This window comes from Trematomus bernacchii, unplaced genomic scaffold, assembly GCF_902827165.1.
Source record: "Trematomus bernacchii unplaced genomic scaffold, fTreBer1.1, whole genome shotgun sequence".
NCBI lineage: Eukaryota > Metazoa > Chordata > Actinopteri > Perciformes > Nototheniidae > Trematomus > Trematomus bernacchii.
This window is the reverse complement of record NW_022987569.1, coordinates 706,488-778,576: the sequence shown is the minus strand read 5'-3', so window position 1 is coordinate 778,576 and position 72,089 is coordinate 706,488. Positions and strand designations below refer to the sequence as shown.

The 72,089-nt window shown below is 41.9% G+C and overlaps 3 protein-coding genes and 2 long non-coding RNA genes across 5 annotated transcripts; 3 read left to right on the top strand and 2 right to left on the bottom strand.

Annotated features, from left to right (window-relative positions):
- The first annotated feature begins 13,111 nt into the window (after positions 1-13,111).
- LOC117479177 lies at positions 13,112-13,481 on the top strand. The gene is made up of 2 exons (XR_004555536.1): positions 13,112-13,284; positions 13,381-13,481. It is a non-coding gene; the product is annotated as an uncharacterized LOC117479177 (long non-coding RNA).
- Positions 13,482-28,837: 15,356 nt separating this feature from the next.
- Positions 28,838-32,280, bottom strand: LOC117479166 (E3 ubiquitin-protein ligase TRIM21-like). Its single transcript, XM_034126168.1, has 2 exons — positions 32,116-32,280; positions 28,838-30,962 (listed from the first exon to the last, which is right to left on the bottom strand). Exon 2 carries the CDS (start codon positions 30,954-30,956, stop codon positions 29,319-29,321), a length of 1,638 nt encoding a protein of 545 aa, XP_033982059.1. The 5' UTR covers positions 30,957-30,962; positions 32,116-32,280; the 3' UTR covers positions 28,838-29,318.
- A 10,553-nt stretch (positions 32,281-42,833) lies between these two features.
- LOC117479150 lies at positions 42,834-44,864 on the top strand. The gene is made up of 3 exons (XM_034126150.1): positions 42,834-42,888; positions 43,919-44,054; positions 44,259-44,864. Exons 2-3 carry the CDS (start codon positions 43,941-43,943, stop codon positions 44,862-44,864), a joined length of 720 nt encoding a protein of 239 aa, XP_033982041.1. The 5' UTR covers positions 42,834-42,888; positions 43,919-43,940.
- A 12,942-nt stretch (positions 44,865-57,806) lies between these two features.
- Positions 57,807-62,903, bottom strand: LOC117479160 (zinc finger protein RFP-like). Its single transcript, XM_034126160.1, has 2 exons — positions 62,716-62,903; positions 57,807-60,151 (listed from the first exon to the last, which is right to left on the bottom strand). Exon 2 carries the CDS (start codon positions 60,145-60,147, stop codon positions 58,504-58,506), a length of 1,644 nt encoding a protein of 547 aa, XP_033982051.1. The 5' UTR covers positions 60,148-60,151; positions 62,716-62,903; the 3' UTR covers positions 57,807-58,503.
- Positions 62,904-71,445: 8,542 nt separating this feature from the next.
- On the top strand, positions 71,446-71,751 carry LOC117479176. The gene is made up of 2 exons (XR_004555535.1): positions 71,446-71,554; positions 71,651-71,751. It is a non-coding gene; the product is annotated as an uncharacterized LOC117479176 (long non-coding RNA).
- The last annotated feature ends 338 nt before the right edge of the window (positions 71,752-72,089 follow it).

Genomic DNA, 72,089 nt, shown 5'->3' with positions numbered 1-72,089 from the left:
TGTTATTATTATGGTGGACAGCATGGGGAAAAGACACAAAACAACTCTGAAGAAGGCGTTGTACATCCCATCGTACCCCCAAGACATTTTTTCTGTGAAAGCAGCTACTACCAAAGGAGCAACGGTAACCTTCAAGCAGGGCAAAGACGTCCTGCAACACAAAGACGGTACAAAATTTCACATTTATGAATTGAACAGACTTTATTTCTTGAACACAGTAAATGATGAATGTGATGACCAATGCAACAGGTGTTATGATTTACAGACATGGCATGAGATCCTGGGACACTGTAATTATGATGATATTCAGAAGTTACAGAATGTTGTTAATGGCATGTCAGTTAAGGGTAAGGTAAACAAACCTCCACATTGTGATGTATGCACTAAAGGGAAGTTTACCCAAACCAGGAACAGGGAGCCTGATGTAAGAGCCAAAGCAGCTCTAGAGTTGGTGCACACAGATATAGCAGGACCAATAGATCTGCAATCCAGAGAAGGCTTTAAGTATGCTTTATCATTCACAGATGATTACTCCAGTGCAGTGTTTGTGTATTTCCTTAAAAACAAAAGTGACACAGTGCAAGCAACAGAGAGATTTCTGGCCGATACTGCCCCATACGGGAAAGTAAAATGTATCAGGTCAGACAATGGCACAGAGTTCACAGGGAAACATTACCAAGCATTACTGTGCAGTAATAAGATTAGACATGAAAAGTCAGCACCGTATTCCCCACATCAAAATGGCACTGCTGAAAGGAATTGGCGCACACTTTTTGACATGGCCAGGTGCATGCTTATAGAAAATGAGATGCCAAAAAGTATGTGGACCTATGCAGTACAGACAGCAGCTGTAGTAAGGAATAGATGCTTTAACAACCGCACAAAACAGACACCTTACTTTATGCTGAGAGGTAGACGGCCTAACCTTTCCAGAATGCACACGTTTGGGTCAGTGTGCTATGCCTATAAGCAAGACAAAAAGAATCTGGACTCAAGGTGTGAAGAGGGAATTTTTGTTGGATATGACAAAAATAGTCCAGCCTACATGGTCTATTTCCCTCACAGTGGAAAAGTGCAAAAATCTAGACTTGTGAAGTTTGTGACCAAGACCAATTCAGAAAGAGAAACACAAACAGAAACCGTCTCTGATGATGATTTTGAAGTACAGAACAAATCTGGCAAAATCAAGCGTGATACTAACGTAAGTCCAGTATCTATACCTGTGGTAACAGAGACAGAAGACGACAAGAGTGAGCTTAGGCGTTATCCTTCAAGAGTGAGGAAGAAGCCATCTTACTTATGTGACAGTGTATGTGGTAAGGAAAGTGAGGATCAGCTACTGACAAATATTGACTATTGTTACAGATTAATGTGCAATATCCCTTTAACATTTAGGGAGGCTGTAACTTCATCTGAGTCAAAACAATGGGTTATTGCAATGGATGAAGAAAAGCAATCACTAAAAGAGAATGACACATTTATCCTGACCAACTTACCTCAAGATGAGAAAGCAGTGGGGGGTAAATGGGTGTATGATATCAAAACCAATGTTGATGGATCCAAAAGATACAAGGCACGATATGTAGCCAAGGGATACAGTCAGAAGAGGGGTGAAAACTATGATGAGACATTTTCACCTACCGCTAACCTCACCAGTATCAGAGTGTTAATGCAAAAAGCAGCACAGGAAAATCTGATTTTACACCAAATGGATGTTAAAACTGCTTACCTACATGCACCAATAGACTGTGAGATATACATGGACCAGCCAGAGGGTTTTGAGGTCAAATCTAGTAAAGGTGAAAAGTTGGTGTACAAGCTAGAAAAGTCACTATATGGGCTTAAACAGTCAGGCAGAAATTGGAACAAAATGCTACATGAGTATCTGAGTGAAAATGAGTTCCTACAGAACCCTGCTGACCATTGTGTTTACACAAAAGAAACTGGAAACTGGAAAGTGTAATGATAATATGGGTTGATGATATAATCATTGCAGCTAGTGATAACAATGCATTGAAAGTTGTTAAAGAGATGCTCACAGCTAAATTCAGGATGAAGGACTTGGGGAAACTAAAACATTTCCTTGGCATTGATTTTGATCAAACTGATTCATGTGTAAAGATGTCACAGAAGAAATATGTGAACAAAATACTTTAAAGGTTTAACATGCAGGATTGTAAACCGAGAGCGACACCTTGTGAGCAAAAACTGAATTACTTGGATGATGCTGTACCGATGAAGGATGTTAGAATGTACAGAGAGGCAGTAGGTAGCCTGATCTACCTAGCTGTGTGCACGAGGCCTGATTTGAGTTTTGTTGTCAGTAAACTGTCCCAGTATTTTTCTGAGCCGACAGAAGAGCAATGGATTACTGTAAAACATGTACTGAGATATTTGAAAGGTACAATCGACAGGGAACTGTGTTACCGGAAATGTAAGATTGAAAAACTGGGCTTACATGCATACAGCGATGCAGATTGGGCTGCTGATCTAACCGACAGACGTAGTATGTCAGGTTATTGTGTTAGCCTTAATGAGAGCGGGCCACTGGTTTCCTGGAAAACCAAAAAGCAGCCAACTGTTGCTTTATCAACTTGTGAAGCCGAGTATATGGCTTTAGCAGCTACAATGCAGGAGTGTATGTACTTAATACAACTACTAGAGGGCATTGACAAATGTGAATATACACTACCTACGATTTACGAAGACAACCAGGGCACAATAGCGTTGGCAAAGAATCCTGTTAACAGACAGAGATGCAAGCATATTGACATTAAAGCTCCCATGTCATGCTTTTCCGGTTATTACCCGTCCCCTTGTGTGTTATGAAGGTTTTTATGCATGTAAACGGTGTGCAGAGTCAAAACCCTCAAAGTGCACCCTGTAGCGAGTAAAACTCTAACACAGAAAATACCTCCCCAAAACGCTTCGTTGGAGATACGTCACTGCCCATTTGATTCTTCCGGGTACCGCATGTACCCGGAACGAAATGGACCAATCCCGAAGAGCTATGGCCACACCCAGCGGCGCTGGCCGCACCCTCTGCCAGCCTAACATTTACTGTTGGAAGCTCTGGTTCAGTTCACAATCGATCCAGTCATGCCACTGCCAAGGACCTGTTTCCTGAAATGTGAGGAGAAATCTGAGCTGTTTGTCCTACCGACGGAAGAACCACGACGAAGTCAGTGGTTGAAATTTCTTTTTAACACTGTTCCTTCAGAGGTTCGAAGAACCGGCATTTCACAGACGAAAGCTTCCAAAACATTGCCCAGTTTGAGGCCGGATATGCACAGCTTGTTTGGACCGTTTGGAGCAGGGGAAGATTCGGGTACACAACCTGTAAGTTTGCATTGTTATTTGTGTATTTATCAAACAAGACTGTTTAAATGTATAAACTGTGTCGGACTGCTAAGCCATTGACACAGTGCTAACTGTGCTAACTAAGTTGCTAGCGTTTCCATATGTTACCTTTTATACTGACGGTATCTCGGCACCGAAACCGTAGTTTCGGATACACACCGGTGGTTTCTGACTTGGCTCGTTGTCAGCCGGTAACTAGCTGTCCAGATATTTCGAGGGGAAAAAGGATGAAGACGATGCGTTCGGGTGCCGTGGGAAGAACCTCCGTTTATTTACGTTCTTCAATTACATGGACACTGAATTGAATACATACAAACTAGACACTATACTCCTTTTCTGACCACTTTCTCTATACTTTCGTCTCTCTCTTCATACCTCCGCACTTCGCCTTGGCCATCACATTTTACACACACCGGACTTCCAAAAACCCACAACCCCTTGCGGCTGCTACTCTTAAAGTGACAGGCCAAGCCTGTAACACTACCCCCACTCTGGATGATGATAAAACAACCCTTAACATCACTCCAGCATGTAAACATTATAAAAGGAAAGCATGAAACATTAATGGCAACACATTCCCCACAATAATCCCCATTTCCCACAGTCCTTGAAGGCGTCTTCCTTGCTGTGGAAACAGCTTGAATCATGAGGCAATGTCCATAAAAATGTCCACGAAGCATACTGCATAGATCCTTTTTTTTTAACGTTTCAAAGGTGTATAAACACACATGCTGACATGTACATAACATACTGTGATGTAGTTAATCAACCCAGTTCAATTCAACACTGTGTGACTTCACTCTATATATGATGTGGCTCTTAGGCATTACAATTGTACCATCTGTTTGGTTTCTCTAACCAGTTACATCCTGCATCAAGTGTCAAAGCAGTAAAACAGTATCCACATTACTCATTACCACAGGCAACTAAATGAAATAGAGCCACAAACTGTGGATGTATAACAATATAATTAAATAACTTTAGCTTAAGAGCATAGAATTACTCTGGAACTTTTTTTTCCTTTACTGAGTTAGGAACAAACCTGCTGACACCCTGACTCAGGTTAAACTATAACAAACCCTAGTGACTGACCCAGTCACCTAACATGTCAGGAACTCTGCGGACTCGCTGGGGTCTCTGTAGAGGGGTGGAAATCCGTAGGGGATCACTGGCCGGGGCCCTGGAAGGGCGCTGAGTCCGAGGAAGTCTGTCATGAAGCCAGCTGCTGCTCGGCGTAACTGGCAGTGAAGAACCTGGGTCCTCGAGAGCCTCCACAGCTGGATCCTCTGCGTCTGATGGGGGGTCCCACAGGTGGAGAGGCCCGATGACTGTGTCAGATGAGTTGAGGTCTGGCTGAGGGGGCGGCACCTCGACAGGCGCCCAGGCTTCTGTGTCTTTGAACACCCAGCTGTTGTCTAATGGGGTCCTGGAATAATAAGGCTTGAGCTTGTCATGGTGGACAACTTTGACTTTGGCTCTGGGGCTCTTTTTGAGTCTATAGATCAGGTCATCCAACATGCCTACAATGAAGTAAGGGCCCTCGTAGGATGGCAGAAACTTTCGTACCTTGTTTTTAACCCTTTTGGTGCCTTTAATCAGGTGCCAGACTGCATCTCCCACTTTGTGTTGGGTTTGACAAATGTTTTTGTCATACTGTTTTTTAGCTCGCTCAACAGATTTCCCAAGAGCTTCTCGTGCTAGCTGGTGAGACAGCTCCAGACGTTCTCTCAGTTTCATGACATATTGAGGGGGGGTGTTAGTGTCGATATTGTCATTGTCAGGTGGCAAACCAGCGACCAGGTCGACTGGCTCAGTGACTTCTTTTCCAAAAAGCATCATATTTGGTGTCAATCCGGTGGAGCTGTGTCGAGTTGCTCTATAAGCCATGAGTGCATAAGGCATCATGAGATCCCAGTCCCAGTGACATCTGTCTGCAGTAGTAGCCAGGATTTTCTGCAGAGTGGCATTAAAGCGCTCTACCTGTCCATCAGACTGTGGGTGAAATGGGGTAGTTCGAGTCTTGTCAATCCCCAGCAGCTCGCACATCCCCTGGAAAACAGCTGACTCGAAATTTGTGCCCTGGTCACTGTGCAAGCACTGGGGAGCTCCGTACCTACACACCCACTCAGAGGCGATCTTTTCTGCCACCGTGGATGCTTGCTGGTCTGGGATTGGATAGGCTTCTACCCACTTACTGAAGTAGTCTTGCACTACTAGTATGTAGCTATTGTGTCTCTCTGTTTCATTTAAAGGGCCCATCACATCAACTGCAATCCTCTCCATGGGGGCACCGACTCGCACCGTGCCCATAGCCGCTCGAGGAGTTTTCTTCGGGCGAGCTTTAGCAGCACAGCTGGGGCAGGTGCGGCACCAGAGTGTGACATCGTCCTTCATGTTATACCAGAAATATCTGGTTTGCAGGCGTGTGAGAGTTCTTTCTACTCCAAAATGGCCTCCCACAGGACCATCATGCATCTGCTCCATCATTGAACTGCGGTACATATGAGGCAGCACAATCTGGGGGTAAAACGTTGTTCCTTCAGTGCTATAATATTTCCTCATTAGCACTCCATCTTTCTGGTTAAGTCTATTCCACTGTGCCCAGTATGATTTGGTAGCGGGGCTCAAGTGGGCTATGTCTGCATATGGCAGCCGGCCTCTCCCTTCATCCATCCACTTTTTTACTGGTGCAATGTCAGGGTCAGATTCCTGAGCCATTCTCAGCTGTTCTTGAGTCCACCCAGAGAATAAACTGGTGTTGGGAATATCACTCACCCAGTTGATGCTTGGATTTAGCAGGTCATAGTTGTTATTGTTGTCACTGCAGGCATCCTCTACCCCCACTGGAGGAAACTCTGGCTCAGCTACCCCCACTAGAGGTTGCTCTGTGGGAGTATATATGGCAACTTCAGCTGTACTGTCTGTCAGGTCACACTGGACCCCCTTATGCTGGTGTCGCTCGCTGTCATGCTCTGGCACTGTGCAGGGGCACGACTCCCTGCAGGGCCTCCTGGAAAGTGCGTCTGCATTTTGGTGGTGTCTCCCCGGTCGATGAACCACCTGAAAATCATACTCTGCCAGCTTCTCTAGCCAGCGGGCCAGCTGTCCCTCTGGTTCTTTTAACCTGGTTAACCAGCGCAGGCTGCTGTGATCAGTCCGGAGAGTGAATGGTCTGCCAAGCAGGTATTGTCTGAAGTGACAGGCAAACTCCACGCCTGCCAGAAGTTCACGTCTGGTGGTGCAATAGTTTTGTTCTGTGGCTGACAACCTCCTGCTTCCATAGGCTAGCACCCTCTCCTCACCCCCCTGGATTTGGGAGAGGACTGCTCCGATTCCCCAGTCACTAGCATCGGTGTCGAGAAGCATCTCGCCGCTGTCAAGGGGGTAGCCTAGGACAGGAGCTGTTGACAGTCGTCCTTTCAGCTCTGTGAATGCCTCCTGGCATTCCTCTGTCCAATTAAATCGTGCATACTTTTTGGTCAGCTCGTGAAGAGGTTTAGCTATCGTAGCAAAGTTTTCCACAAAGCGTCTGTAATATGATGCCAGGCCCACAAACTGACGTACCTCAGAGATGTTACGAGGCGTAGGCCACTCTGCCACTTTCTTCACCTTCTCTGAATCAGTAGACACACCCTGGGCTGAGACAATGTGGCCAAGGTAACCCACCTTCTCCCGGAAAAGGCAGCACTTTGACGGTTTCAGCTTCAGGTTAGCTCCTCGTAGCCTGGCGAACACTTCACTGAGCCGGCTTAGCATTTCGGAACCGTCCCGCCCCAGGACGATGATGTCATCGAGATACACCAAGCAGGTCTCCCACTGCAATCCCACTAATACTCTGTCCATTAGCCTCTGAAACGTGGCCGGTGCATTGCACAGTCCAAAGGGCATGACGTTCCATTCAAATAGCCCCTTGCGAGTGCAGAAAGCTGCGGCTTTGCGGGCCCTTGGTGTCAATTCCACCTGCCAGTAGCCTGAAGTCAAGTCTAGTGTACTGAAGTACCTGGCATTGGAGAGTGTGTCCAGAGTGTCCTGAATACGTGGCAGGGGATAGGCATCTTTAATAGTCCTTTCGTTAAGGGGTCTGTAATCCACACATAATCGCGGGCTTTGGTCTTTCTTCCTCACCATGACAATAGGTGCAGCCCAGCTGCTGTTGCTGGGACGAGCTACACCAGACTCCAGGCTCTGCTGTACCTGCAGATCTGCAGCAATCTGTTTGTCTCTGGCCATTCTGCGTGGCGGCTGCTTCACAGGCTGCCCAGGAGTAGTCTGTATGTCGTGCTGCACTAAGCTGGTGCGGCCAAGGTCAGTGGGCCCGGTGGAGAAGACATCACCGAACCTCCGTAGCACGTGAGCTAGCCCGGCTCTGTCCTCCTCAGACAGGTGAGCACAGCTCTCTGCATACATGTCCTGTAGATGACTGGGCACAGATATAACAGGAAAGTCATTGGGGTCTGATGTTACTGGGGACTTGGTCGGATGAAGATCCACTTCTCCCAACACCTCCGCTGGCTGAAGAACTCCGACCACCACCCCTCTCTTCAGAGTAACAGATGCAGGACCAGGATTGTAAATCCGCATGGGAATGTTGGAGGAATGCCGGGTCTGTACAACAATGTGGGCTGCCAGGACGTGCTGTCTCTCAACAAAGCCTTTAGTGGGGGTCAGCATCATATCTTTGTTAACAGCAGAGCGGAGGCGGGCAGTACCAGGCACCACATACTCACACCCCGACTCCAATACTGTTGTGCGGGATACCCTGACGAGGTGCACTTCAGGCTGTCTGCTGGGTTTTGAGCGAGGCACTCTCTCACCGAAGAGGGTGATTTCCCTGCGACCATAGTCCAAGTGAGCATGTGACTGCAGCAGAAAAGGGTGCCCCAGGATAACCTCTGTATTTTCAGCTGTGTCTGCTATAATAAAGTTCACATGGGTTACCTTGCTTCCGGCTTGAACTGGCAGGTTGACTTCCCCTCGGACAGCGATGCCCTCGGGACCGATGCCTTGTAATACTTGTACGATGGATGGCTGGATTTGAGGCCTCGATTCAACAGGAATGGCGTTGAAGTGGCGGAGGGGGAGTACATTCCTCCGAGCGCCAGAGTCGAGCAGAGCACACAGTTCATGTCCCTGTATCAGTATCCGGATACTCATGTCATCATCAGAGCCTTTATTGCATGTGACCACCGTACCTGAGTCAGGAGCTGGAGTGTTATTAGGTGCATGCTGTTTGCGTTTTCGGGAAGAGGGACAGTTCCTTTGTATGTGCCCCACACCAGAGCAGTTGTGGCAGATGACTTCTCTAGAGTTCATTTGTACAGGTTTAGCTCTGTTAGGCGACCACTGCTGGTTAAACCTCGGTGCTTTACTCTGGGTGCTAGCGGGCTCCGCAGCCCACTCTTCAGCCACCCCGAAAGCCTCCATACAGGCGGAAACATTAGCATTTTCGTGCACCATAGCTGCCCTGGGTCTCCGCTCTGCAGCATTGCGATAACCAGACTGCATTAGCTGTGTGACGGCTCTGGCAGCCCGTCTGGTGGCTTCATACCTGTGGGCTATCTCGTAGGCTCTAGCCAAGGTGCGCGGCTTGTCCTCCAGTAGTCTTTGGATCACTTCTGCATCGGCAAGGGCGTTGGTGAAAATCTCCACACTGATGACGTCCTGCTCCGGCTCATTACGGTCAGCATACACAATTGACACTTTTTCATAGATGTCGTCTCTTAACAGGTGCAGGGCCTCCCCCGGTCCTCTGACTCTCTGTCTCAGTTCAATGCCTATGGCAGCAGCATGTTCTGAACACGGTCCGTAGGCCGCCTCAATCTCACTCACCATCCGCTGATAACTCCAGCGAGTAGATCTGGGGTTCTTGTGGATGATGGCAGCCGCGGGTCCAGTCAAGCTGAATCTGAGATGCACAGCCATAGTCCTCTCTGACCAGTGGTTAGCCTCAGCACATCCTTTAAAATGGAAGAGGAAGTCTCTCCACGAGCCAGCCCCATCAAACTGGCTTGGGCGTAATGTTGGTATTCTCTCTCTGTGTCCACGGTGTTCATCTTCATCACTTGTGTCCATATAGTCCTCTCTGTGTGCTGCACGAGCTGCAGAGCTGCGTGGTTCAGACCAAGCTCTCCTCATGTTAGGCTGATCGCACTCACACTGGCCAGGTGCGGTCCCACAGTGCACAGCTGAGCATGTGTGAGCTTGTACTTTACAAGGCAGTGTGGCAGGCTGCTGCATACAGGGTGTTAATGGTGACACTGGCGGCTGAAGGCACTGTGAATGAGCTGAGTAACTTGGGATGGTCGGCATAGAGTGGCTATAGTCCATGGAGGTGAAAGGATTAGCTGGTTTAGCTGAAGTTGATACCATGCTCATTAAACGGTCACATTTTGGTGGAAAGGGGGTGAGAAACTCACTATTTGGCTGTGCTTGCTCCTTTGTCGGCATGATGAAAGGGTTAGTTGGCGCCAGTGATGCTTCCGGCGGCGTGGCGTAGCTTGCGGCTCCGGCTAGCGTTAGCTCCATGCTAGTCAGAAAGGGGTTGGTGCAGTCCCCATACCCAGTATAATCCATAATTGTCTGGTCAAACATGTCCACCTGACTTTGAACAGCCTCATCAATATTCACCAAGAATGGATTAGAGCTTTTCCGTGGGCTTTTTCCGTTAGCTGCATCAGCTTGTCTCAGTCTGTGATTAGCATTAGCGTTAGCTCCGAACGCTGCCATTAAATCCACTCCACTCTTCTCCCCCGTAGAAAAAAAAAATCTCGGACGAGCCCCCAATGTTACCTTTTATACTGACGGTATCTCGGCACCGAAACCGTAGTTTCGGATACACACCGGTGGTTTCTGACTTGGCTCGTTGTCAGCCGGTAACTAGCTGTCCAGATATTTCGAGGGGAAAAAGGATGAAGACGATGCGTTCGGGTGCCGTGGGAAGAACCTCCGTTTATTTACGTTCTTCAATTACATGGACACTGAATTGAATACATACAAACTAGACACTATACTCCTTTTCTGACCACTTTCTCTATACTTTCGTCTCTCTCTTCATACCTCCGCACTTCGCCTTGGCCATCACATTTTACACACACCGGACTTCCAAAAACCCACAACCCCTTGCGGCTGCTACTCTTAAAGTGACAGGCCAAGCCTGTAACACATATATCAACTCTAATATCAGCAGATGGCCTTGCATACAGTACATGTATCTCATAGCAGGAGAATGCCTGCATTCACACACGAAATACTCATAGACAGTATACTCCGGGTGATTTGCCGTACGGTCAGTCGCGAAACGTAATTACATTATAGCTGGTGTAGGGTGTATGCTACCGAGCTAACCAACGGAGCTAGACATGGGTTTGCTCTGGAAAACACGTTCTTGCTAGCCTAATATGAATCACTAGCTTTTGTTCATAGTGGTTTTATTACACTAAACAAGCCCAGCTCATACAGTATACTCCGGGTGATTTGCCGTACATTGTGACAGTACATATACTGCATGTATAGCTAACGAGGCTAGCTATACATGCTAGCGCAAAAACAATGTATTCATGACCGTTACAATGTATGACCGAACGTAGCAGACTACCCGTATAACACTGCAATTATAAACACGTTATTGCTAGCCTAATATGAACCACTAGCTTTTGTTCATAGTAGTTTTATTACTCTACATTATAGTTGCCGTTCCTCCGAGCTAACGTTAGCTACCAAGGTAAACAAAGCTAGGTTAGCATATTAGCTGGCAAGCTTACTGTGTTGATTAGATAGATGGATTATATAGATCCACACTCCTACCACAACTACTACTAACGAATCTAAAATAACTAAGTTTCTCTAATATTTTGTGATTTGCATTTGATTTCGTCCAGCCAGATCCTGCCGGACAATACATGACGGGGACCGGACTACCACACTGAGGCCTCAAGCCCCGGCTGCTATAGGCAAGATGCCGACAACGGGGAGTAATTGACGATATACCGTGTATATATGTATATTTACGTTCATTTTGTACATTTCTAAAAATAAAGTTTAATGGAAATACTTAGTAGGCCTATCCTTTCTTCCCTGAATTATTTGCTCCTATAACATATCATTCATATATAGCAAACCATGATTTGATTTCTCATCAAACAGTAGTAGTTTATAACAGGTAAAAATAACTTACTCTTTGTTATGACCGGCTCGTAGGCCACAACGGAAAGACAAGGAGACATACACGAGTTTACAAAACCACGGCACATTTATTGTGGTAAATGCAGAGATAGGTGGTGAGGGGAGAGGATCGCTGAGCCGCTTTGGAGAGAGAGAGGGGCCCGTGTGACTCCGGGCAGCTGGCTAGCACCTCGGCTCCGGCCAGGTGTCCGTGATCGCGCTGATTAGCCTCTTCAGCTCCACCCCATCGTAAGACAAAGGCCCTGGGGCCGTCACACTCTTCTATAACAACAGTTGTAGGTACAGTTTGGTTAGTTAGCGTATAAAATATACGTCTGGACCGACGCCATGATAAGACTGATGTTCCGCTGAGAGCAGCCGGAAAAAGCACTGTTAGACATGGGCGCAGCCTCTCTGGTGGTTGACTAATCAGAACAGAGTGGCCGAGCTGACCAATCGGAGCACACTAGGCTCACAGGGAGGGGGGGGCAAGAGCTCCAACGAGTCGTTTAGTGGAGAGAGTGAATACTGCTGAATACACATACTTGACAGAGATGCTGTATGCGAAACCAATGTGAGTTTGGAAAATTGCACAGGATAAATCTATTTTAGTATACCTCAACAATGTAATTATGATCAGTGGGAATGGCCATGACATGGGCCCTTTAAGTGCAATTGTTTGCTACGTTGTACTTTTACTCCACTACATGTATTTAATACCTTTAGTTACTTTACAGATCTGGATTAATAATGTGAAATATAATCAAGTGTTAAATCAGACTTTAGTTCCACCTGGAGGAAATTCACAAGCTACCCTGCAGTATACAAAGTCATTCAAACTAGCTGCACCTTTACCAGCTTTGAGAACACTTTAATGATCAATCATTATAAAACATATCATATATATTATTCTGAAATGGACCAATCTGCACAATGACTACTTTTACTGTCGCTACTTTCACTATATTTTGATGATAATACTTTTCTACTTTTACTTGAGGAACATTTTGAATGCAGGACTTTTACTGTAACAGAGTATTCCTACACTCTGGTACTTCTACTTTTACTCAAGTACAAGATCTGAGTACTTCTCCCACCTCTGAGGAAAAGTCTAAGAACCTGAATGTGACCCTTGACCTCCATTGAACCACAGCTGCTTTGTTTCTTTCTCCTCAGCTTCTCGTGAGCGCTCCATCATCGAGCGCGGCCTGACTTCCTTCCACGATGTTTCCTATTATTAGCATTAGCATTAGCCCAGCGCACCAACGGAGAGAGACTAACTTATGGCAACACAAAATAAAACATGGGAGCGGTGGAGTGATGAGGAGGTGTCGGCGCTTCTGGCGATTTACCTGGGACTTCGGGTGGCAGTATACGCCGTGAAGTTGTTTGCGGCCTGCCAGTAAACCCAAAGCAGAAGAAGAAGAAGTGACGTCAGCGGCTTCATTTGCATAATCCTCCCTCAGGGACTTATTCCGGTGTGAACGCGATTTACTAGGACAGTTCCGGGACTAAAGAGTTCTAGGAACTAAGTACGGCAAAGTACTTGGTGTGAAAGCGGCTAATGGTTTCTAAATGTTTAATATATATACAAGCTAATAATAATGAAGCCTCTGTGCTCTTAATGTTTCCAGGTATGCCTTCAGCGGGAACAATATGCCCACCATGGTGCCGATCCCCAACGCCAACGTAGAGTTCGGCACGGCCAATCAGATGAGCAGGAACGACATCAGCAGACTGAACACGCTGTACAAATGTTGAAAGGTAAGAAAACACACGCTGGGTTCCCTTCATTCATCTGCTTTCAGGGCAAAGGAAAGTGTGTTTGTCGCCTTTAACGTGTTTCTTCTGTTCCAACAGGTGGTGAAGAAACCCTGAGGACATGGGGCCAATTTACACATCAAACCAGCTCTTTATAACACAGTCTGAGAAAGTGTGTTGATAATGAATCTTCAAACATGTTCGATGAAGTGTAGTTTGTAGTTTGAGCACTTGTTGTCACTTTTGTACTTCAGAACATGATCCAGAATTTAAGAAGAGGTAAGGCAAGTTTATTTATATAGCACCTTTCAACACAAGGCAATTCAAAGTGCTTTACAAAATGAAATACATTAAGAGCATTAAGAAACATATTATGAAATGGCATTTAAAAGCAAAGATAATAAAACATGAATACCAACATGAATTAAAGTCACAGTGCAGTGTGAGATACACACATCTGAAATTTTTCGCTCTGACTCTCAATCATTGCTCACTTTTTAGCAGAAATAGTTTTCTATGACCTCACTTTCTTTCTACTTTCTTTTTTAACTTATCCGTTATTTCAGGTGTTTCATGCTAAACGAACCCCCCTTTAGAAAATTCTAATCTGACCCCATGGTACCTTTTAGTTTTCGCCGAAACTATTCCTCTTTTTTAAATGCACATTAGTTAAGGTGAGAAATAATGTGTAAAAGCTGCATCTATTATGTATAAACTCAAACTTGTATTACTTGTATGTGTCTGTGTTTCAAATGTTAGCATCAAAACAAACTTAAAGGTAGGGTAGGTAAGTTTGAGAAACCGGCTCGAGATACACTTTTTGTTATATTCCATGGAATGCTCTTAACATCCCGATAGCAATGAATATCTTAAGTGCTTTGACCAAAAATCCATTAAAAAAATGTCATCTGTGGAAGCTGTAGTACTGTAAAAAGCACGACCAATCATCTGAGCCGGCCGGCTAAAATAACTGGATGGCCTACCTGCCTGTCAGCCTTCCATCTGTGCACAAACTTATCTCGTGCCCTAATTGGTCATGTGCGCGTTCGTGTGTGTTGGAGGAGGGGCTCTGTAAGGAAGTGGCAGATTTTTTCCGGCTGTGTATTTTCAAATGTTAGCGCACTCGAGTTGGTTTCTCCAAAATTACCTACCCCACCTTTAACTTACCAAAAGCACAAATTGGTGCATAAAGGTATGTATTATGTAATCGGAAAAGCATCATCATTAATTTGTTGATCTTGTATTTAAGTAATAGTTAAGTAACTGAAGCTGCCAAAATAATTGTGGTCGAGTCAAAAGTATATATAATATTTGGAGTCGTACAGAAGATGATTAGTGTCACAAATGGGGTGAAGCCTGCGAGCTAGTTCAGGCAGTCAACTCGAGCACCAATGATACATTAACACGTGACGCACCTCGTCCCTCTTACAACCAACCAAACACATTCTCCTAAACATGCCGCTCTATTTAAGCTGCCAGGTCTTCCTGCCTCTGCCTCGCTATGCTGCTGCTGCCACTGCTGTGTTCACTTGCTATTGCTACGTTCATGCTCCTGCTGCTGTGTTTCATGTTGCTGCTGCTCGCCTGCCCCACCACCACCCCAGCTTCCACCCCAGCTTCCACCCCAGCTTCCACCCCAGCTTCCACCCCAGCTTCCACCCCAGCTTCCACCCCACCACCACCCCAGCTTCCACCCCAGCTTCCACCCCAGCTTCCACCCCAGCTTCCACCCCAGCTTCCACCCCAGCTCCCACCCCAGCTTCCACCCCAGCTTCCACCTGTAGGCTCGGGGGATAGTTATCTAATCATCACTCAATGTTCTTTGTAAATCTGTGGAGTGATGAGGCCCGAGCCTGGACGCCAAACTCAAACTATATGCTGCTTCTAATAAACATGTTAAGAAACACGTGAGTTGTCTGACTGAACTGAAATATTTTTTAGATCTGAAACAAAAGTGATTTTTTTGTTTTGTCCTGAGAATAAAAGGCTGAATTAATTTGTATATGAATTATCTCCAAATTTGTTTTTTATAGAAGTATACTTTTGGTCAGATTTCTATTTTTTTTCTTCCAGACATAAACACACATATTTCATTTCACATGAGGCCCTGATCTTCCTCCGTAAAGTAGAAGTATACATTTGCATCAAATTGAAATTCTCTAGTTATGTATATCAGCTCAGATTCTGCAACTATTGGACTTTTACAAACACGAACTCAATGGGATCCGATTGCTCTTTTTCCACTCAAACAAAATATATTTTTTGTAAGTAAAAGTGTCATGACTAAACTATAGAAACACTGAGTTGCAATTTCACAGAACATCTGTATTGGAAAATATATCATATATCAATTATAATCTCATTTGCTAACAGTTCCTTTGGTAAGAAATATTGTTTAATATAAAATTAATGAGTATCATTCCCCTGTGGCACGCTCCTCTCTCTCTCTTTGGAAGCAGCACCTGGCATCAAGGTGAGACCGTCTCATCAAGAGAGGAGATTATTTATATCTGCCATCAGTGTAAACAGAGAACAGCTGCACACACACACACACACACACACACACACACACACACACACACACACACACACACACACACACACACACACACACACACACTGTCTGACTTCATACTGAGTGTTTGTGGCGTCAGCATCATTGAATGTATCTCTTAGTCTTGTCTCTAGAGCTCAAGGAGGACATTAACTCTAATCGAGGAAATAAAAGGTATTTTCTTAAAACCTCAATAATGTGAAGATGATTTTCCACATCTTTCTCGCTGACACTGTTAGTGGATATGTGGCTGCATAATCCAAAGAAACGAACACAGTGTTTGAATGTTTAATGTTGATCTTGATAAACTGCTTTGAGATGAAGCGTTCACTCTGCAGGTCGTTGCTTAAAGACCCTCTGCTTGTAATGAATGAACAACGATGGCTTCGTACAGAAAGGACTCTGATAGTAGAGAATGAAAGTCAGGGGTAATAACACAGTATACTTTATTTGAAAGACAAATTAATACATAAAAACATATTCAAGATAAGTAAATGAGGCGTGTGGCGCAGTGGACTAATGCTCGGATCAGGGGAGCACAGGTTCAAACCCCACTGCAGTCAGCATGTCGTTGTGTCCCTGAGACCCTTCACCCCAAATTGCTCCTGTGGGGATTGTCCACAGTATTGAGTATGTAAGTCGCTTTGGATAAAAGCGTCTAACAAGTAACATGTCATGTCATGTAAATTAAAGTACCTCAGAATTTAACTTCAGTAAAGATGTTTGTCCACTAGGGGGCGACACTTCCTCACAGTTCACATGGAAACACCTGGAAGTAACACACCTTCACAGAGCTGCTTTAATGACACAGGTATTTAAGCATCGCCACTAAAAGAAAAACAATTGTTTTCCCTCAGAATGTAAATGGAAAATCAGCATTTACTTTAATGAGAAGTTTCAAATGTACACCTGAATCCAGAAATGCCAATAAGGAGTCACATTAGATTAGATTACTTTATTGTCATTACATAATGCAAACAGAGTGTAACGAAATGAGGAGGGTCTAACCAGAGTGCAGACAGTCAGTTATATACACATCTACCAGCAGTCTGTACAAAATAAATGATACAAATAAAGGAAAATAGATGTAAAATGTATAAATAAGAATACATACTATTTAAAACACAGCTTGCACAATCATCCTCAGTGTCATCTACACAGTGATCCTTCTTTAAAGGTTACAGTTTAAAGGTATGACGATAAAAGTGTGCATTCAAAGGAGGATCTTCCTGCACCCAATGAAGCTTCTGTAAAAGGACATTTAATCATTGCTTCATATATATATACATTATACATATATATTACGTATATATTTTACTTTGTATTTACTACACTTTACTAATGAGCAGGTTTTCTCTCAGGAGCCGTCTGTCTCCGAGTTCCTGTGGAGGGCCAACAAGGATGTGGGTGAGTCAACATGCACATTTATGTATTTATATATTCAGAGGTAGAGTGAACATTAATAGACATTTCTAAATGTGCCAGTTTTTATTTGTTATCAAAATGAGTTTCACTCCCATCTGTACTCTGAGTGGTTTGTTCATATATCATCAATAGCCAGATGTATAGACTGATTATAGATGATTGCGTTAAGGATCATAACATCTGTTTCCCTAAAAAACTAGAATAGATTTTTCTTAAAGGCTGCTGACAGTTTTTCTGGATTTATGTAGTGGTACAAACCCATATCAAAACTCCCCTCTGTGAAAACCTTTGACTCTAATAAGTCGACAATAAAACAAGAATTTTATCCAGGGAATTCATAAAATAGACTTTACAAGCATATTTCATGCAATTTTGATATTTACAAAACCCTTTATTTATCTCCCAGTCAGACGGGACGTTTGCAGTCAGTTAGTCTCACCTGTACAGGCAGTGCTGGAGTGTGTTCAAGGTGAAGAATGAGATCATAATCATTAGAAGCAGTCCAACCAGTCAGACCGCTCTCACTGACACAGGCTGCAGCCATCAGACACTTAGATTAGCTTAGTTTAGTATATATACTAGGAATAGGGGGAAATAGTGAGTGACAAAATACACATTTAAGTGTACTTTATATATCTCTGTACAAAAACTGAAATGTAAAAACAATTTGGCAACTTGTTTAGGTCCCAGTCAAGAAATAGCCCGACCCATAATCCCCTGTTAAACGTCTTATTGATGTTTTTACTCCTCTGATTTGGTATGGATTAAACAAACTGGATTCAGAGCTGCTGATAGGTGGATTTTGTTACCTTTGGACAGGCTGGCTTTGTCTTCCTCTGTTTCCAGTCTTTATGCTAAGCTAAGCTAACCAGTTGATGGCCTTATTTCTAACAAACATATACAGCAATCTTAATGTCTATGATCAGCTGATCCAAGAGGGTTTTAAATAGTTTATAAAGCTTCAGAAGAACCAAATCTATCAGACAAATGTAGTTAAGATTTAAGATACTTTCCCTAAGTTGAGAACTAGTGCAAACTGTACTTCAGTAAGTACTTTAAAAAAAAACACAAAATAACATTCTTTGTTCCTTTTTTTTTAATCCATTGAGGCTTTGTTCAAACTTTACAAGCAGTGTGCAGAGAGGTGGACGAAATACAATTAACATAACACAACAGACAGCTGAGATGTAACATTTTAATTTCCCTGGTTTGTTAAACCACTGCAGCCTAATGTTTAATGATCAGGTATTGTTGATTCTCCAAGTAACTGTCAATACATTTTGTACCAATATCCTATAATTCAATAATCAATCCTGAACTTCCCCTTTAAAACACACCAGAGAGACCCATCATTTTCCCCTCCATTGAAAATTATAAAAAAAGACATATATATATATACAGTATTTTACTAATGAAGTGCATTACTTCCACTAGTTATGTGTGCAAGTATGAAACACTTTTCTACTTTTTCTACTTTGTTTAATAGAGTCGATTATAAAGATGTTTTCAAATACAGGAAATATGAAAATAAGTATAAGCTAATGCTAGCTTTGACTGTATGCTCTCTAACCTTACTTAAAGGTAGGGTCTGTAATTTTGGAGAAACCAGCTCGAGTGCGCTAGAATTTGAAAATCCACAACCGGAAAAAATCTGCCACTTCCTTACAGAGCCCCTCCTCCAACACACACAAACGCGCACATGACCAATGAGGGCACGAGATAAGTTTGTGCACAGATGGAAGGCTGACAGGCAGGTAGGCCGTTATTTTAGCTTGGCCGGCTAAAATGATTGGTCGTGCTTTTTACAGTACTACGGCTTCCACAGATGACATTTTTTTATGGATTTGTTGTCAAAGCACTTAAGATATTCATTGCTATCGGGATGTTAAGAGCATTCAATGGAATATAACAAAAAGTGTATCTCAAGCCGGTTTCTCAAACTTACCGACCCCACCTTTAACCAGAGTTTACATTGTATTTGTGGCTCTTGCTAATGTAAAATTTGAGGTTTTTATCTTAACTGACACATTTCTACAGTATAATGTTCTTTATATGAATCCAACTTTGACTAAATATTTAGTTAGTGATGTGTCTGTAGTGTACTCACCAGTGTTTGCAGAGTCCTGCTGTGTTGTTGATAAAAAGCTGCTGGATTCAGTTGAGTGTTTCTTCAGAGAAACAGAGACTTGTCTCGGCTGCTGCTCTGCTGTCGCTCAGACAAACTTCAACTTTGATTTCTGGGAAATGGAATCTCTTCTCTTACAGTGTGGTTCAACCTGTCAGTGGCAGTTTGCCAAGAGGGAGTGGAGGAAGAACTATTGAGCCTTGTTATTTAATTTTGTGACGATGCATTTTACAGTTGATCCAAGAGGCTTTTCAAATAGTGTATTGAGCATAAGTAGGAATATTTTCTCAATACATAAAGGACATCTCTTTACACATCTGGAGATGTATAGCTATATTTCACAACGCTGTGTTATGGTCCCTGTTTAAGAGCAGCTGGTGAAACACTTCCTCCTCCCTGAACAGACTGTTAGAAATGGGTCTTGTAAGAAATATGAGGAGTAAAGGCTTGTGGAGTTATACAATAAACACACAACGTCTAAATCCTCTTATTAGATGCGATATTAATCACAGAGGAACGAACCCGGGAGGAAGACCCGCCCCCCGTCGAGACCGGCCAATAGGAGAGGACTATAGACTATAACATATGATGGACAGGAAAAAACGCTCTCTCTACCCCGGCCACGCGATAAACAACAGCTGGGAGGAGGCAGCTGCACCCCACGCGATCGGGAGAGCCGCACCACTCTTACACATTCCATTTGTATCACCGTATAATTTGTTTAATTAAATGCTGTTAACTTTAAAATAAGCTTCCTTGGACTCTTTTCAGCTGATCCTGCTCTCAGGTTTAAATCACCTTTAACAGTCTGTACTTAAGTGCAATTGTTTGCTACGTTGTACTTTTACTCCACTACAATTGATTAATACCTTTACTTACTTTAAATCAGACTTTAGTTCCACCTGGAGTAAATTCACAAGCTACCCTGCAGTATACAAAGTCATTCAAGGGGCGGGAGTGGTTCTGTCTGTAGGGTATTGGACTTTGGCCCGAAGGGTTGCCGGTTCACGTCCCGATCGGACCAAAGAATACGGAGTATGGACTGGTACTGGAGAGGGGCCAGTTCACCTCCTGGTCCACTGCCGAAGTGCCCTTGAGCAAGGCACCTACATTTTCACCCTCTGTCTGAAACCAGAGCCCAGTCTGCTCTGATTGGTTAGCTGGCCGGCTCTGTTGTGATTGGTCAACCGATTAGAAATGTCCCGCCCCTTAGCCTATCACGTACAATGTGTTGGAGCACTAGCCAATAGAAGCGCGAGTGTTACACACTGGGAACTGTGGGATTTTAGCCTTTGCAGACCATTGACATGCACCCAAATATATAACACAATACAGGTAATCGAAACCCCCCAAAAAACATAAAAGGAACCCTTTAAATGTCTGAATGGAAGTGTTTGCACCGGTTGACCCCCGTATTTTCTGGATAACCTGGACCAAAATCCTTCGTGCACACAAGTATGAGGAAGAGGTTCAAAGTTCCAGGTAGCATACTAAAAAGAGAAAAGTATGCGAGTTGGAACGCAGACAAAAAGTCAAGGTGAGTGAGAACTGGTTTCCTCAGCGTGCGTTCAGACCATTCTTCTTAAGTAAGAACACAACACACGCCTCAGTGGAGAGCAGATTCCTCAGCACACTGCGCTTTGTGCTGCGTACGTGCCACTCATTCTTCAAATCCCTCCGAACAAAGACGCTTGTTGTAGAGTGAAAGGTAAACAGTGAGACGTCAGGACAAACATTAGCAGAGAACAGTTTGAGCTCTTCTGTCACTCTGAGGAAGAGCACATGTCAACTTTTGAAGAGAGGCAAAGTCCCTTATGCAGGCAACAGTGAACACAATTTAAGAAATATAAAATACAAAGTGCAAAAACTCCAGATATGAAATAATGAGTGTCTTTGTAGTCAAGTTTTGTCTTTTTATGGCCATTGTGAGTGTATTTGTAGACACCTTCTGTCTCTTTGTAGTCATGTTTTGTCTTTTTATAGACATTTCATGTAACTTTTTAGTCACTTGAGTCTCTCTGTGGTCATGTTGTGTCTCTTTTGCCCCTTTCACACCGGCGCTTTTCCAGCTCCTGCTGGGAGCTAGAGCCTGAAAAGCGCCGGTTTTTCCTGTTCACACCGCAGCGGCGGCGCGTCATAGCTCCGGAATGCGGTTCACTTCCAGCTCCAAAAAGTTGTCGGTCCAGAGGCAAGAGCTTTGGAGCTATGACGCCGCGTCGCTTACGTCTCTCTTACGTCCGTCGAGGCGGAGGCGGGGTCAACCTCCTGAACAACAACAAAATGCCTGCGTTTTATCCAGTTTGTACACAACGATGGAAGACCTCAAAACACCGAATAAGCAGCAGTGGTCCACTGAAGAGACCAGCTACCTAGTGGCAATCTGGTCTTCCGAAGAGGTACAAAGGAAGCTGGAGGGGAGCACGCGGGCCAAAGCCATTCTGCAGCAATTGAAGCGAGAGATGGCGTCCGCTGGTTATGACCGTAGCATTTTACAAATTAGCAACAAATAAAAAAAACTGAAGAAGGATTATCGGGACCAAAAGAAAGAGCTCGGACGGAGTGGCAGCGGTCGTACGAAAACAAGTCCACATTTTGACTTGCTAAACTCGGTCCTCGGAGACAGACCGACGAGTGGTGTGGGATGCACCGTGAATTCGCTTTGTGTCTCGTCAATTGGGTTGGAGGACGAGTCATTTAATGCTGGTGAGTTATGCATTACTGATTTGTGTTATGTGTGCCTTTTTGTTTTACAACATAAACTAAACCATGTAGCTATAGACAGACCTGGCAATAATAGCTAAAGTTTATCTACTACAGCTACCGGGTGGGCACCCATGCGCTAGCATGCTAATGCTAACAATAATAAACAAAGGTATCCCCATGGCAAAGACAGCGAACGCCTCCAATGTATCTTCTTTCTTCTCACTAACGATGTATGATTTGTTGAAGGGCTACTTTTGTTCATTGTGTTTATATTGTGTTTACAGGCATATCTCGTTTGGAGTGCAGTGAGTCGGAACCACCACCACCGTCGGCGTGTAGCTCGCCCGTGCACATGCTTGGGTCTCTTGCCACATCAAGCAGCTCTTCCCAGGAATCTCTGGTGACCCTAACCCAGCCAGTGGGCCGTAACAAACAGGGTAAGGTTTACAGTGTTCATAATGGTAATACTGTTCCCTGTTGCCATTTATCATGGCATTGTCATTGTAGTAGTTGTTGAAGTTATGCAACTGCAGCCATAATAACAATAAAACATTTCATTACACAGTATATAATTTACACCTCATAGAATGCCATGAACACGGTGTTGACCTCATTATTATTTTTCCCTTTGTAGTTAAAAGGAAGCTGGATTCGTCATCTGGCCTTGTCCCGTTAATGGAGAGGAGTGAAGCCAGGGACGAAGAGCTACTGGAGCATAGCCGGGCGATGCTTCAGGAGGTGCAGAACGGCAATGCTGAGTTCCTACGGATCTTCAACGTCACAGAGCAGAACAGAATCGAGCAGAGCCGGATCGACGGACTCGCCAGAATCGCAAAGGCCGAGCAGGACAGCCACATGCTTGGCTTGTTAGACAGGATGGTGAAGGTGTTGGAGGCCAACAGCAAACAATGACATTATTTTTGTATCTCCATTGTTCATGCCCCTTTTGTGTACATAATTTTTAAATACACTTAGTTATATAATATATACAGTATGTTCTCCACACTTTTTTGTGAATACTTGTATACATTCTTTTTTAAATACACTTAGTTATAGTATATACAGTATGTTCTCCACACTTTTTTGTGAATACTTTGTATACATTATTTTTTAAATACTCTATTATACAATATACAGTACAAATATTGTCCATACTTCTGATTCTTTGATTTGTATGTACAATAAACATAAGTCAAAAGTCATGTCTTATTACATTTTATTTTTTCAGTGATCCACTGCAAACTAGCTAATGTCACTATGATAAAACACTGAACTAAAACAGTGGTAGATGACAAGTATGACTACTTGTATGCTAAGTCTGATTCTGCCATGCATTCTTTAAACAAAATGATGCTAAATGGAATCGTTACCTGTGTTATCTAAAATAAATGTGTCATTGTCAAGCTGGAGCAAGGCACACCATTTATTTTATTCCTATTTCTCTTTAGAAAGAAGTTAGGATATAAAATATTGACATAAATCTAAGTGAAGGAAACAAACTCAAATGTACTGTGCCCTTACCCAGCACAAATGTAATGACATAAAGCTGAGGTTAGCACTAAATTGTTCATAACACATCCAAAGAGAGAGCGACCAATCCCTGATGAATGTTGAGCACAGCTGTATCTGCACAGCAGCTCAGGTGACCGCACACACTCACACACATTTTATTTTTAATTTGATACGCTTTGGGTATTGCAATTTCACACGTTTACAAAAGTAGCTTAATAAATGTAGCTCTCAGGTGAAGAAAGGTTGGAGACCCCTGGTCTAAACCTTTTGGGTATGCACTATTTTTATAAGAATATTGTTCATACATTCTTTGATTTGTATGTAAAATAAACAAGTCAAGTCTTATAACATTTTATTTTTCTCTTGGACATTTATGTGAATTTTCAGTGATGTACTTACTGTATGTGGGCCATAATAATGTGAGAAATTGTCGTTGTCTTTGACCTTAATGAGAAGTATTGATTTTTGATAAGCTTTGGGGATTGCAATTTCACATATTTACAAAAGTAGCTTAATTCAACCTATGACTACTATGTCAATAAATGTAGCTCTCAGGTGAAGAAAGGTTGGAGACCCCTGGTCTAAACCTTTTGGGTATGCACTATTTTTATAAGAATATTGTTCATACCTGTTTATCTGTTTACATTCTGTGATTTGTATACAAAAGAAAACACAATTCAAGTCTGATCCAGTGATTTTATTGTAAGAGGCATGATACAAAATAGATCAGGTTTAACTGCAGTAATATTAGTGGTCCCCCATGTTGAAATATTCCATTAATGCAGATCTAACGTCAGCTCCTTCTTGTCTACCGTTCTCTGGAAAGGGGTGTAAAGGCGGTTGGTTGTACACAACTTCATGGCAATATTCAGTCGTCCCTTGAAAAGTCGTCCGATGCCTTCCATTTCGTCTCGTAAGAGGATAACCACAGCGAACAGCGCTTCAATACAATCGGCCATTGTTCTTGTGATTTCCGCGCGGTTTGGGTTTTAGGAAGCAGGCACGTAAATGGTTACGTCATGACGCAAACGATGAGGCAATGACGCAGTACCATCCCGGCTCTTGAGCGGTGTGAGCGGTGTGAACAGAGCGGGAGCTGAAAAGGGAAACGGGAGCTGAACCAGAAAAGCTCTCGCGAGGAGCTAGAAAGTGAAAAGCGCCGGTGTGAAAGCCGCATTTGTAGTCTTTTTGAGTATTTTTGTAGAGACTTTGTGTCTTTTTGTAGTCTTTTTGTGTGTTGTTTTGATTATTTTGTGTAACTTTCAAGTCCTTATTAGTCTCCTCAGAGTCGTTTTGAGTCTTTTGTAGGCCTAAAGCAGGGGTCGGCAACCCCTGGCACGCGTGCCAGCATTGGCACGCGGCCCCGTAACCAGTGGCACACTAGGAATAAGTGGAATAAGTGTGCACAATATTTAAATTGTATTTTCGGATCCTGAACGAGACCGCCGTCAGAGCGCGTCTCCCCGTTACCTGCAGAAGGAAGCCATGCACGCAGCGCAGCCCCGCTCTCTTTAACTCCAGGTGACTTTCTGCCGCTTTCCTCCGTTGTGCAGGGCTGATCGTTTCACCACAGAGGAAAGCACTTCACAAATTGCAGTACTCATAAGGAGCTTTACAAATGCCGCAGTTTTTGCGTGGCTGTGTCTTTAGTTGAAAGCCCAGTGGCGATCTGCTCATCTCTCATTGAAATAATATGCTACAAAGCTGCGGACTGGCCATCTGTGTGTTGAACTTTCCTGTCGGCTCCCAGACCGTAGTCGAGGAGGGCAGAAGCAACAAGCTTCAGGTTCAATAACCCACTTTAGCTTAAATGACTTCAGTGAAAATGCTCCAAACGGCCCAAAACTTCACAGGTTTGGTAACGATTAATCAATCAATCAATCAATGTTTATTTATATAGCCCAATATCACAAATGTTACATTTGTCTCAGTGGACTTCACAGTTTGTACAGAATATCAGTATGACAATACGACACCCTCTGTCCTTAGACCCTCACATCGTACAAGGAAACACTTCCAAAGAAACCCCACAGTTTAAAGGGAACATGGGAGAAACCTCAGGGAGAGCAACAGAGGAGGGGTCCCTCTCCCAGGACGGACAGAAGTGCAATAGATGCCGTGTGTAAATCGAAGAGATAATACATTTTACAGCGTAGGTAGACCAAATGTTTGGAAATGCATGTGTCTATAATAAGAAGATGAATCCACGAGGATGTCAGCCATCAATGCATCTAAGCGTATTATGGGATGTCATCAAATGCCGTTGCCGTTGACAGATCATTCGCCATCAAGTTAGTTCAAAAGTTTGCAGTTCAAATATTCTGCTGCTTTTCCAAGCTTTTTTACTTTCTTTTCTTCTCTCATCACACATTCAAGCCCCCAGTGTTCATGTATCATTTCAATCTAAATTCTTCACTTTCTTCTTACACATTACATTTCAGCATAGCAGTTTAGCGTCAGCTTTTCAGCATAAAGCATTCCCACTAGCAATTTCTTCAGGAATTGCATTCTTTAGTTTTAATCTCGTATTCCTTGAACCAACTTTTACAAAACGTGCTATTCAAGCATTGTTGTCGCTAACAGGTGAAGGTATGTCACCATCGGTTGACAGTTTTGAAAGGTTGGGCTATTTTGATTCCTTACTATGTCATCATTAAATAATGCCAGATTACATTTGAATCTAATACAAAAAGTGGTCATAAGATTTAGTTACTATTTTTTAAAACTGAATTACCTGTGTATTGCAAAATGTAAATTCATAATACAAGGCCTTTTTTTTATCAAAATGAGTTTGACTCCCATCTGTACTCTGAGTGGTTTGTTCATATATCATCAATAGCCAGATTTATAGACTGATTATTGATGATTGCGTTAAGGATTATAACATCTGTTTCCCTAAAAAACATGTTGAGAATAGATTTTTCTTAAAGGCTTCTGACAGTTTTTGGGGATTTATGTAGTGGTACAAACCCATATCAAAACTCCCCTCTGTAAAAACCTTTGACTCTAATAAGTCGACAATAAAACAAGAATTTGATCCTGGTTTTAACCAGTGTACACATTTCTGTGCTGTTTCTGTATGCGTTAGTATATTTAAAGATAACATTTCAGAAAACGTGTAAAACAAAGTCATGATGTGAGTGAAACATTTTTAATTGTAATATTATTCACCATCCACCTCTTTAAAAATAATGACATTTCAAATGATAAACTCCATCTTCTAAACAGGGCATTAATAAAATAGACTTTACAAGCATATTTCATGCCATTTTGATATTTAAAAAACCCTTTATTTATCTCCCAGTCAGACGGGACGTTTGCAGTGAGTTAGTCTCACCTGTACAGGCAGTGCTGGAGTGTGTTCAAGGTGAAGAATGAGATCATAATCATTAGAAGCAGTCCAACCAGTCAGACCGCTCTCACTGACACAGGCTGCAGCCATCAGACACTTAGATTAGCTTAGTTTAGCATATATACTAGGAACAGGGGGAAATAGTGAGTGACAAAATACACATTTAAGTGTACTTAATATATCTCTGTACGAAAACTGACATGTAAAAACAATTTGGCAACTTGTTTTGGTCCCAGTCAAGAAATAGCCCGACCCATAATCCTCTGTTAAACGTCTTATTGATGTTTTTACTCCTCTGATTTGGTATGGATTAAACAAACTGGATTCAGAGCTGCTGATCGGTGGATTTTGTTACCTTTGGACCAGTGACGTGCGGTGAGGTTCGTGGCTGGTGAGGCACTGACTCTTTCAGAGTCAGATTTACAAATATTATATTTTGACCTTAATCGAAATATTCGGTTATTTTCAAAAGCTCTTTTAGTCTGATGCTTCGATTCATTTTAAACAGACCGTTCAACAAAAGGATACCCAAAATCTAAATATTGGATTCTTCTTTCTTAGTAAGATCCCATGTTCATTACAATTGTGGTCTTACCTTGACTTGAAGATGAAGTCCATGCTATCCTTCTGGACAACAATCTCCATTACTTTTTTGTAAAAGTCCTCCTTATCTCCCTCTAGTTTCAAAACTAAAGTCTAGTTTGTTGTTTGCGTCTACCGTCTCTGCGTAGAATAACAGTAGCAACAAGAACCTGTGGGCTCACCTGCGCCCCCTTCAGTGCGGCAGAGGTTATGGCTGCCTCCCCTGGTGCGTTTTTCATTGCCGTTGTACGATGAGACCAGCGAGCCTAAATATCATATATACGTGAAATAAGTTATTTAGAGACTATGGATGGCGAGGATAAATGTAATAAAGGGATCTACAAACATTACATTGGTGACATACAGTGAGATGGTAACAGGCATGCGCTTAGGGCCCGCTTTCCAGCCAGTTTCTGTGGGGTGACGCATTCTGAGGTGAGGCAGAGCTCATCTGTGCCTCACCTCACCCCACAGTAAGCAAATGAGCCTGGCTTGAGCGCGCTCACAAAATAAGTGCCCGCGCTACATTAGTGCCCGCGCTCCAGCCAGTTACTGAGGGCTTACGTGAGGCAGAGCTCGTCCCTGCCTCACTCCCATGTAGTTGTAGCGGAGCTCGGCCAATTTGCTGATTTTGACTATAAAAAGCGATTTGAATCATACAGAAATCACACTTACAACACAGATCAGTGGAGACATTTTATTATTATTACTATTTAGTTTTTCTTTAGTTGTTTTTCTGTTACATTGGAGTATGACAGGTGAGGCTCTGCCTCCCCTGCCTGCCCTAACTGCACGTCGCTGCTTTGGACAGGCTGGCTTTGTCTTCCCCTGTTTCCAGTCTTTATGCTAAGCTAAGCTAACCAGTTGATGGCCTTATTTCTAACAAACATATACAGCAATCTTAATATCTATGATCAGCTGATCAAAGAGGGTTTTAAATTGTTTATAAAGCTTCAGAAGAACCAAATCTATCAGACAAATGTAGTTAAGTAGAAATGGAAATAGTTAAGTACATTTTTTTAAGATACTTTCCCTAAGTTGAGAACTAGTGAAAACTGTACTTCAGTAAGTACATTTAAAAAAACACAAAACATAACATTCTTTGTTCCTTTTTTTTTAATCCATTGAGGCTTTGTTCAAACTTTACAAGCAGTGTGCAGAGAGGTGGACGAAATACAATTAACATAACACAACAGACTGAGCTGAGATGTAACATTTTCATTTCCCTCGTTTGTTAAACCACTGCAGCCTAATGTTTTATGATCAGATATTCTAGATTTTCTGTACATACATTTTTTACCAATATACTGTAATTCAATAATCAATCCTGAACTTCCCCTTTAAAACACACCAGAGACCCATCATTTTCCCCTCAATTGAAAATTATAAAAATATATATATACAGTATTTTACTAATGAAAAAGGAGTGCATTACTTTCACTAGTAATGTCTGCTAGTATGAAACACTTTTTGAACACACAATTCTGAGACAATAAATACTTTTCTTGTCCCCCTGACATATAAAGAAGGGGCAAAAGTTTATTTCTGAGTAAATAGTTTTCTGATCACTTCAAGTCACGGCTGGTAGTGCAATCCGTAGAATAAACTAGAGTACATTAGAACATACTCATCAGTATTCTATGTGTTTTATATGTCTCATCAAGGTGAACCATATGTGATCAGATTCTGAAACATTAACAATGTGTACAATGTACTTCCCCAGTTGAATACATTTATTACATTTAGTGAGAGTGAATCTTTCTGAAGAAAATCAAATGGTTGTTCTACTCAGTGTGATTGACAGGAGAGATGATCAGAGGGGCAGAGTTTTTACCACCATAATTCAGACTGGGACTAAAGTATGGGTAGAGTTTCTCTTTGAAGCAGCAGCCAGTGAAGGAGTAGATCAGAGCTGCAGCATCAACATCATAAAAGGAGACCAGACCCTCCTCATAATCCACAAACACCCCCACCTTCTTAGGCTGAGACTTCAGAGAGAGACGGACTGGAGGAAAAGCAAGAGCTTGGTACTCATTTTCATTCCTCAACAATATCACCCAGTAACCATTCTGAGGAGACGCTGTGATGCTTCCCTTCCTGTTGATCGACTCTCTGACCACTCCTAGATCCCACTGAGTCTTCCCTTTAACCTGAACCTCGTAATAAAATCTTCCTAAAGAGAAACTCTGCTTTGCCAAGACACAAGGACAAGCATCAAATCTCTCTGGATTGTTTGGGAGATTCTTCTTCACATCACCAAGTTTTACTTGTTTTCCATCATCAGACAGGATGAGCCATGGATGTGCTGTATCAGGATCGAGAGTCACACCCACCTCATACTGCTGGACCCTCTTCAGCTCGAGCAGCTTCTTCATCTGTTTACTGAGCATCTCCTCCAGCTGAGTCACAGCTCTCACCACAGTCCCCTCATATGAAGGTGGATGGACCCTGACTTTTGTCCAGTTCTTGGTGGGTGGAGCAGCGTTCAGGGACGTGAAGCTTTGGAGGAGGTGGAGCTGGTCTTCAGAGCGTGAGAGCTGCTCCACCTCAGAGCTTCTCTTCTTCAGCTCAGAGATTTCCTGTTCCAGCTCTTTGATGAAGCCTTCAGCCTGTTCCTCTGTCTCTCTCTGCTTCTCTTTGATGGTGTCGATGAGCTCGGCCTGGCTTCTCTCAACAGACTCCTTCAGAGCGGTGAAGACCTGAACACCATCTGCTATCTCTCTGTCTGCTCCTTCCTTACTGAGCTCCACTGAGCGACTCATCTCCTGAATCTTCAGTCGTCTCTTCTGGATCATCTTCTGAATTTCAGCCTCTGTCTTCCCCAGCTCTGCCTTCTTTCCTTCATATCCTTCTTTCAGAGGAACAACATCATGTGTCTTGTGGTCTAAAACAGTGCAGAGCATGCAGACACACACCTGGTCGGTCTTACAGAACAGCTCCAGCAGTTTATCGTGCTTCACACACATCCTGCTTTCCAGGTTCTCCTCAGGGTCGATCAGCTGATGTTTCTTCAGACGTGAAGCTGTCAGGTGAGGCTCCAGGTGAGTCTCACAGTAGGAGGCCAGACACACCAGGCAGGACTTCAGGGCCTTCAGTCTGGTTCCAGTGCAGACGTCACAGGGAACTTCTCCTGGTTTGACAACGTGATGCTCTGAGCTGCTGCTGCTGGCTTTCTGTTGAGCTGACTGTCTGAACTGAGCAGCCATCTCAGAGATGAATGTGTTGACCAGCAGCTCAGGCTTTATGTTGAAAACCTTTTCACAGTTGGGACACTGACTCGGGACATTTCTATCCCAGTGTTCAGAGATGCAGGCTTTACAGAAGTTGTGTCCACATGGTATGGCGACTGGATCAGTGAACACATCCAGACAGATGGAGCACAGAAACTGATCTTCAGTCAGCAGACAACTGGCAGCAGACATGTCTCTCTGAGGACAAAACGTGTGAAAAAAACAAAAACTGTAATGTATATATGATTGAATCTCTTGTATCTGTTTGCTATAAGTCAAATAGATGGTGATACTGAACTCTGCTGATGTATCATGATTATGCGGAGGGTGAAAGATTGCTCAAATTTGCAGTACACTGTTATTGTTAAAGGTGGGGTAGGTAAGTTTGAGAAACCGGCTCGAGATACACTTTTTGTTATATTCCATGGAATGCTCTTAACATCCTGATAGCAATGAATATCTTAAGTGCTTTGACAAAAAATCCATAAAAAAATGTCATCTGTGGAAGCCGTAGTACTGTAAAAAGTACGACCAATCATTTTAGCCGGCCCGGCTAAAATAACTGGATGGCCTACCTGCCTGTCAGCCTTCCATCTGTGCACAAACTTATCTCGTGCCCTCATTGGTCATGTGCGCGTTCGTGTGTGTTGGAGGAGGGGCTCTGTAAGGAAGTGGCAGATTTCTCCGGTTGTGTATTTTCAAATTCTAGCGATCTCGAGCCAGTTTCTCAAACTTACCTACCCCACCTTGAAATGTTAAAAAAAGATCTCTGTTTCTTAATATCATAAATGAAATCTGGAAAATCATAGCAGCATTCAGTTTAAACTCTAAGAAACACAATGTGTAAGCTCTAATACTGTTGGGGGATTTTGCCGTTGTTGAACAGAGGAGTGAAACCTCCTGCTGAGCATCACTGAAGTTAATACCAGTTGTTAAAAAACAGTAAACGTTATCAGCTTCAAAAGGCAGACAGCAGTTACTACAGACACAGGTTCAAAGCTCAAGGCTACTAACCACAGTGTGTACAAATTAGATACAATGAAATATGTAATTGTCATGCCTTTTTATAAGCACAACTTTTACTTTGTTTAATAGAGTCAATTATAAAAATGTTTTCAAATACAGGAAATATGAATATAAGTATAAGCTAATGCTAGCTTTGACTGTATGCTCTCTAACCTAACTTAACCAGAGTATACATTGTATTTGTGGCTGTTGCTAAGGTAAATATTTCACATTTCTGTAGTATAATATTCTTTATATGGTCAAATGGATGTAATACAGTCAGATTCTGATTTTAATCCAACTTTGACTAAATATTTAGTAAGTGATGTGTCTGTAGTGTACTCACCAGTGTTTGCAGAGTCCTGCTGTGTTGATAAAAAGCTGCTGGATTCAGTTGAGTGTTTCTTCAGAGAAACAGAGACTTGTCTCGGCTGCTGCTCTGCTGTCGCTCAGACAAACTTCAACTTTGATTTCTGGGAAATGGAAACTCTTCTCTTACAGTGTGGTTCAACCTGTCAGTGGCAATTTGCCAAGAGGGAGTGGAGGAAGAACTGTTTAGGCTTGTTATTTAACTTTGTGACGATGCATTTTACAGCTGATCCAAGAGGCTTTTCAAATAGTATATTGAGCATAAGTAGGAATATGTTCTCAATACATAAAGGACATCTCTTTCTCATCTGGAGATTTATAGCTATATTTCACAACGCTGTGTTATGGTCCCTGTTTAAGAGCAGCTGGTGAAACACTTCCTCCTCCCTGAACAGACTGTTTGAAAATGGGTCTTGTATGAAATATGAGGAGTAAAGGCTTGTGGAGTTATACAATAAACACACAACGTCTAAATCCTCTTATTAGATGCGATATTAATCACAGAGGAACGAACCCGGGAGGAAGACCCGCCCCCCGTCGAGACCGGCCAATAGGAGAGGACTATAGACTATAACATATGATGGACAGGAAAAAACGTTCTCTCTCTACCCCGGCCACGCGATAAACAACAGCTGGGAGGAGGCAGCGGCACCCCACGCGATCGGGAGAGCCGATCCACTCTTACACATTCCATTTGTATCACCATATAATTTGTTTAATTAAATGCTGTTAACTTTAAAATAAGCTTCCTTGGACTCTTTTCAGCTAATCCTGCTCTCAGGTTTAAATCACCTTTAACAGTCTGTACTTAAGTGCAATTGTTTGCTACGTTGTACTTTTAATCCACTACAATTGATTAATACCTTTAGTTACTTTACAGATCTGGATTAATAATGTGAAATATAATCAAGTGTTAAATCAGACTTTAGTTCCACCTGGAATAAATTCACAAGCTACCCTGCAGTATACAAAGTCATTCAAGGGGCGGGAGTGGTTCAGTCTGTAGGGGATTGGACTTTGGCCCGAAGGGTTGCCGGTTCATGTCCCGATCGGACCAAAGAATACGGAGTATGGACTGGTACTGGAGAGGGGCCAGTTCACCTCCTGGGCCACTGCCGAAGTGCCATTGAGCAAGGCACCTAACTTTGCACCCTCTGTCTGAAACCAGACCATTTACATGCACCCAAATATATAACACAATACAGGTAATCGAAACCCCCAAAAAAACATAAAAGGACCCCTTTAAATGTCTGAATGGAAGTGTTTGCACCGGTTGACCCCCGTATTTTCTGGATAACCTGGACCAAAATCCTTCGTGCAGACAAGTATGAGGAAGAGGTTCAAAGTTCCAGGTAGCATACTAAAAAGAGAAAAGTATGCGAGTCGGAACGCAGACAAAAAGTCAAGGTGAGTGAGAACTGGTTTCCTCAGCGTGCGTTCAGACCATTCTTCTTAAGTGAGAACACAACACACGCCTCAGTGGAGAGCAGATTCCTCAGCACACTGCGCTTTGTGCTGCGTACGTGCCACTCATTCTTCAAATCCCTCCGAACAAAGACGCTTGTTGTAGAGTGAAAGGTAAACAGTGAGACGTCAGGACAAACATTAGCAGAGAACAGTTTGAGCTCTTCTGTCACTCTGAGGAAGAGCACATGTCAACTTTTGAAGAGAGGCAAAGTCCCTTATACAGGCAACAGTGAACACAATTTAAGAAATATAAAATACAAAGTGCAAAAACTCCAGATATGAAATAATGAGTGTCTTTGTAGTCATGTTTTGTCTTTTTATGGCCATTGTGAGTGTATTTGTAGACTCCTTCTGTCTCTTCCCTTATGAAACAAAAATATATTGTAATATATTGGTAAATATAATACAATATATTGGATCATACATTTCCATATATGGGAAAGTAGTCCTTATATTTTTAAATATATTGCAATATATGCATGGACCATGTATGGCTATATATTGATACATATAAAAAAAATATATTGCAATGAAAACAAAAACTGCACTATACATTTATATGTAATAGTTTTATTGAAACACTCATTTATCTTTCATGAGTTTACATAAAATTGAACAGATATTCATAAACAGTTATCTCACTTCGTTTTGTATAGTTACCCACTTTATATATGAACATATGTTTGATGGTAGCCTACATATAAAAAAAGTACAAATTGTCCATTGAATGATGGAAAATAATATACAGTTTATAAATATATATAGACACACACATATATGCATGCATATATGCACGCATATATATATTCATATATGCGTGCATATATGCACGCATATATATTCATATATATATATATATATAAATATATATATATGCATATATGCACGCATATATATATGAATATATGCACGCATATATATCTATGCATATATTACGGCCGACCGGCTATTTGGAGTGGAACGCACCCACGGCAGACAGCCCAAACAGTATTCGAATGCGCCACTTCCGGCTGATTTCGGGGAGCCCCCCCCCTCTCCAGCAATAGATTGATCTGATTGGCAGATTCAAATCTGCGTTGCTGCCTCTGTCTGTTGATTCTGTCGCTGAGTGTCAAAGAGAAAGCATTCATCAGGTGCTTCGAAACGGAAAATTAAAAAGAAACGAGAGGAAAATACAGCACCAGAGTCAGGTATGTGTGTGAGCATTTAAAACTATTTTAAATTGAAATAATTCTGCATGTAAGTACTATAAGTAGTCTAGTTGCTTAATCCGTATGTCCCGTCTCTCGGCACTACACCAGCTACACTAGCTAACGTTAGTTAAATTAGCTATGTTAGTTCACTCGTGTATGAGTGTATAACCGGTCCGCAGCTTTGTGAACATTCAATTTCGAAGATTTTCGATGTTACAGTCAACTGAAGTCGACCCAAAACAGCCAAAAATAGCGGACCTTTAGATCGCTAACATTTTAGCATAAGTCAATGGAGTTTAACATAGCGAAAACTAGCCCCACGGCTAACGGACATTTTCTGACTGGTGACGATGATGAGCTAGTTAAGTAATGTAACCACAGTTAGTCTGTGTCTTGTAAATTCCCCTTGTTCTCCTTGATCTGCATTATATCGTTCGTGTTTTAGTCAGGCACATTTAGGGACAGCTAAAGTAGTTCAGCTACGGGTCTTCGAGCTGGTTACACATGTGCGTTCAGGACATTATTGCGCATCGTCACATGCATAATTACCATCGTCACAGAGAGAATGCGTTCGTGAAGAATGTGAGCATATATGCAGATCTTTAGTGTTGGTAATGTTATAAGATTGTATGCATAGTGTCCTGCTGAGTCAGTGTGTTAATGAGTCTTGATGTCCCGTTTTTAGTTTCTATGTTGTTCAGGAATTGAGCTAATGCTAGCTAGTTAGCTAAGTTAAGCTATGATAGTGTGTGGATGAGATGCTAACTTAGCTTTTATTAGCCGTGTGTTTGCAACGTGTCTAATGTGTTTTAGCAACAATTAGTATTGCTGTTGCTTATTATTAATAACCATCGTCTGGTTAGTTATTGTAATTTGAACCTTATTTCTATTTCTGTGTATTTTGCAGAAACCATTCATTCATTCTCTACTCTACGTTAGGCTATGTGTTGTGGACTAATGCATTCAAGTTAGTTCACATTTTAGTTGTTATTGCCCCTGCTGACAATTGTGTGGATAATATGTAGCCTACAGTCAATGGCATTTCACATTTTGCTCTCCAGTGTATGTTATTTTAATGTTGACCCATAATACTATATATCTATATATTTTACAGGAGCATTGTTGAAATTCATAGGTCGAACTAAGCCTGCAGAACCACAAGTCAAGAGGACAGAGGAGCCAGATAGCAGTGGTGACTGAGACAGAATAAATAAGGAGAGAGGGCCCATGCAGAGGCAGACATCAGTAGTGAGGAATCAGACCCAAAATATACGAGGACAGAGGAGCCAGATCGCAGTGGTAAGGAACGCACTGTCATTTAATTTCACTGTCATTTTACTTTTCACATATCACTTTATTCACTATTCAGCTTAGTTATCCTTGCCATGAAGGATTGAATGGATGAATGTTCTATATTATTTTAATGACAGATTGAACCACAGCAATATTGTTTTAGAGATTTTATATGTTTAACTGCTATGCCTGTCATCTCTGCTCTGTGTCATTGTGTTGTCTCCTGGGTTCTGTAGTGCCCGGAGTCTGTCTTTTTATTTTTTTCCTCCCAAACCCCATCCCCTCAGGACGCCTTTTGCCTCCTGTCAGGTCATCATTGTAATAAGAATTTGTTCTTAATTGATTTTCCTGGCTAAATAAAGGTTCTACTACTATTTATTCAGTTATTTTATTACTGGTACTGCTAATTGCATTATGCGTATTGTAGTATATTGTATATACGTATGTATTTACTACTACTACTTACAAAATCGAGGGTTGTAGCTTTGTGTCAGTACATATTTCAGGGTTTTTCTATGCCTTTGTTAATCTAAATTCTAATACTCATAGGCGACTACCACTCCTGCCGATGCCGAGGCCCAGTTCTCCCTTCCCACCACCCCAGGCTCATTGTGCTAGGTAAAACTCTCATTCAATAAAAGTAGTCTTTTAAAGGTGGGGTAGAGAAACCAGCTCGAGATCGCTAGAATTTGAAAATACACAGCCGGAAAAAATGTGCCACTTCCTTACAGAGCCCCTCCTCCAACACACACGAACGCGCACATGACCAATGAGGGCACGAGATAAGTTTGTGCACAGATGGAAGGCTGACAGGCAGGTAGGCCATCCAGTCATTTCAGCCGGGCCGGCTAAAATGATTGGTTGTGCTTTTTACAGTACCACGGCTTCCACAGATGATATTTTTTTATGGATTTTTTGTCAAAGCACTTAAGATATTCATTGCTATCGGGATGTTAAGAGTATTCCATGGAATATAACAAAAAGTGTATCTCGAGCCGGTTTCTCAAACTTACCTACCCCACCTTTAAAGATGAATGCAATTACATTTTTTTAAGTTTTAAACAGAACTGTCACATATGCAGATGCTTGGTCCAAATTCCATAAAATATACCAACCAGTAGCGCCACACTCAGACGAAAATGTACAAAGCCTATTCTTCCACTATTTGTATTCCCACATTATTCACCAAGCCAGCCCATGCTTTAATATAGATATTATGGATATTGTTATAATTCCTGCTGTCTTTTGTGAACTTCTAATTATTTGTAATTGTTCTGTTCCACAGATGCTGTAGTAAACCACCATCCAGGGACCAAGACATCAGATATAAGAACATCCATTAACACAAGAATTTGTGAGTAAAGGCACGAAAAAAACAAGATTGACGATCAAATAGGGTACAAGACTGTTTGGCCCTGTTCCGGACCTTGTTTTAATGAGTGATCAGCTCATGTTTAAAGTTGTCACCAGGTGAAACAAAAAACAAGATTGTTAAATAGGATAACAGACTGCTCTTTTTGGCCCTGTATGAAATAACAATGCATCATTTATTAACTATACCTATACAAAATGTAATACATTTTCCCTTCATTATGTAATAACACCTCCTTTTGTAATAATTTGCCCATTATGTAGTAAACAAGTTCAATGCAAATATGTAATACATGTCGCCACATTTTGAAATATATTATTACATATTGCTGTGGTTATTACAAAATGAGTTGCAAACAATAACATTACAACTGTTTATTTATTTATTCAACCATGAATCGTCCTTAATCATAATTTAAAAATATTTCAGTAGAATATCTTTCATTGGCCAAAACTAGATCAAGTGTTACCATATTCATTAGCCAACATGTATATCAACATCAATTTTGGGATATATTTACAGTTTGGTTATGGTTACATAATGAATATTACAGTTTTTTAAAAGGGCAACTCACGCATTTTGTAATAACCATTGCAAAATGTAATAATTTATTACAAAATGCAGGGAAATGTATTTTATATTGCGTTCAGGCTGTTACAGAATGCAGCAGATTATTACAAAATGTGGGTTTTATTACATAATTACATGAAAATGTTCTTGAGTCATTACATAATGTGTTGTTTATAGGCCTTTTCTTTTATTCTTTCCTTGTCCTTCTTTTAATGAGTATTTTGATAACTGTTACACATTGATAGAAAAAAACAAATTAAGCTTCTCATTATTCAGACTCAGCTCTCAGCGCTTAAGCTTCTTTTAAATGTTGATAAAACCAAGTTAATGCTCTTTTCAAAAACTAAAAAGACACCAGAGCCTGTTTTAGATATTGTAACTACGCAAGGGATAAAACTTGAAGTGGTTACCTGTTACAAATACCTTGGTATCTGGCTTGAGGATTGTCTCACTTTTAAACTTCATGTCAATAACCTGCTTAAAAAACTGAGGGTTAGGCTAGGTTTCTTTTCCAGGAACAAGTCCTGTTTCTCACTTGAGGCCAGAAAAAGGCTAGTCACTGTGACCTTTTTACCTGTACTGGATTATGGTGATCTGATCTATATGAATGCACCTGCCCATTACCTGATCAAGTTAGATGCCGCCTATCACAGTGCACTGAGATTTGTGTCAAACTGTAAAGCATTAACCCATCACTGTACCCTGTATGCAAGGGCAGGTTTGCCTTCAATAACTGTACGGAAGCTCAGTCACTGGTACATTTTTATATACAAAGCCATGTTAGGGAAACTTCCATCCTACATCTGCTCCCTGATCTCACGGCGAATTGTAAGTGGCTACTGCCTGAGATCGAATGCTGTGGTTTTATTAAATGTGCCAACTGCTTGGACTGTCTTAGGGAAAATAGCTTTTAGATGCGCAGCTCCGCTAACTTGGAACAGTCTGCAAAAGGAATGGAAGCTGAGCAATTTGGTTCCACTAAATGTTTTTAAAGCAAGGATAGATGCTATCCAATCGGAAACTGTTGGAACCTGTAAATGTTACTAGCTATGTAAACTGTAGTCACTGTAAATATGCTGTATTATGTCCTTTTTTGTTTTTCTGTTATGTTTATATGTATTCATGTGGAACCTACTTGTAGCAGGTCACCCTTGAAAAAGAGATCAATGATCTCAATGGGATTCACCTGCATAAATAAAGGTTTGAAATGAAATGAAAGATTTTTTTTATCAGAACATGCATTTCTCCTCATTGTGAACATATATTGCACTCATGTTCAGAATATATGGTACGTACATGGTCTTTTATAAATCTGAATATATATAGTGCATACATGTCCCCATATAATTGTGAATATATAGCGCATACATGTCCCCATATAATTGTGAATATATATAGTACATGTCCCCATATAATTGTGAATATATTCTACATACATGTCCCCATATAAATCTGAATATATAGCGCATACATGTCCCCATATATTTGTGAATATATATAGTACATGTCCCCATATAATTGTGAATATATTCTACATACATGTCCCCATATAAATCTGAATATATAGCGCATACATGTCCCCATATATTTGTGAATATATATAGTACATGTCCCCATATAATTGTGAATATATTCTACATACATGTCCCCATATAAATCTGAATATATAGCGCATACATGTCCCCATATATTTGTGAATATATATAGTACATGTCCCCATATAAATGTTAATATATAGTAAATGTATGTTCACATATATACACAACCAATATATTATATATATTTACATATATTACTCAATATATGGAAAGCGGCAATTACTGATGTATTATCACATATATTACAATATATTATCACAATATATTATTCAATATATATATATATTGTAATATATTAACACAATATATTATTCTATATATCTTCAATATATTTTCAATATATTTTGTAGATATGAATAAATATGTTTTTCATGTTGATTATTAATCAGTATCAGTTGGTGTAGCCAACAGCAAGATTTCCTTTATTAAATCTTTTCAATTAACCAGTAAATCAGAAAACAAAATAATGCAATATATTGACAGTTAATATATGGGGAAATATATTTTCTTTGCGTAAGGGTTTGTAGTCATGTTTGGGCTTTTTATAGACATTTTATGTAACTTTTTACTCACTTGAGTCTCTCTGTGGTCATGTTGTGTCTCTTTGTAGTCTTTTTGTGTGTTTTGATTATTTTGTGTAACTTTTAAGTCCTTATTAAACTCCTCAGAGTCGTTTTGAGTCTTTTGTAGGCCTTAAGTGTCTCTTTTGGTAATTGACTGTCTCTCTGCAGTCATATAGTGTCTCTTTGTGGTGATTAAGTATCTCTTTGTGCCACTTTGTGGACATGTCTTGTCTTATTGTGGTCATTATGTGTACCATTGTGGTCATTCTGAGTGCCTTAGTAGTCATGTTGAGTCTTTGAAAACATATCACATAGTCATTTTGACTCTCTTTGGAGTTTCTTTATGTATCTGTTGTTATTTTCACACTTTTCATAGTTTCTTCGTGTCGTTTTGCAGCTGTTTTTCATGTCTTTGTAGTTTCTTTGGTGTTCTCGCAGCTCTTTTGCATCTGATTGTTGTCTTTTTGTCCGCCCCTTGAGTCTCTCCTTGGTTTATACTTGTGTCTTTGGGTGACATTTTGTAGATCTAGGCACTGGTGTTAAGGTCAGCTTTTTGGTGATCTAAGAGATTCTGTTTCCCATTCAGCAAAACAGAAAGTGAAAACTCTGCATTTATATCATTCTGCTCAGAACAAATCCAATCTAATTTGAACACTGATGAAAAGTAAATCATGCTAAATTGACTTACTGTTAGTTGCATTCATAATGGATGCAACTCCATGGGAATACATTGAAATCACAGCCAAATAATGTCACTTTAAATCCTGTATTGATCAACCCTTTCATGTTTTACACTCATCTAATACACAACTAACTTCACAATGATCTGAGGAATGGGGTGAAGTTCATTTTCTGTGTTTTCTGACCCTCGCTGTGATTCTCGTCCTCTCAGGTTGGGCGTACGCCTTCAACAAGATAAACACGCTGAACCTGAACACACCATACGACTACAACTCCATCATGCAGTACCACAGGTTACCAAGCATTCATCTTCATTTATATACGCATATATTGGATATAAGTCAAAGGAACAGTTCACCCAAAACAAAGAATTGTAGACAGAACTGAGGCTTGAATTGCAGTAAGAAGAGCCCAAGAAATAAAAGTGCAAATGTCTTTCTACAGACCCAAAAACAGCAAAATATGTTTCAAAAAGGTCCGTTTTTATTTGAAAAAAAAACCTTTGGACTACAGGTAGCCTGGACAGGTGAGTAACATTAAGATTTTTTTTTTTTTGGTAAATTCGAATTTTGAGAAAGATATACAAAGCTTGAAAAAAAAAAAAGAAAAAAAAATCTAATCCTGAAAAAAAGTCTAATTTATGAGAAAAAGTGATATTTTGAGAAAAAAGTCCAAATTGTTGACATTTTGTGAAAAAAGTCCAAATCTGTTAAAAAGTTAGAATTCTGAGAAAAAAGTTAGAATTCTGAGAAAAAAGTTTGAATTCTGAGAAAATAATCTAATTAGGAGGAAAAGTGAAACTTATGAAAAAAAGTCAAATTCTGTGAAAAAGTTAGAATTCCGGTAAAAATATGAAATTGTTGTAATTCTGAGAAAAAAATATAATTCTGAACAAAAGTCTAATTATGAGAAAAAGTGATATTTTGAGAAAAAAGTCAAAATATGAGAAAATTATCTATTTCGGAGGAAAAGTGAAAATGATGAAAAAAAGTCAAATTCTGTGAAAAAGTTAGAATTCCGGAGAAAATATGAAATTGTTGTAATTCTGAGAAAAAAATATAATTCTGAACAAAAGTCTAATTATGAGAAAAAGTGATATTTTGAGAAAAAAGTCAAAATATGAGAAAATTATCTATTTAGGAGGAAAAGTGAAAATTATGAAAAAAAGTCAAATTCTGTGAAAACATTTGAAATTGTTAAAATTTTGAGAAAAAAGTCCAAATCTGCTAAAAAGTTTGAATTCTGAGAAAGAAGTTTGAATTTTGAGAAAATAATCTAATAGGCTACATGCACTAGGGTCTGAGACGTACTTCCGCCTTAGCCGTAATACTGCTCGGCTGCTTCCGGTTTACTTCCGGCCTGCGTAGCTGAGCGGGAGATCGTCCACAAAGGTTTTACTGTTTAAATCTATGGTTTAAATATGAGTCGACGGAAGATTTTCAAAACGGAACATTTGCAAAGACAAGTGAATAACTACTCCGAGCACTGCTGTGTCCCACTTTGTACGGCGTCAGCTAAATTCAACGGCGTCCTAAGTTTCCATGGCTTTCCGACCGAACTCGAGCTGCGAAGACAGTGGCTAGTAAAAATACGGCGCGATGACTTTACAATATCCTCTCACTCCAAGGTCTGCAGTCGTCACTTCGCTACGGATCAACTAATAGAGCCAAAAACCCTTGATGGCCGTAGGAGGCTTGTGAAAGGTGCTGTACCAACTCTGTTTGAGTGGAATCACTTTACTGCTCAAACACAGCGGGCTAGTGTTTGGGAGAGAAGGGAGCGGCCCACTGAACCAGTCTCTCGGGAGGAGCAGGAAGAGCACATCGATGTCCGTGACCATGATTACTGCTCAACCCCTGAACCAGCTTCACTGGACATGTCCTCTCAAGCTACAGAAGACAACTCCAAAACAGTGGAGGATCTGCAGAAGCAACTGCAGGAGTTAAGAGTCTAGCGAGAGTTTTGCTTACAGCGGTTTGCTGGCTCCGACGACAACATCCGATTCTATACCAGGTAATGTTTTGTCTCAATTCTATCCAAGTTTTTGAGATGGGTTAGCTTATAAAGAATCCTGTTTACCTGCCGTGTGACCGCTGACTATATGCATGCAGTGTTGGGATATTTTATTTATTTAATCGTTTATTTGGTAGGGACAATGCACAGTAATGAACACTTACAACATTAAAATGTATCAAGCGTAACAGTGCCAGATTTAGCTTTGAGCTAATTTCCATCCGCAGTCCCTCACATTAAACATTTAAGAAAATTACATTTTACAAACATGGTAAAAACAAAATACATGATATGCAAAAAGTGCAAAAGAGCAAGAGCAGCATACACAAGTATTTACCACATGGCAGTACAATATAGCAGCTACGACATATAAAGTGCAAGAAAAGATAAAAGTGCTAGATAAAGTGCAAGAGGAGATACCCCTGTGTTAACGGAGAGGACATTTTGACCAAAAGTGGTCCGTCTGTGGTGGAGTTCAGTCTCCTCTGGTTTCTGACCTAGTGCAGCATCCAGTGTGTTTTTTGTCAACTTAACTGAAGTATAAGTACAAATACTATGGTTTTAAAATACTCCTGAACTGAACATGTAGAATCATAAATCATGTGTTTTCATATATAAAAAGTAACTAGAAACTATGAAGGTTAACTAAATGTGGTGGAGTAAAACATACTAATACTAACAACATACTGATAATACTTTACTACAAGTGGAAATCTTCAAAACCTTACCAAAGTAAAAGTATGTCAATATCCACTGCGTTTCCCCCGGTTGCACACTTAAGAATGAAGAATAAAAGTAGTCATTGTGTGTAAAATGTTCCCTGTATGTTTTAGATTATTATTACTGCTGCTTTAATGTAGTTGTTACATTTTACTGCTGTAGATTACTATACCTGCACCAAGTGCCTTCTTAATCAGTTTGAATTGTAATGTATTATAGCAAACAAGAGGAAAACATTAGCCCATGTGTTACAGTTAACACGATTGTATTTACTGTTAATTAATGACTGACATGTGTCTTTTGTGAACAGATTCCCGAGCTATAACCACCTGATGGCCTTCTGGTCTTTGATTGAGCCTTCAATTCATAAAATGGTTCGTGTTACAAGAGCGATATCAGCTGCCAAGAGGAATGAAGAAGTGGTTACACACGCACGTCCATCAACGGTAGGCTACGTTTCTTTTAACACACAATCTAAACACAAACTGAAGGGAAAATGTTTCTCCGACATTTCATTGCTTTTGTGTAGGCTAAAAGGCTAAAGTACTCAATCCTTTTTTAATACATCAGAGAACTAAAACAACTTCATGTTTTCCCAGTGTGCTACACTCACATTAATATAGTAACCTTTTTTAGTTTTTATCTTCCAGAGACAGCTGCTTCAGCCAATTGACGAGTTCTTTCTTTTTCTATGCTTCCTGTCGGTGGGTTTGAAAGAGAGGGACCTTGCAAACCGCTTCAACGTACACCAGTCCACTGTGAGCCGCATCATTGCAACATGGACAAGTTTTCTTACAACTTTATTGGGGTCACAGTGCATCTGGCTTACACCTGCAGAAGTTCAAGCCCACCTCCCAGAGGCATTCAAAGATTTCCCAGACACACAGGTGATCCTGGATTGCACAGAGCTGAGGTGTCAAACACCATCCTCACTCCTCCTCCAAAGTGAAATGTATTCTACATACAAATCTCACTGCACCATGAAAGCCCTGGTTGGCATAGCCCCACATGGCGCAGTGACATTTGTTTCCAGTCTGTATGGTGGTTCTGTCAGCGACAAGGAGATTTTCAAACAATCTGGAATAGCTGCGTTGTTGACTGAAAACATGGCAGTGATGGTAGATAAGGGCTTCCTGATCAGCGATTGCTGCAAATGCAAGGTGTACTGCCCACCAGCAGAAGCAAATGCCAGCCTATCAGGTGAGGGAGACACAGGCCATTGCCAGACTGAGGGTTCATGTGGAGCGTGTCATTAGGAGGATAAAAGAGAACAAGCTTTTTGATGGTGTCATCCTCCTGTCCCATGCCTACAACATCAACCAACTGTTTGCAGTAGCATGTATGCTGTCAAACTATCAGAACAAAGCACTGGTCAAGAAATGGGTGAAATAAGACAAGATGATGACACCTGTGCAGGTAGCTGTGATTAAGCTGGGTGAGCACACCGTAATCCCGTGTTGCCTAACACACGCTAGTGTTTTGTTTGAATAAATGGTAAATTGCAAATTACAATGTGTTGATGATTTCTTACAAATGCAATGATTTACTATTAATTACAAAAAATCACTTCACTTTATTGTCTTTTTAAATACAATTGTATATTTATTTACATATATGAAATGTGACAAACAATATATATCAAAAACATGTGGGCAAGTGGGGTGTTGGTGGTGTGTCAGTGTGAAGTGTGGTGTACCGAGACGTCAAAGCAGGCATCTGATAGGACAGAACACTGCCCTCCTGCACCATCCCGAAGGCACTTTCCACAAGGGTCTCATGTTCATTGTGGTCACAAGCAGTCTGTCTTCAATGCTGAATGCTGAGTATGCCTCCGTAACTCTGAACAGGCAGGGATCTGGTAATGGCCCCACCATGCCTCTGTAGAATCCACTCCTACAAAGAATGGCAAAGACAATATAGCACATTAATGTGACAATAAAGGTAAGGAATACAGCACCAGAATAGCATTATGAATTTTAAAAAACACAGGAAACACAATTTTTCAGCTAAAATTACCTTACTCCAGTCTGCACCATCCTATTTGGTAGAGGCTTGTTGAAGACCATGGAGTTGATGGGCCCTGGCTTCACACCCTTAAGGAAAAGACAATTACTGTTAGTTGAGTCACTTTAAAACAAAAACTCTGTGAAAGAAGTATTTGAACCTTATTGAAATTACCATTGTTCGCGGCTTGTGCCATTGCTGTTCCGATTCAGTACAGCTATGCACAGGCGGCACAACTGGCATGTTCAGTTCAGTGTAGTGTGCCGTTTGGAACAGCAATGCTACTGTGTGATTGCACAAAACAGTTCCTGCAACACAGGAGCACTGGTTGTGCTGGTGATGAATCACGAAGCGTTATCTAAAAAAGAGAGAAGAAATACTAGTGATTAGTAACCTCACTTGTGGTAAATGAGGCAGGAGGTTATGAGTAGAATTATTGGTTATTTTTACTGACCCATTATCCTAGAAGAAGCATGTATTCCTGAATGCTTAGTGTTATCCTCTAACCCTACACTGTAAAAAAAAAACTCGTAAAAAAACGGTCAAAGTACTGGCAGCAGCGGCTGCCAAACAAAAACCCTTAAATTAAAGTAAAATACTTTAACTGAAATAAAGTGAATAAGCCATTAATTTACGGGAATTGTCCTTAAAGATTTTACAGGAAAATACTCTAATTTTACAGATTTATCCTCTTTTTACAGTCAATAACCTTTAATAAAAGTACATTACTAATACTTTAACGTGCAAATACTCTTAATTTTACAGATTTATCCTCTCTTTTTACAGTCAATAACCTTTAATAAAAGTACATTACTAATACTTTAACGTACAAATACTCTAATTTTACAGATTTATCCTCTCTTTTTACAGTCAATAACCTTTAATAAAAGTACATTACTAATACTTTAACGTACAAATACTCTAATTTTACAGATTTATCCTCTCTTTTTACAGTCAATAACCTTTAATAAAAGTACAGCACTAAAACTTCTACGGGCAAAAAACCCGTAAAAAAACGGTCAAATGACTGGCAGCAGCGGCTGCCAAACAAAAACCATAAAATCAAAGTAAAAATACTTTAACTCAAATAAAGTGCAAAAGCAATTAATATACAGAAATTGTCCTTAACGATTTTACAGGAAACTTTCCTCTCTTTTCAAAATCCATTGTCTTAAAATGTTACATTCAAATACCTTAAATAAAGTTCTGATGAGAAAAACATTTTTTTACATTTTTTTTTTATTAGATTTGTATGATCAAACACTAAAATAAATACAGAACCTAAAGTTCTACAGGTAGAATACTGTTATTTTACAGCTTTTTTCTAACATTTTCCAATCAAACAGGTTCAATAAAATCACAAAATGTTCTGTAGGAAACAATTACTCTGAAAACTTAAAATATAAAAATATTTGTAGAATTATAGTACAACTAATGAATACAGCATTTCATATTTAAACATCATACTTATAAACAGTAGAAACAAAAAGTAAGTTGAATTTTTTTAAGAGTACTTTGAAACATTCTCAACTGAAAATAACAGAAATTACAAAATGGCAACATATGTTCACATTGTCAATTTGAAGGAGCAGTGTGCAGGATTTAGTACGTCTAACAATGGGGATGTAGGTTCCAACCAATGGATAACTTGTTCACTCACCCTCCTATCCCAAGTTTGTAGAATGTATATTGGCTGCAAAAACCTTGAGGCCCAATCATGTTTCCTCTGTCCATTCTGCGCTACTGTAGACGTGGCAGTGCAACCTAGAGGACAAAAAGATCAGAATCAGAAACAGGTTTTTCACACGTATGAGGAATTTGACTAGGTGTCGTACATACACATATAAATAAAAAAAATTGAATAAAAAAAAGTACACAGATAGCGAACTATATTAAGAACACTGTAATAAAAATATAGTAAGATATCAATAAAATAAAGCAGTAATATACATCGAAATAGAATGCAATAAATTATAGAATATAAAATATGTGCAGTAAGCAATATTTAAACATTGCATTATTTACCATCCTGTGATCTCCATTATGTAATGCATAGAGTCTGCGTTGTGGATGAGGTTAAGTGTCAGTGGGGGGGCCTTGTTGAGGTCCTGATGGAGAGAGGTTCTGGTCCTGATGGAGAGAGGTTCTGGTCCTGATGGAGAGAGGTTTTGGTCCTGATGGGGAGAGGTTCTGGTCCTGGTGGAGAGAGGTTTTGGTCCTGATGGAGAGAGGTTCTGGTCCTGATGGAGAGAGGTTTTGGTCCTGATGGAGAGAGGTTCTGGTCCTGATGGAGAGAGGTTCTGGTCCTGATGGAGAGAGGTTCTGATCCTGATGGAGAGAGGTTTTGGTCCTGATGGAGAGAGGTTTTGATCCTGATGGAGAGAGGTTCTGGTCCTGATGGAGAGAGGTTTTGGTCCTGATGGAGAGAGGTTTTGGTCCTGATGGAGAGAGGTTCTGGTCCTGATGGAGAGAGGTTTTGGTCCTGATGGAGAGGTTCTGGTCCTGATGGAGAGAGGTTCTGGTCCTGATGGAGAGAGGTTCTGGTCCTGATGGAGAGAGGTTTTGGTCCTGATGGAGAGAGGTTTTGGTCCTGATGGAGCGCAGCCTCCTGCCAGAGGGGAGGGGGGTGAACAGTTTGTGTCCAGGGTGGGAGGGATCGGCCACTATCTTTCCTGCCCGCCTCAGGGTCCTGGAGGCATGCAGGTCGTGGAGGGATGGCAGATTGCAGCCTATCACCTTCTCTGCAGAGCAGATGACACGCTGCAGCCTGCCCTTATCCTTGGCTGTGGCTGCAGCGTACCAGATGCTGATGGAGGAGGTGAGGATGGACTCCATGATGGAGGTGTAGAAGTTCACCATCATCGTCTTTGGCAGGTTGAATTTCTTCAGCTGCCTCAGGAAGAACATCCTCTGCTGGGCTTTTTTGATGAGGGAGCTGCTGTTCTGCTCCCATTTGAGGTCCTGGGCGATGATGGTGCCCAGGAAGCGGAAAGACTCCACAGCAGTGACTGGGGAGTCACACAGAGTGATGGGGAGTCATACAGAGTGATGGGGAGTCACACAGAGTGATGGTGAGCCACACAGAGTGATGGGGGCGGGCGGGGCTGCGTTCTTCCTAAAGTCCACAACCATCTCCACTGTCTTGAGAGCGTTGAGCTCCAGGTGGTTTTCCCCACACCAGGTCACCAGATGGTCCATCTCCCACCTGTAGGCAGACTCGTCCCCACCAGAGATGAGTCCGATGAGCGTGGTGTCGTCTGAACTTCAGGAGCTTGACAGACTGATGACTGGAGGTGCAGCTGTTGGTGTACAGGGAGAAGAGCAGAGGGGAAAGAACGCAGCCTTGAGGGGTACCGGTGCTGATGGTCAGAGACGTGTTTCCCCAGCCTCACGTGCTGCTTCCTGTCAGACAGGAAGTCTGTGATCCACCTGCAGCTGGGAGAGCTTGTCCTGCAGCAGAGCTGGGATGATGGTGTTGAAGGCAGAGCTGAAGTCCACAAACAGGATCCTGGCGTAGGTTCCTGCTGTGTCCAGGTGCTGGAGGAGGAAGTGAAGTGATAACTATTAGTAAACCATAATGATGGATGTTATTATCAGCAGCTGCCAATAGATCCCCTAAATCTTGTATGATGGACCACACACACACACACACACACACACACACACACACACACACACACACACACACACACACACACACACACACACACACACACACAATTGAGAGCATCCCAAGGGCATTGATTATTTCATAAGTTTAGAAGGGGGGAACATAGTCTAACAACAGTTAGCTTTTGTTAATTTTACCTCGAGCCAAACTTGTGATACTTGTTTCTGAAATCCCTTTCTCTTAAAGTGAATAAAAAACAAAAAAAACAATGGAGCTTACCCTAAAACTAACCACTGGATTGCTTGTCTAACATGACCTAGTCCATGTTAGCGAAGTACAACTGGGATTTCGAGGGGGAAGATATGCTTGGTTGATTCTAATTTTTACTTTCTTACTTTTTGAATAAAAATCATGTTTGTATCACTACACTTCTAAGGGACAACATGGGTCAAACATTGCCCGTATTCTTTTGCTATGTTATTTCATGCATGGCTGAGTGTTTATTTACTATACATTTTCAAAAATAATTCATTTTAGCAGTGATTTGGACCAAGCATGTATGATGTAGTAATACAACAAGTATTTTAGTTCACACAGTGTGACATTAGCTAGTCATGTTAGCTTGTAATATATAGAGCAGAGCTAACTAGCAAGTTAGCCGAACGTTAGCGGTTAGCTGTTTATGCTATGCTAGCTGTTGGCTACTGAACATTAACAAACTGGATTCCGCTGTAAGAAAGCTGTGAAACTTTACATTAAACTTGGCGACAACACTGTGACACCCCGCTGCATGTTTATGTGTAATTCTCCCGTGTTGGAGACGAGAGGTGGAGCGGCAGCACTGCAATAAGCTGTAAACTAACGTTAGCAGCCACCTTGTTAAACCAGGTTTGGGCGCAACATCTTGCAAGACACAGCATCTCAGGGCTTCTTAACATTTAACAACCTATTAATGATGCAAACTCAGCTAACTAGAAGAAGAAACGTAACCTTAAATAAAAAATAAAACATTCACAAACTAAGGATTATCTAAATACATGTTTAACTCCATTACAGTTGCAGGACTCACCAGATCTCAAGTCTTCTGTTCTTTGTTGACGTCCCGATGCTCATATTTAACGTGTAGATGTAAAACGATCCCGATATTAATCCATTAATCCATAAACTCCTGCAGCTCCGAGCCGGAGCTGGAAAAGCGCCGGTGTTCCGGATTAACTGGTTCCCCGATCAACTGGGGCACAGATGTGAGGGGCGTGGCCTTCGACTGAAATACACATTTTGATCGCTTCTTCTGTCGTTTACATAAATGTTTTGGTATATTTGGCTCGGTAGGAAGACTTTGATGCACATTCAGTACCCGTGTGTGAGGTTGTGGTTACGATGGCGATATCCGGACGCGAACAGCGAGGACTACACGAAAAGAAACGAGTTGACTGGGGATGTCTGTTCAAAACATTGCGAGCTCCAATAAATCATTTAAACCAGCTATTGTTGCCAGAGTTATTACTGATTATCGTTCTTAATGTGATACCAAGTCCATCTGAGACCTGTGTACACCTTCAGATAGCCTCCAAGTGAAGCGTACGTTGTTTACTCACAGTTTGAAAGCAGCGTGGAGAACTCCTCAGCTGTGCTAAGCTGTGATCCGCTCCAATAAATCATTAAAACCAGCTATTGTTGCCCGATTTATCACTGAATATCGTTCCTAATGTGATACTAAGTCCATCTGAGACCTGTGTACACCTTCAGACAGCCTCCAAGTGAAGCACACAGTGTTTACTCACAGTTTGAAAGCAGCGTGCTGGAGAACACTTCATCTGTGTTAAACTGTGACCCGCTCAGGTAAACGGCGATCCGCCCAGGGAACTGGGACCCGCCCATGTTAAACTGTTATCCGTGTGTTAAGACTTCTGTGGCTATCTACCAGCGATCATGTTTAATATGAAAGACTACACACACATTTATCCCTTATAAAAACAGTATTCTGCAGCACTCATCCAGATAAGATGTGACTGTTAACTCGTTTTACAAAGATAGCAGCAGAAATGTCATTGCTGCATGTGCAGGGATACTTAAGACTTTAAAATGCTGATGGGTCATTAATGTTGGTCTCGGCAAACAATAGTAGGAGTCCTCTATTCAAACGTAATATTCAGTGTGTACTGTGTAGCGACATGAAAATAACAAAAATGTTCATGCTGGACTCAAACCCGAATTCCAATAGCAAAAATCACTCCATCCCTACGCGTTATGAGTGAGCCACGGACCCAACACGATACCTTCTGGAGAATCATAAACTAAATCATTGTGTTGAAAACACTGACGTCAATTACATTACATGACATTGCATTTACCAGACGCTTTTATCCAAAGTGTTTCTCGCGCAACAGCTTTGATCCAGGTTTACATCCTATCAGCTTCTGCATTAGCAGACATAGCAACAGGAAATGGGAGGCCTATTTAAAAAGTTTGTGTTTAAAAATGTCTACTGTATATTGTGAGGCTAAATATTATATTATAGCATAATGTTGCATGGCAAATGTAACAACACACATGGCCTGATTTGCATATTGGAACTTTATGTGTGCACTAGAACACATTTATATGTACAATTAAAAGTTATCACAACATAATGTGGGCTCGCAGGCTGATAAACTAGGATATCTGATCTCGGTGGGTCTTAATGAGGCTTGATACAGACCTCAGTCAGTAGCCTATACTATTTCTAAGCAAATGCCTACTATAATATGTATATTATAAGTGTAGATACATTCGCTCACATAATAAATGATGGTCGGGTTGCATCTTTCTGGAACTTTTTAACAAGGTTATAATGCAATATATTAAAGTCTAGTGGTGTAACACTTTGAGTAGATCTGTGGCGCACTAGTAAAGCGTAGGGCCGGAGTGATTTTTGCTATTGGGATTCGGGTTTGAGTCCAGCATGAACTTTTTAGTTATTTTCATGTCGCTACACACTGAATATTACGTTTGAATAGAGGACTCCTACTATTGTTTGCCGAGACCAACATTAATGACCCATCAGCATTTTAAAGTCTAAGTATCCCTGCACATGCAGCAATGACATTTCTGCTGCTATCTTTGTAAAACGAGTTAACAGTCACATCTTATCTGGATGGGGGCTGCAGAATACTGTTTTTATAAGGGATAAATGTGTGTGTAGTCTTTCATATTAAACATGATCGCTGGTAGATAGCCACAGAAGTCTTAACACACGGATAACAGTTTAACATGGGCGGGTCCCAGTTCCCTGGGCGGATCGCCGTTTACCTGAGCGGGTCACAGTTTAACACAGATGAAGTGTTCTCCAGCACGCTGCTTTCAAACTGTGAGTAAACAACCTACGCTTCACTTGGAGGCTATCTGAAGGTGTACACAGGTCTCAGATGGACTTGGTATCACATTAAGAACGATAATCAGTAATAACTCTGGCAACAATAGCTGGTTTAAATGATTTATTGGAGCTCGCAATGTTTTGAACAGACATCCCCAGTCAACTCGTTTCTTTTTTTGTAGTCCTCGCTGTTCGCGTCCGGATATCGCCATCGTAACCACAACCTCACACACTGGTACTGAATGTGCATCAAAGTCTTCCTACCGAGCCAAATATACCAAAACATTTATGTAAACGACAGAAGAAGCGATCGAAATGTGTATTTCAGTCGAAGGCCACGCCCCTCACATCTGTGCCCCAGTTGATCGGGGAACCAGTTAATCCGGAACACCGGTGTGAAAGGGGCAGACAGCTGTAGCTCCGTCCGCAGGAGGAGACCCGCTCTAACTGACGTGAATGTTTCAAATGTGAACAACAGGCGCGGGCAGTTCTCATTGGCAGGTTTCTTCGATGACGTTTATATTAACCAATCAGGAGTGTTGTGGACTCATTCCAAACATGCCTGACTTGTCTGCCGTGTTATGGCTGAATTCCAATTCAAGTGCCGTAGCTCTGGCTGTCGGCCAGAATCCGAAAACCATGCACATTATACTGCATGTAAGACTAAGGCTTATTACTGTATATTGACCAATGGGAAAAAAAACACAGCAACAGAACACATAAATAAAACAAGGATAACTGTGACTTATTGTTGAGTAAATAACAGTGTGTGTTTTAAACCTGGGTCCTCCCTGCAGAGATTTCTCCACTTTCTAAGATTTTTATTTTTTTTAATGATATTGTCAACTGTAGATGTTTACAATATAGTAAGTTAGGAATTTAATGAAAACATATTTATTTACTTTTGTTTCAACATTGGATATTTTGTGTTTGTGGTGGATTCAATCGAATATTGAGAAAATAATTTATGTAAAAATGTTTTACTTTACATTTTTTTTGTTTGACGCTTTTTTTTTACAGTTTTATGTTTACCTTAAAATAACAAAGAAATATCTTAAAGTCTTATAATAGTAATACACTTTTATATTACGAGTTACATATTTAATTACAGATAATACTTTTTATTTTACGTACATCTGCATGTATTTTCTGAAAGTGCAAAAATACTGTAAATATTATATAGTAAATTTACTGTAAAAAAAAATGAAATAATCGTTATTTGTTGTTATTGTCAAAATACTTAAAATAATGTTTTGGGTTGTTAATTTATAGTTAATATCTGTCATTTTACAGGATTTTGCAAGTTATTTAAAAAAACATGATAATAACTATAAAAATGTACAGTTATTTCCTGTAAAATTACGATCTTTTTTTACAGTGTACAATACCACAATGAACCTTCTTTGGAAACTAAGATGCCTTGAAAATTGTATTAAAGCAGTTTTGACTATATATTTGAACCCCCAAACTTACACATCCATAATCAATGTAATAATATCTGACCAATCAGCTGTGATAAAGCAGGGAGAAGTAGGACACTGTTGAGATTCCCTTAAGGTAAACTAATGCTTAACTGAACTGAAACTCAATAAACAGGGGGGAACACAGTGTCAATGCTGCCTGCCTACACTCAAACTGTGTGCTGTCTCGCTCTTCCTCATTGACCTGTAGCACAAGGCTCTCACGCTGACCTGCCCTGTCAGCCTGTCTTTATTGGACACTGAATGAAGAAAAACAGAGCAACAGCGTTAGATCTATACTCACGTTAAAACATCTATGGCAACATTGCTTTACAAAAGCTGATACGATTATGCAGTGTGGCTAACAACAAGACAACCTTTAGTTGGCTAGGCTATAAGGCTATTAAACGATAGTATTTTTGAGTAAAATGGCTAATGTTTTAAAGAATTAACACCAGAAACAGTACATAGCGTTACCCAGAGCCCTATAGTAGTCTACTATAGTAGTAGTAGTAGTAGTATAATAGTAGTTCTACTATAGGGCTCTGGCGTTACCTAGCTTTTGACAGCTGACGTTAGCGTAACCTGTATTATGAAAAAAAAGTCAAATTCTGTGAAAAAGTTAGAATTCTGAGAAAAATTTGAAATTGTTGTAATTCTGAGAAAAAATATATTTCTGAAAAACAAGCTGAACACATTTTGAATAGTCCAGCCCATCTCTTCTCGTATTATTTTTCTTAATAAAGCAGCTAAATTAAAGTGGACCTATCATGCTATATTTGAATAATATATTGTAGGGCCATACCTATATAAAACATGTCAGTGAAGTTTTTTTTTCAAAATACCAAACAGATCATGCATTTTAGCCATGCCTCATTTTGCTCTATTTGCTCTATTCCAGCCCTGTCTTCACAAGGGCTGATTCTGTGGCAAATGAGCTGCAGCTGACCAGGCCCCCCTGCAAAGGAGGGGGGCGAGGCACGAGCGTCATGTTACCATGCTGTTACCATGCTGTTACCATGCTGTTACCATGCTGTTACCATGCTGTTACCATGCCACGCAACCTCTCATTCCCCTGATAAGTGAGAGTTGCCCATATAGGCGGAGGACCCCGTTTCTGACTTCAGAGCAATTTCAAATCTGTATCAGTCTGTATCAGATCCGTTTTAGAGATTTGGGTATGGAGGAAAAGAGAGAGGGTTGTGTTTTCTGACACTTGGTGAGTTCCCTGACACACCGGGGACACATATTCATGTATAAAAGACGTACAAAAGTGCATTTTGCATGATAGGTCCCCTTTAAGTTATTACAGCAACAGAATGAATAAACATTTGGCAAATAATAATGATAGATAATATTTAAATGCATAACATTCATAAGAGTGATACCAGGATTAAAATAGGTTCCAAGCTTTCAAAATATACAATTACCTACACTGCCTTATCTGCGTTTTTTTCTAATTTGCACAATAAAATATGTCTTCATAATATTGAGATAGATCTGATTTGTTTTGGTGACAGAACCGACTCTTTAAGGAGCATTTGAGTCTCAATGGTTTCTAAATGTTTAATATATATACAAGCTAATAATAATGAAGCCTCTGTGCTCTTAATGTTACCAGGTATGCCTTCAGTGGGAACAATATGCCCACCATGGTGCCGATCCCCAACGCCAACGTAGAGTTCGGCACGGACAATCAGATGAGCAGGAACAACATCAGCAGACTGAACACGCTGTACAAATGTTGAAAGGTAAGAAAACACACGCTGGGTTCCCTTAATTCATCTGTTTTCAGGGCAAAGGAAAGTGTGTTTGTCGCCTTTAAGACCTTCAGACTTAGCAAAAATTGTCAAAATCAGTTTTGTAGTGTTTATATAGCTGTTGTGGAGGATATCATGAAGGCAAGGCAAGGCAAGGCAAGGCAAGGCAAGGCAAGGCAAGGCAAGGCAAGGCAAGGCAAGGCAAGGCAAGGCAAGGCAATGCAAGTTTATTTATATAGCAGCTTTCAACACAAGGCAATTCAAAGTGCTTTACAAAAATGAAAAACATTAAGAAAATGGCATTTAAAAACAGTCATTAAAAAGCAAAGATAATAAAATAAATATTAAAAGAAAAAATACATGAATAAAAGTTTCAGTGCAGTTTAAGATCTGAATATATCAATTAAAAGCAGCGGCAGAAAGATGCAGTTCTGAGACAGACTAACTCTTATTGTCCCCTGGTCTTCGTTGAGCTTTGTGCAGCGTTTCATTAATGCAGCACTTTTAGTAAACGTTGCATGTGTTGTCAAGATGGTAAAGATGATTCTTCTTTGCATGTGTTTTGGCAGATTTGTGTTTTTATATTTGCATCGTTTTTGAAACTGCAGCGTGTTAATAATAAGTGTGTTGGCCCCTGTCGGCCTCCATACTTATCCATGTCAGTTTTGGTTTATACAAAAAGTGGTCATATGAATTAGTTACTATTTTGTTTAACTTAATTACCTGTGTACTGCAAAATGTAAATTCACAATTTACAAGGCCTTTTTAAAAACTGTTATCAAAATGAGTTTCACTCCCATCTGTACTCTGAGTGGTTTGTTCATATATCATCAATAGCCAGATGTATAGACTGATTATTGATGATTGCGTTAAGGATTATAACATCTGTTTCCCTAAAAAACATGTGGAGAATAGATTTTTCTTAAAGGCTGCTGACAGTTTTTCTGGATTTATGTAGTGGTACAAACCCATATCAAAACTCCCCTCTGTAAAAACCTTTGACTCATATAAGTCGACAATAAAACAAGAATTTGATCCTGGTTTTAACCAGTGTACACATTTCTATGCTGTTTCTGTATGCGTTTGTATATTTAAAGATAACATTTCAGAAAACGTGTACTGTAATAAAAACAAAGTCATGATGTGAGTGAAACATTTTTAATTGTAATATTATTCACCATCCACCTCTTTAAAAATAATGACATTTCAAATGATAAGCTCCATCTTCTAAACAGGGCATTAATAAAATAGACTTTACAAGTAATTTAATGCAATTTTGATATTTAAAAAAACCTTTATTTATCTCCCAGTCAGACGGGACGTTTGCAGTGAGTTAGTCTCACCTGTACAGGCAGTGCTGGAGTGTGTTCAAGGTGAAGAATGAGATCATAATCATTAGAAGCAGTCCAACCAGTCAGACCGCTCTCACTGACACAGGCTGCAGCCATCAGACACTTAGATTAGCTTAGTTTAGCATATATACTAGGAGAAGGGGGGAAATAGTGAGTGACAAAATACACATTTAAGTGTACTTAATATATCTCTGTACGAAAACTGAAATGTAAAAACAATTTGGCAACTTGTTTTGGTCCCAGCCAAGAAATAGCCCGACCCATAATCCCCTGTTAAACGTCTTATTGATGTTTTTACTCCTCTGATTTGGTATGGATTAAACAAACTGGATTCAGAGCTGCTGATAGGTGGATTTTGTTACCTTTGGACAGGCTGGCTTTGTCTTCCCCTGTTTCCAGTCTTTATGCTAAGCTAAGCTAACCAGTTGATGGCCTTATTTCTAACAAACATACAGCAATCTTAATATCTATGATCAGCTGATCCAAGAGGGTTTTAAATAGTTTATAAAGCTTCAGAAGAACCAAATCTATCAGACAAAAGTAGTTAAGTAGAAATGGAAATAGTTAAGAACATTTTTTTAAAGATACTTTCCCTAAGTTGAGAACTAGTGAAAATTAACTTCAGTAAGTACATTTAAAAAAACACAAAAAATAACATTCTTTGTTCCTTTTTTTTTAATCCATTGAGGCTTTGTTCAAACTTTACAAGCAGTGTGCAGAGAGGTGGACGAAATACAATTAACATAACACAACAGACAGCTGAGATGTAACATTTTAATTTCCCTGGTTTGTTAAACCACTGCAGCCTAATGTTTAATGATCAGATATTGTATTCTCCAAGTAACTGTCAATACATTTTGTACCAATATACTATAATTCAATAATCAATCCTGAACTTCCCCTTTAAAACACACCAGAGAGACCCATCATTTTCCCCTCAATTGAAAATTATAAAAAATATATATATACAGTATTTTACTAATGAAAAAGGAGTGCATTACTTCCACTAGTAATGTCTGCAAGTATGAACCACTTTTTGAACACACAATTCTGAGACAATAAATTATTTTCTTGTCCCCCTGACATATAAAGAAGTGGCAAAAGTTTATTTCTGAGTAAATAGTTTTCTGATCACTTCAAGTCATGACGGCAGGTAGTGCAATCCGTAGAATAAACTAGAGTACATTAGAACATACTCATCAGTATTTTATGTGTTTTTATGCGTCTCATCAAGGTGAACCATATGTGATCAGATTCTGAAAAATTAACAATGTGCACAATGTACTTCCCCAGTTGAATACATGTATTACATTTAGTGAGAGTGAATCTTTCTGTAGAAAATCAAATGTTTGTTTTACTCGGTGTGATTGACAGGAGAGATGATCAGAGGGGCAGAGTTTTTTCCACCATGATTAACACCGGGACAAAAGTATGGGTAAAGTTTCTCTTTGAAGCAGCAGCCAGTGAAGGAGTAGATCAGAGCTGCAGCATCAACATCATAAAAGGAGACCACACCCTCCTCATAATCCACAAACACCCCCACCTTCTGAGGCTGAGACTTCAGAGAGAGACTGACTGAAGGACCAGCAAGAGCTTTGTACTCATTTTCATTCCTCAACACTATCGTCCAGTAACCTTTCTGAGGAGACAGTGTGATGTCTCCCTTCCTGTTGATCGACTCTCTGGCCACTCCTAAATCCCACTCAGTCTTCCCTTTAACCTGAACATCGTAATAAAATCTTCCTGAAGAGAAACTCTGCTTTGCTAAGACACAAGGACACTTGTCAAATCTCTTTGGATTGTTTGGGAGATTCTTCTTCACATCAACATGTTTAACTTGTTTTCCATCATCAGACAGGATGAGTTCAGGATGTGCTGTATTAGGATCAAGATTCACCTCCACCTCATACTGCTGGACCCTCTTCAGCTCGACCTCAAGCAGCTTCTTCATCTGTTTACTGAGCGTCTCCTCCAGCTGAGTCACAGCTCTCCTCACAGTCCCCTCATATGAAGGTGGACGGACCCTGACTTCTGTCCAGTTCTTGGTGGGTGGAGCAGCGTTCAGGGACGTGAAGCTTTGGAGGAGGTGGAGCTGGTCTTCAGAGCGTGAGAGCTGCTCCACCTCAGAGCTTCTCTTCTTCAGCTCAGAGATTTCCTGTTCCAGCTCTTTGATGAAGCCTTCAGCCTGTTCCTCTGTCTCTCTCTGCTTCTCTGTGATCGTGTCGATGAGCTCGGCCTGGCTTCTCTCAACAGACTCCTTCAGAGCGGTGAAGACCTGAACACCATCTGCTATCTCTCTGTCTGCTCCTTCCTTACTGAGCTCCACCGAGCGATTCATCTCCTGAATCTTCAGTCGTCTCTTCTTGATCATCTGCTGAATTTCAGCCTCTGTCTTCCCCAGCTCTGCCTTCTTTCCTTCATATCCTTCTTTCAGAGGAACAACATCATGTGTCTTGTGGTCTAAAACAGTGCAGAGCATGCAGACACACACCTGGTCGGTCTTACAGAACAGCTCCAGCAGTTTATCGTGCTTCACACACATCCTGCTTTCCAGGTTCTCCACAGGGTCGATCAGCTGATGTCTTTTCAGACCTGACATTTTCAGGTGAGGCTCCAGGTGAGTCTCACAGTAGGAGGCCAGACACACCAGGCAGGACTTCAGGGCCTTCAGTCTGGTTCCAGTGCAGACGTCACAGGGAACTTCTCCTGGTTTGACAACTTGTTGCTCTGAGCTGCTGCTGCTGGCTTTCTGTTGAGCTGACTGTCTGAACTGAGCAGCCATCTCAGAGATGAAAGTGTTGACCAGCAGCTCAGGCTTTATGTTGAAAACCTTTTTACAGTTGGGACACTGATAGGGGACTTTAGTATCCCAGTGTTCAGAGATGCAGGCTTTACAGAAGTTGTGTCCACATGGTATGGCGACTGGATCAGTGAACACATCCAGACAGATGGAGCACAGAAACTGATCTTCAGTCAGCAGACAGCTGGCAGCAGACATGTCTCTCTGGGGACAAAATGTGTGAAAAAAACAAAAACTGTAATGTATATATGATTTAATCTCTTGTACCTGTTTGCTATAAGTCAAATAGATGATCTCTGTTTGTTAACCTGTTTCACGCCTTCCCCCCGGTACCGGGCGGATAAACGCGTCATTTGCAGGAAACAACGTCTAAGGAATCTTAATATTGAATAAAACTATGAATGTGTTATATCCATGTAACGGGAAGAAACTCAGCTAACTGATCTTTTTAATTTTTTTTTTCAAAAAAAACCCACAATGCTAGCACTCAGCCTCTGAATTAGCCTCGATCGAAAAAACGGGACCGACAAAGGCACATAAACTCACTCAGAACTCCCTTATTACTTATCCTAGATGCACAACCAAACACTATTTTTTGGTGTCCTGGAGACACTGAATCTAACGGTGCCCACCTCAACACTCAGTGATAAACATTCGCGACGCTATCAACGAAAGCGTACATCATCACATGTGGAGCCAAGAAGCTAAACATGTAAATATGGCTTACCTTGGTCAAAAGTGGTCTTCAATGGCATTAAAACGATAAAAAAACGATGCTGCAGTTAATCCATAGGTTCATCCTATGTGTCTGTGCCTTCTTTGAAATTATTTCTGATAATCCATAAGCAATACAACTGCGTTTTAGTTTCCAAACTCCAGAAGGAGACATTCCTCCAGTTTAGTTTCGCTTTCCACACGCGAAGCGGCAACATTTTTTCTTTACAATGTGTGTCTATGTGAGTCTCCTCCTTCGATTCTATTGGCTCTAACGGTCACAAGGGTATGTCAACCAACCAGATCGAGCAAGGGGGGCCAGAGATAGGTCAAATCCACCCAAATGACCCCAGATGGCCCAGTTTTTGGCTAAATCTCTCTAAAAAGGTCAAATTTCACTTGTTTTGCATCAATCTTGATACAGGGTACTTATTATATGTTGTACTTTGGATTCCTAAAGCTTTTAGTCTACTAACCCATCATCCAAGGGTAGTTTTCACTATCTGTAAAAAATAATTTTTGGACAGACACTATAATTTACAGTTTTTTACTATGTAAAATCTGAATTTTCTTTAAAATAAAAAACATTTATATTGATTCTGACACTTCTACATCCAACTCACAGGTTTATCATTACTTTGAGAAAAGATTATTAATTTAACCCTTTTAGAAGGGAAGATATGGTCATTTGTTCTGGGAATGTCATTTTCGAGCCTGAGACCTGAAAAACAGGCTCAGAGTGGAACAGGTTAATATTACAAATAAATCTGGAAAATCATAGCAGCATTCAGTTTGAACTCTAAGAAACACAATGTGTAAGCTCTAATACTGTTGGGGGATTTTGCCGTTGTTGAACAGAGAAGGGAAACCTCCTGCTGAGCATCACTGAAGTTAATGCTAGTTGTTGTTGTCGTGTGCTGTGCTGAAGCGCAATTATCCTTGTACATTACTGTTTTTGATACAGTACTGTATTCACTGTATTTATTATTATCTGTGTATTTATTCTTATTTATACATTTCCCATCTATTTACCTTTATTTTTATACATACTTCTGATAATTGTGTATATAACTGACTGTTTTGCACTCTGGTTAGACCCTCCTTAATTTCATTACACTGTGCTTGCATTTTGTAATGACAATAAAGTAATCTAATCTAATCTAATCTAGAAAACAGTAAACGTTATCAGCTTCAAAAGGCAGACAGCAGTTACCACAGAAACAGGTTCAAAGTTCAAGGCTACTTACCACAGTGTGTACAAATTATATAAGATGACATATGTAATTGTCATGCCTTTTTATAAGCAAATCTTGTAACACAACACCAGATCCCTTGCTTTGGAGAGTCCAGAACAAATCTACTATTTAGATTCTACTTTGTTTAAAGGTGGGGTAGGTAAGTTTGAGAAACCGGCTCGAGATTGCTAGAATTTGAAAATACACAACCGGAGAAAATCTGCCACTTCCTTACAGAACCCCTCCTCCAACACACACGAACGCGCACATGACCAATGAGGGCACGAGATAAGTTTGTGCCCCGATGGAAGGCTGACAGGCAGGTAGGCCATCCAGTTATTTTAGCCGGCCAGCTAAAATGATTGGTCGTACTTTTTACAGTATTACGGCTTCCACAGATGACATTTTTTTATGGATTTTTTGTCAAAGCACTTAAGATATTCATTGCTATCGGGATGTTAAGAGCATTCCATGGAATATAACAAAAAGTGTATCTCGAGCCGGTTTCTCAAACTTACCTACCCCACCTTTAATAGAGTCAATTATAAAGATGTTTTCAAATACAGGAAATATGAAAATAAGTATAAGCTAATGCTAGCTTTGACTGTATGCTCTCTAACCTAACTTAACCAGAGTTTACATTGTAGTTATATTGTTGGCTGTTGCTAATGTAAAAGTTGAGGTTTTTATCTTAACTGACACATTTATACAGTATAATATTTTTTATATGGTAAAATGGATGTAATACAGTCAGATTCTGATTTTAATCCAACTTTGACTAAATATTTAGTTAGTGATGTGTCTGTAGTGTACTCACCAGTGTTTGCAGAGTCCTGCTGTGTTGTTGAGAAGAAGCTGCTGGATTCAGTTGAGTGTTTCTTCAGAGAAACAGAGACTTGTCTCGGCTGCTGCTCTGCTGTCGCTCAGACAAACTTCAACTTTGATTTCTGGGAAATGGAAACTCTTCTCTTACAGTGTGGTTCAACCTGTCAGTGGCAGTTTGCCAAGAGGGAGTGGAGGAAGAACTATTGAGGCTTGTTATTTAACTTTGTTGATGATGCATTTTACAGCTGATCCAAGAGGCTTTTCAAATAGTGTATTGAGCATAAGTAGGAATATGTTCTCAATACATAAAGGACATCTCTTTACACATCTGGAGATGTATAGCTATATTTCACAACACTGTGTTATATCTCACACAGGCTCCGCCCTCTACTGGACTCTATGGGTACTACTCTCTATCATGCTGTGCGTGCTTTCACCTACTGAATTTACGTAAACGTAGCCGGCCAATCGGGGCGAGCCTACCTGAATGCGCGCGCAGGCCCACAGTATATAAGGCGGCTACAGCCGCCGCCCCACTATCCTTTTTCTCTTCAGACGAGCTGACAACCGAAGAGTTAAACGTACGAAGTTTAGAAGATTAGAAGAAACGAAAAATGGACTCACCATTACTGGAATCTCGGCCATGCCCCACCTGCCTTGGTTTGATCGCGGGCACCGATCTCCACCACCTCTGTTAGAGTGTTTGGGGGACCAGGATATGGCCGAGGCGGTGCCATTCACGTTCGCCATTCCAGCGGGGCGGATGGCTCCGTTTGCCGTTGTCGGGCACTTCCGGGTTCGGTCCATGGAGGTCCACCGCCCTAGGTGATGACCATGGCGGCGGAGCGCAGCTGCTCCCAGCGGGCAGCAGGCTGGGCAGGGAGCTGAAAAGAGCTCTGCCACGCTACCGCGTGACAGGGCGACTGCAGATAAACACGGGTGTGTTGGGCATCTCGCTCATTGCTGGAGATGCCCCCACCTCACCAGATCAGAGCGATTATTTGTAGCTTGATCGTGGCCGCCGCCGTTGTCTGCCGTGTGATATCCCGGTGAGGGATCACGCCGCATGGCACTTTTCAAAAAGGACCGTGTTGATCTCCTGGGAGCCCCCGTGTTTACGGAAGGGCTCTTTGGATCGATCTCCTTGGATCGATCTCCTTGGTCACGTGGGTGAGGAGTAGGCTATTTCTTGCTCATCCCCAGAGGAAAGAACACTGTCCCACACTCCCCGCTCCCTCTGTAAACTCCAGTATAGGAGCCAGCAGGTGGGCGCGTGCACGTGAGTGGAATAAACCGTAGTGCTGTCAAAGCACTGTGCGGGTTCAAGAGAGTGATGTGTGTGTGAAAAATGCATTTAGTAAAAACGATTGCATTTATCCCAGAGTAAGAGTCATATCTCTCCACAATTCCACATTTTCCCATAATGTCTCGTTGAGATCGGCAAGGCCGTTTTCACACGGTGTTAATTGGACACCCATTATGAGGCGCGGCCCCCGTGAGAGTGGCCGCGGTGCGTTCAGGGACCTCCGCAGAAGAACAGTGCGTTACGTAGTGTAACTCTAGTTCTAAAGTGATATGTGTGTGTAAAATGCATTCAGTAAAAACGATTGCATTTATCCCAGAGTAAGAGTCATCTCTCTCCACATTCCACATTTCCCCATAATGTCCGTTTCAAGGAGACGGCATTATGAAGACGCGCGCCCCCCCCCCAGTGAGAGTGGCCGCGGTGCGTTCAGGGACCTCCGCAGAAGAACAGTGGGTTACGTAGTGTAACTCTAGTTCTAGAGTGATATGTGTGTGTAAAATGCATTCAGTAGAAACGATTGCATTTATCCCAGAGTAAGAGTCATCTCTCTCCACATTCCACATTTTCCACATTTCCCCATAATGTCCATTTCAAGAGACGGCATTATGACGACGCGCGGCCCCCCCCCCCGAGAGCGGGCCGCGGTGCGTTCATGGACAGAAGAAGCTCAGATTAATGCTTATTTCTCTCTAAGAGAAAACAGCATTATGGTGGAGCGTGCGCTCTCACGGGAGCATGCCGTGGTGCGTTCAGGGACCTCAGTTAAAAATCGGCCGTTTTTTTCTCTGAGTGGAAACTACATTATAGAAAAACGGCCCTTTCTGTGTCAGCCCCCCATGGGTCAAACTTCCTTTTATGGAGGGTTTGACGGCGGAGTGGGCCACCAGAGAGTACCACAGCTTCATAGCTGCGGCTCCGCAGCTGATTGCACATCCCCTAACACAATGTTATGGGGAATGGAAAATCAGTGGTGTATTAACAGAGCGCATGGACAGGACACTGAGACTGGGTTATTCACTCCAGTTTTACAGCATCCCTCCTCCGTTCAGAGGCAGGAGAGAGGCACATCTGTCATCCCAGGAGGAGGTTTCCTCTCAGCATGTGCACTCTCAAGTCAGAGAGAAGGGGCATTATTCCCTGTACTTCCTGGTTCCCAAGAAGACAGGAGAATTCAGGCCCATTCTGGATCTTCAATGCCTGAACCAGCACATTGCATGCAAGAAGTTCCATATGTTAACTATGAAACAGTTACTGAGACTGGTGCAGCCAGGCGATTGGTTCACAACCATCGACCTGAAGAACGCTTACTTTCATGGCGAAATTGCTCCAAGAGCACAGAAAGTATTTGCGTTTTGCCTTCCAGGGGGTAGCCTACGAGTACAACAGACTGCCGTTCGGCTACTCCCTATCCCCACGCACGTTCAGCCACGACACTGCAACCGCTGCGGGACCATGGCATGAGGGACGACCTCATAGTTATGGCCAGGTCCAGGGAATGGGCAATACTGCACACAGCCCAATTGATCCTACACCTAACCAAGTTGGGTTGAAAAATAAGTTGCGGTCAATTGGAAGAAGAGCTCCCCCATACCTCACCAGCAGGTAGAATATCTGGGGGTGATGCTCGATGCAGGCAGACTACGTGTCACCCTGACAGAAAGCAGACAGGCATCCCTGCTGCGGGCAGTCTGCAGGCTGCGTCAGGGGGCGACGGTGACAGCTTTGATCATCATGCAGACTTTGGGTCTCATGACGGCTGCTCACTCCGTAGTGCCACTCGGACTGCTGCATGCACGTCGCATGCAGATGTGGTTTACCGGCCTTCGTTTAGATCTTAAGACACAAACGACGTCTGGTGGCCATCCCCCCCTCAGTAGAGAGCAACCTCCAATTCTGGGGGTCTCCAGAGAATCTGCGGAGGGGAGCTCCACTGGGGCAGGTAACCTCCTATATCACAGTCTTCACAGACGCTTCAAAGAAAAAGAAAGTGACAGGATGGGGGGGACGTGTCTAGAGAGAGCTGTGGGTGGTTGCTGGCCTCTGGCGGCACAGCAACCTCCTGGAGCTGCAAGCAGTGATGTTGGTCCTACAGCACTGCAAACCCTTAATACAGGGCAAACATGTGCTAGTAAGGAGCGACAACCGCACCACAGTGGCGTACATCAACAGGCAGGGCGGAGTCCGCTCAATAGCCTGGTTGACCGCAGCAGAGAACCTGTGGCTGTGGGTTTCACAGATTGTGTTGTCTCTAAGGGCCCTGCACATCCCGGGACGGGAGAACAGGGGGGCCGACCTCATGTCAAGAGGCGGACCCCTGCCAGACGAGTGGAGGCTTCACCCGGAGGTGGTGAAGCAGGTCTGGACTCAGTTCGGTAGAGCAGAGGTGGACCTGTTCGCCAATCGGCGCAACAGCCACTGTGCCCTGTGGTTCTCCCTGGCTCGGTGGGACAACCCGCTGTTGGGGGTCGACACATTTGCACACGAGCCATGGCCAAGAAAGCTGCTATACGCCTTTCCACCGCTGCACCTTATCCCCTCCCTCCTGGAGAGGGTGAGGCGGGAACAGCTGTCAATCATCCTGGTGGCCCCAGATCGCCGCCTGGCGCCGTGGTAACGCGGGGGTAACACAGATGATGGTGGGCCAGCCCTGGGCGATTCCTCAGGTCTGGGAGCGCTGTCTCAGGAAGCAGGTGCAATAGGGGCGTTACCCACTCTGGGCCAACCTCTCCAGGCTTGGCTCCTGAGACGGACAGGCTGAGACAGGTGGGGCTGTCTGATAACGTTATTCAGACTATCCAAGCAGCAAGAGCAGAATCCACCACAGCTTGTTACAGGCCAAAGTGGGCGGGATTCCGGCGATGGTGTGAAGGAAGGAGTCTAGAGCCTCCGTCGTGCACGCTGGGCTCTATTCTTACCTACTTACAGATACTGGTGGACAGGGGGCTGGCTCATTCCACAATTAAGGTGTATGCAGCAGCCATTTCGTCCTGCCATGAGGGATTTGGAGGCAGGTCAGCCTTCAGTCAGCCGCTTATGGCGCGGTTTTTGCAGGGGGTCAGGAGGCAGCGCCCAGTAGTGCACGCCTCCGCCCCGCAGTGGGACCTGCCGTTGGTGCTCGAGGCTCTGGTCACAGAACCATTTGAGCCTCTGGAGCTTTCCTCCCTGAAAGCACTGTCATGGAAGACAGCATTGCTACTTGCCTTGACTTCGGCTAAAAGAGTGTCCGAGCTGACCGCTCTGTCGGTACACCCAAGTTGTCTTTTGATCCGGGGTGACCGTAGCGGGGCGACACTCAGGCCGACACTCAGGCCGAACCCCTCCTTTACTCCTAAGAGTATCAGAACTTCATTCAGATCAAGGGCTATTCAGTTAGGTGGCTTTAATCTTCCACCCCATATTGGGGCCAGGGAGGCTAAATTGCACCTCCTCTGCCCAGTGCGTGTGCTAGCATGCTATGTAGAGCGCACGGCTGCCATTAGGCGCACTGAACAACTGTTTGTGTGCTTTGGGGATGGTGTGGCTGGAAAAGCCCTCTCAAAGAAGCGCCTAACAGGATGGCTATGCAGGTGCATTACACATGCCTATGGACGGGCGGGGAGAGCCCTCCCCACTGGGGTCCGTGCACATTCTACACGGGCTGTGGCTGTATCAACAGCCTTGTTCAGCGGCTGGCTCCTTCTCGTCGTCGGTGCTTGCCGAGGCAACGCATGACTGGTGAGAGGGGGGTGGCTGTGGGTCAGCAGGTATCTGACCCCCCCCCCCCTGGACATAAAGCACTTGTGTTTTTCCCATGCTCCTGAGGGACTCGGGAGTCATGGTGCGCAATCAGCCCCATATAGGGCTGGAGGACTCTCCCCGCCTCCTATGCCTATGGGCAGGCGGGGAGAGCCTTCCTCACTATTGTCCATGCCCACTCTACACGGAGCGTGTGTGAGTGTGGGGGATGTGGTGCACTTATGTTTTCCCGTGCTCCTGAGGGACCTGGGTAACATGGTGCGCGGTAGGCTCCAGACGGAGTCTCCGCACAGTTTTTTCCATGCACACTCTACACGAGGTAAGCGTGTGTGAGTGTGCCTTATCCAAGTTGCGGCCCCGACTTCTCCGCGGTTACAACCGGATGGGAGGAAGTGGGGATGCAGTGGATGTTAGCCAAAAGCCGGTCAGGGACGGTGTGGTGGGTCGATGTTGTTGGACGACAGGGCGTTTATACATCGAGCCTGTGTGAGATATAACGGGGGGTTACGTATTGTAACCCTAGTTATATAAACACAGGCGGAGCCCTCTACCTGGGGGCCCTGTCTTTCCTAGTCCGCTCGCTGAAGAGTGTATAGGATAGTGGGGCGGCGGCTGTAGCCGCCTTATATACTGTGGGCCTGCGCGCGCATTCAGGTAGGCTCGCCCCGATTGGCCGGCTACGTTTACGTAAATTCAGTAGGTGAAAGCACGCACAGCATGATAGAGAGTAGTACCCATAGAGTCCAGTAGAGGGCTCCGCCTGTGTTTATATAACTAGAGTTACAATACGTAACCCCCCGTTATGGTCCCTGTTTAAGAGCAGCTGGTGAAACATTTCCTCCTCCCTGAACAGTTTGAAAATCGGTCTTTACTTACAGGACACCTATCATGCTATATTTAAATGATATATTGTAGGGCCATACCTATATAAGGTATATTTATACGTTTCTGTTTTCAAAATACCAAACAGATCATGCATTTTAGCCATGCCTCATTTCGCTCTATTTGCTGTTCTCCAGCCCTGTTTTTGCAGGGGGCTGATTCTGTGAGCTGCAGCTGACCACGCCCCCCTGCAGGAGAGCGGAGCGTGCTCTGATCAAGTCAGAAGAGGGGGAGAAAAATAGATCTCCGTCCTCCGTGTTTTATTATATTATTATATAGAGTCGTTATTCATTTGTTTTAAAGCTCAATAAATAACAAAGAAGACCTTTGACCGGCACTTTTCTAATTTTGTCCGGAAGATTTCAACTTTAACGGACATCTTGACCGGCGAAAGAAACTGAAACTCTGCCGCACGGTCCCCTCGTTCCTTGGAAGAGGCGGAGAGGTGGGTGTTTGTCATCTGCTGGTGGACTAACCGGAGAGAATTACAGTGCTTGCCTCGACGGGGAGGGATTGCATTGAATTAAAGCAGCAGGAGCAAATGCTTGCCTCGGGGAGGGAGAAAAAAAGCCACAGCGGAGAATAAACAGAAGGGAAACCATGGTAACCATGCGCGGGAAGTCTTCTTCGCTGCTTTTGTGGCAGACTACAGCGCCACTTACAGGCCTGGCATATGTACTACAGCGTCTCCAGCGCTTTCGATCGGCAATGGCCGGCCGTGGCCCAACCCCGCATTCCCCTGATAGGTGGAGAGTTGGCCCAATAGCCGTAGCGCCACCGTCCTGACGTCAGTAACGTGTTCAAATCTGGATCAGTTTTTATCAGATCCGTTGCAGCCCCGTTTTTAGAGATTTGGGTATGGAGGAAAATAGAGAGGGTTGTGTTTTCTGACACTTGGTGAGTTCCCTGGAACACCGGGGACACATATTCATGTAGAAAAGACGTACAAAAGTGCATTTTGCATGATAGGTCCCCTTTAAGTGCCTTTTTTTGCTACTTTTACTACCACATTTAATGAATACCTTTAGTTACTTCACAGATTGACTTACTGTTAGTTGCATTCATAATGGATGCAACTCCATGGGAATACATTGAAATCACAACCAAATAATGTCACTTTAAATCCTGTGGGCCTTCGACAAGATAAACACGCTGAACCTGAACACACCATACGACTACAACTTCGTCATGCAGCACCACAGGTTACCAAGCATTCATCTTCATTTATATACGCATATATTGGATATAAGTCAAAGGAACAGTTCACCCAAAACTGGGCTAGTGAATTGTCCAACCGGCCCACTTCGGTACTGGCCCACCGGAAAAACTCCCGGTATTCCCAATGGCCAGTCCGCCCCTGCTAGGACTACTGGTAGCCTGGACAGGTGAGGAACATTAAGAATTTACGTATTTTCGGGTAAGTTCGAATTCTGAGAAAGAAAAAAAAATCTTAGAAAAATCAAAATATGAGAAAATAATCCAATTAGGAGGAAAATTCTGAAAAAAAGGCTAATTCTGTGAAAAAGTTAGAATTCCGAGAACATTTTGAAATATAATTCTGAAAAAAAAGCTGAAAACATTTTGAATAGTCCAGCCCATCTCTTCTTTTATTCTTTTTCTTAATAAAGCAGCTAAATGAAGTTATTACAGCGACAGAATTAATAAACAGTTGGCAAATAATAATGATAGATAATATTTAAATGCCTAACATTGATAAGAGTGAAACCAGGATTAAAATAGGTCCCAAGCTCTCAAAAGAAATGCAAAATATACAATTTACCTACACTGCCTGATGGGCCTTTTTCTCATTTACACAATAAATATGTCGTCATAATAATGAGATGGATCAGATTTGTTTTGGTGACTGAGCCGACTCGTTTAGGAGCATTTGAGTCTCAATGGTTTCAAAATGTTTAAAGGGCCCATGTCATGGCCATTTCCACAGATCATAATTCCATTGTTGAGGTCTACTAGAATAGATTTATATGGTGCAATTTTCCAAACTCACATTGGTTTCTCATACAGCATCTCTGTAAACTACATGTATTCACTGAATTTCACTCTCTGCCTTTAACGGCTCGTTGTAGCTCCAATAGCTCCAGCCCCCACCCTCCCTGTTAGCACAGTGTGCTCTGATTGGTTGGGACGTTGTGAATCGCGCTGAGCTCCGTGGAGGTGTTGTTTCCTTGTTAGCGATACACAGCCAAACACAGCCAAACTCATCCTGAGCACACACAAACTCACAGCCGAAGTAAAAACAATAAGTGTGGCTTGATATTGAGTAAGAAAAAGGTTGATAAACGCTGTGAGAATGGGTCTGCAGAGAGAATTTTGCCGTGATCCCAACTGTCTGTTATCAGCCTGCACAGGGAGGAGAAATCAAGCTCCCTGCTCCCTGCACACAGATGTGTGTGTGAGGAAGTCCGTGGATTGGTCAATTTGGACCAATCAGCGGGGGCTTAACGTAACGGCTCCGCGGATTGGTCCATTTCGTTCCGGGTACGGCTTGACATCATGCCGTACCCGGAACGAAATGGAAGAATCAAATGGACAATGACGTATCTCCAACGAGGCGTTTTGGGGAGGTATTTTCTGTGTTAGAGTTTTACTCGCTACAGGGTGTACTTTGAGGGTTTGTGACTCTGCACACCGTTTACATGCATAAAAACCTTCATAACACACAAGGGGACGGGTAATAACCGGAAAAGCATGACATGGGCCCTTTAATATATATACAAGCTAATAATAATGAAGCCTCTGTGCTCTAAATGTTTCCAAGTATGCCTTCATTGGGAACAATATGCCCACCATGGTGCCGATCCCCAACGCCAACGTAGAGTTCGGCACGGCCAATCAGATGAGCAGGAACGACATCAGCAGACTGAACACGCTGTACAAATGTTGAAAGGTAAGAAAACACACGCTGGGTTCCCTTCATTCATCTGCTTTCAGGACAAAGGAAAGTGTGTTTGTCGCCTTTAACGTGTTTCTTCTGTTCCAACAGGTGGTGAAGAAACCCTGAGGACATGGGGCCATTTTACACATCAAACCTGCTCTTTATAGCACAGTCTGAGAAAGTGTGTTGATAATAAATCTTCAAACATGTTCGATGAAGTGTAGTTCAGAAAATGTTCCTGAATTTAAATTCTACTACCTAAGATTGATGAAAGGTGTGAAGAAGAGGTGAAAGATGTGTAAAAGCTGCAGAATCTCTTATGTATGAACTCAAACTCGTATTACTTCAGCATCAAAACCAACGTAACTTACCAAAAGCACAAATTGGTGCGTAAAGGTATATATTATGTAATTGGAAAAGCATCATCAATAATTTGTTGATTTTGTTTTTAAAGGTCCCCTATTATACTCTTTTTCATCAATATATTATAGGTCTCAGATATACACAGAACCTGTCTCTGATTCAACCTGGTCTCACCAGAATGCGT

What these genes read in the sequence shown, in the direction of transcription:
- LOC117479150 (XM_034126150.1), top strand. Translation starts at nt 43,941, where the DNA reads ATGGCCTTCTGGTCTTTGATTGAGCCTTCAATTCATAAAATGGTTCGT. An exon ending in CACACGCACGTCCATCAACG is followed by an intron (nt 44,055 to 44,258) that starts GTAGGCTACGTT and finishes TTTATCTTCCAG; the next exon opens with AGACAGCTGCTTCAGCCAAT.
- LOC117479160 (XM_034126160.1), bottom strand. Translation starts at nt 60,147, where the DNA reads ATGTCTGCTGCCAGCTGTCTGCTGACTGAAGATCAGTTTCTGTGCTCC.
- LOC117479166 (XM_034126168.1), bottom strand. Translation starts at nt 30,956, where the DNA reads ATGTCTGCTGCCAGTTGTCTGCTGACTGAAGATCAGTTTCTGTGCTCC.